Source organism: Chenopodium album, chromosome 1 (genome assembly GCF_948465745.1).
Source record: "Chenopodium album chromosome 1, dcCheAlbu1.1, whole genome shotgun sequence".
Classification (NCBI taxonomy): Eukaryota; Viridiplantae; Streptophyta; class Magnoliopsida; order Caryophyllales; family Amaranthaceae; genus Chenopodium; species Chenopodium album.
The window spans coordinates 14,759,348-14,831,436 of record NC_137834.1 but is presented as its reverse complement, the minus strand read 5'-3'; the positions used below and the strand labels follow the sequence as shown (position 1 = coordinate 14,831,436).

At 35.7% G+C, this 72,089-nt stretch overlaps 1 protein-coding gene across 1 annotated transcript; it reads right to left on the bottom strand.

The window, feature by feature from the left end:
• Positions 1 to 31,142: 31,142 nt before the first annotated feature.
• On the bottom strand, positions 31,143 to 43,937 carry LOC145566492 (protein NRT1/ PTR FAMILY 4.6-like). The gene is made up of 5 exons (XM_081625912.1): positions 43,807 to 43,937; positions 43,566 to 43,707; positions 43,161 to 43,378; positions 33,027 to 33,470; positions 31,143 to 32,238 (listed from the first exon to the last, which is right to left on the bottom strand). The coding sequence occupies exons 1-5, from the start codon at positions 43,807 to 43,809 to the stop codon at positions 31,240 to 31,242; spliced, it is 1,806 nt and encodes a 601-aa protein (XP_081482038.1). The 5' UTR covers positions 43,810 to 43,937; the 3' UTR covers positions 31,143 to 31,239.
• Positions 43,938 to 72,089: the final 28,152 nt, after the last annotated feature.

Genomic DNA, 72,089 nt, shown 5'->3' with positions numbered 1-72,089 from the left:
CCATAGGAAATATGATGAGCTTCCACTTCCGAAAGAAGAACCTAATAGAGAATTCACACCAGTGAGCACGACTTATGAGGCAAAATATTTTCCCTTACAAGTCACCGAAAAACCCAAGAAGAGCAATAGAATTTACACTCCAATTGGGATCCCATATGTGCAAATGTTCGAAATGCTCTCCGAGAGTGGCGAGGTCAAACCTCTCGAACCGAGACCATTTGAGTCATTAAAAAGGACAGATAGATATTACTGTCAGTACCATCAATCAGGAGGGCACACCATAGAAAACTGTTTCAAATTCAAGGATTTGGTACATAAAATGATTGATGAAAAGAAATTAGTCCAAGTTCAACAAGAAGAGGATATAACCGTTAATGGAGTGTGGGACAGTGATGAAGAAGATGTCTACCTAAAGGACATAGTAGGACCTTCACCTTCTGTATCATACACCACAGACGATATTTGGGCTGAAGAAGATTCTTCAATAGATGTCCTCACAAGATCCGGGAGGATGCAATCTCCCGTCTCAACACAACCTATGCCTACCGTACAACAAGTTCCCATACCTATCATCAAAGACAACGACATTGTTCAACAGTTTAAGAAGACAAAAGTTGAAATGAATGTGTGGAAGCTCCTGGCAACATCCCGAGAACATAGGTTGGCTGTAATGAATGCCTTGGATAAAATCGGGATAGATTCTGACACTACTATTGAGGGACTAGCTAACTTCCTCACAAGTGACCTTCCTAGTCCGATTAATCTAATCACCTTCTCTGACAAAGATTTACCCCCAGAAGGTGACAAACACTACAAGGCATTAAACCTCATGGTAGTCTGCAAAAGGATGAATGTTCCCATGACTTTTGTAGACAATGGATCAGCTATCAATGTCTGTCCACTTAGAACTGCGAGGATGCTCGGCATAAGGGATGAAGATTTAACTCCGTCCACACAAGGAATAAGAGCCTACGATAATACTCGCCATCAAGCTCTTGGCAAAATAACCCTAAATGTGACGACAGGAGCAATAGAACATGCTACTACTTTTCAAGTAGTAGACATCAAAGCCTCATTTAACCTGTTGTTGGGACGCCCTTGGCTTCATGATCTAAAGGCCGTCCCTTCATCTCTCCACCAACAAGTGAAAGCCATAGTTGGAGGAATTCCAATCACTATTGATGCTTCGCCAATGAGGATCAAATCCATAAAGAATCCAATCATCAATGTGGAGCACGACGAAGATGATGAAGACCTATGGGGCTTTAACGAAGAAGTCTCCTTAATCCAGGAGGATGAAAGGACATCTCTTTGCCATGACCCCCATTCCAACATGATTGTCAACACCATGCTGAAGAAACAAGGACACTTCCCTGGGATGACCCTAGGAAAGAAGAAGGGGATAGCAAAATCGCTGGAGTCACCTGGCCTCCCTAAGCTAGATACTTTCGGACTTGGTTTCAAACCGACTCGGAAAGATCTCAAGCGAGCCCAGGACAAGTTGAAAGCACGTAGGGACGCTCGCATTCGAAAGAAAGTAATTCCAATGGATCAGTACCCTCTTACGCTTAATGGTCAGTTCATAAAAGAAGGAGAGGACTATCCATGCCATGAATTTCCCGAGCCATTTGTTGTAAATGGCATACGGCAACCAGGATTCGAGATTTTCTTGGATTGCTACTTCACTGATGAAATCCCAACTCCCGTCCATAAGGAGAAAGCACCCCCATGCTTTGACTTTAACGTCATGGGATTACAGTTTGGGCGAGAAAAGAATGAGCCAACTTATGAAGAGAATAACTCCTCGCTTATTCAAACAGTCCTACAAAGCGAAAAATTCGACCCCTCGAAGCTAATTACCCCAGCCAAAGGATCACTACAAGGGTGGCGCAAGACTATCAAAGTGACTACTCCAAGTGGAAGGAAGATATCCATCACGACAGGGCAAGGGCCGATGTTCGAAGAGTCGTCTGAGTCAGAGTCCGAGTCAGAGTCTTTCCCTTTAGAGTCTTCTAAGTCTTTAGCAATAACACCTCCCCTTCCTTTTTCTCCTCCTAGGATAGTTAGTGATCCAGTCCCTGAGGACATATCACTCTTTGATGTAATGATCTCAGAGTATAATAATATTTCTCGTTCTCCTTACTTCTTGTGTTCTTCCCTAACCCAAGATGACGAGCATTGCTTAGATAACGATGAAAAAGACAAAGAAATTATTAAAGCAATGGAAACACTCGAAAAGAAAACACCAGTAATCGAAGAAACTGAAACAGTTGACATCTCGAATGATTCAACTCATAGAAGAGAAGTTAAAATCGGACTAACATTGAATAAACAAGCACTAGGCGAAAATATGAATTGGCCACCGGTTCAAAACCCCCCATTGCCACCGGTTTTGAACCCGTGGTCATTTGGGGGGTGGCAATAGTCAGATGCAAAGCCACCGGTTCAAAACCGGTGGCAATAGTGGTCATTGCCACCGGTTAACCGGTGGCAATACTAGGTTAATGCCACCGGTTAACCGGTGGCAATACTGTCCCAAAAAATTAAATTTTTTTTTTTTTTCATTTTTTTCACTAAAAATCAGTATACACTTAAATATACATAAAATACATAAATTAAATCTGCAAAATTACAAACATAAATTAAATATGCAAAATTACATAAATATACATAACTCTGCAAAATTACATACATAAATTACATTAATATACCTAATATAAATAATTAATTAATTAAATCTGCAAAATAAAAAAAATAAAAAAAAATCCACCCAAATATTTCGATCCGCCAATTTCCAAATTCCATTCACTGGAAAATTCAACCCAGATCTACACACATCCAAACAAAACAAACAAAGTTGAGAAATTCAATCCAGAACATTCTACATCACAATTATCATAAATCAAACAAAAACCTTTTGCTTGAGAAACCTACACCTACCACGACAGCAATAGGAGGTTAAATGCAGAAAACCTAAGTCATTGAAGGTTGAGAAACTAATCACAAATCCAGAAAACCTACACCCCAGGCCACCAGCCGTCACCCAAACCCACACCCACCACGACAGCAACCACAACAACGACACCCACCACGACAGCAACCACAACAACGACCTAAAAACAAAAAAAAATTAAAAAAAATCCAAAAAACATACCGGTAATAAGCGAAATTAGTTTGAATTTGGTTTAATAAGGTCAAATTCGACCGTGAAAACTCTAGATCTAGAGTTTTCATGGTCGAATTTAACTTTAAAAACCATGAAATTTAACACCACCATTCCCACCAACCAGCAATAACGACAGAGGAGGAGAGATAAGTGAGATGCGAGAGATAAGAGAGCAGCCGGAGACGACGCAGGAGAGTAAGGATGAGACGAAGTGAGGAGGAAAGAGAAAGAGGAGAGGAGAGGAGAGAGAGGAGAGTGAGGAGGAAAGAGAAAGAGGAGAGACTGAGAGAGAGGCGCTTAGGAGGATTGAATAGGGTTAGGGGTTTATAAAGGGACGAGTCGGTTTTTTTTTTATTTTTAAGAAGGCCACCGGTTTTGAACCGGTGGAATTAATGTTTTAACCACCGGTTCAGTTTGAACCGGTAGCAATAATATATCCCCACAATCCCGCCCATTTTTCCACTTCTTTTTGCCACCGGTTTATAAAAACCGGTGGCCATTGAGCGGTGCCTTTTTCAATTTTTCTACTAGTGAAGAAAGAACCGATTTAATTAACTTACTTAAAGAGTTTATCGATGTATTTGCTTGGTCATATAAAGATATGCCAGGCATTAACAGAGAAATAGCTCAAAACACTATACCACTAATCCCAGGAATGAAACCTGTAAAACAAAAGTTGCGTCGAATGAAACCCGACGTAGCACTTAAAATAAAAGAAGAAGTTCAAAAACAAATAACTGCAGGTTTCATCAAGGTATCCAAATACCCCGAATGGGTCGCCAACGTCGTCCCAGTTCCAAAGAAATACGGAAGGGTAAGGATGTGTGTCGACTATCGAGATCTAAATAAGGCAAGTCCAAAGGACGACTTCCCTTTGCCACACATCGATATTCTGGTAGACAACACGGCAAATCACGCGCTTCTCTCATTCATGGATGGATACGCAGGGTACAATCAGATTCTCATGGCAGAAGAAGACATGGAGAAAACGACCTTCATCACACCATGGGGCACTTACTGCTACACGGTAATGCCATTTGGGTTGAAAAACGCGGGTGCTACTTACCAACGTGCAGCAACTGCCTTACTCCATGACATGATGCATAAAGAAGTCGAAGTATATGTCGACGACATGATTGTGAAATCAAAGGACCGTCCTGGCCAACAAATAGCCTTAAGGAAATTTTTCGAAAGGCTAAGAAAATATAATATGAGGTTGAATCCATCAAAATGTGCTTTTGGAGTCACCTCGGGCAAGCTCTTGGGATACGTCATAAGCTCTAGAGGAATAGAGGTAGATCTAACCAAGATTAAAGCAATCATGTCGATGCCACCGCCCAAGACCGAGAAACAGATTCGAGGATTTATTGGCCTGTTGCAATACATAAGTAGGTTCATATCAAAACTGACAACGATATGTGAACCAATCTTCAAGAAGCTCAAGAAGAATGTACCAGTAATATGGGATGATGAGTGTCAAAAAGCCTTTGACAATATCAAATCATATCTCGCAAATCCTCCGTATTAGCGCCAGCACTTCCCAGAATACCTCTTAGGTTATACTTGACGGTTACCAAAGAGACAATGGGAGCCATGCTAGCACAAGAGGTAGAAGGTAAAGAGAACGCAATCTATTACCTAAGTAAAAAGATGCTCGAATACGAAACACGCTATACACCGCTCGAGAAATTGTGCCTCGCCTTGGTGTGGGCCACAACTAAGTTGAGACATTACATGTTGGTACATACCGTTTTCGTAGTCTCTCGATTGGATCCACTCAAGTATCTGTTCGAGAAATCAACACTCAATGGACGTATTTCAAGATGGATAGTCAATCTAGCCCAGTTTGATGTACGGTTTATGCCACAAAAAGCTATTAAAGGATCCGTGGTGTTAGACTTTCTGGCAGACTTTCCAATAGAAGACTCGACACCAATACAGGACAATGAATTTCCAGATGAAGATTTGATGGTTACCGAAGATGATACTTGGACCTTGTATTTCGATGGAGCCTCAAACCAAAAGGGATGTGGCGTCGGAGAGCTACTAGTATCACCTAAAGAAGAACACGTTCCAATCTCAATAAAGCTTGATTTCGACGTTACCAACAACGCTGCTGAATATGAAGCATGCGTGGTAGGCCTTGAAACAGCCCTGGCATTGGGAGTAAAGAAGTTGAGGATATTCGGAGACTCTTCTTTGATCATCAATCAGATATCTAAAAGATGGAAAGTAAGGAGCGAAAGCATAGCCCCTTACCAAACTTATCTGGAAACTCTTACCGATCAGTTAGAGAAGGTAGAATACACATATCTACCTAGATAAGAAAACCAATTTGCTGATGCCTTGGCAAGATTAGCCTCAATGGTTAGAATTCCCACGGAAATCGAGCAAATGCCTCTAACTATCGAAAAAAAGGCATAAACCAGCGTATATCCAGGCTATAGAAGACGACGACTTAGTCCAAGAAGAAGAAGAAGAATAAGAAGAAGAACCATGGTACACAGACATACTCAACAATGTCACCAATGGAGAATACCCCCTTCATGCTGACAAAAGAGCAAAGCGAGCACTGAGACTTTTGGCTTCTCAATATGTACTCATAGACAACGAGCTACATAAAAGGGTACCTAAAGGTCGAGCTCTCCTATGTGTAGGAAAGGTGGATGCACAAAGAATAATGAGAATTGTTCATGAAGGAATCTGTGGAACTCATGTAAATGGCAAAATGTTAGTCCAGAAAATAATGCAAGAAGGATATTATTGGACTACAATGAATAGGGATTGCCATCAATACGTAAAAAGATGCCCTAAGTGTCAAATTTACGCCAATTTACAACATGTCCCTCCATCTTTGCTCTACATCTACACATCGCCATGGCCATTCTCTACATGGGGAATTGACATAATTGGCAAAATCACTCCCCCAGGGACAGGAGGCCACGAATTTATTCTAGTAGCAATTGATTAATTTACAAAGTGGGTCGAAGCGCAATCATACGCTAAACTCACTGCAAAACATGTAGCACTCTTTATCGAGAGAAATATTATTTGTCGATATAGAGTCCCACATGAAATGATAAGTGACAATGGAACTCACTTTCAGGCCGAATGTGAAGAATTGCTACATAAATATGGTATCCAACATCATCATTCGTCCCCTTATAGACCTCAAGCAAACGGAGCAGTTGAGGCAGCTAATAAGAATCTAAAGACTATCATCGAGAAAATGATAGAAAATTATAAGGATTGGCCTGACAAGCTCCACTTCGCCTTGTGGGGTTATCGCACGTCAATTCGTACATCAACGGGAAATACGCCATTCTCCTTGGTATATGGAATGGATGCCGTACAACCCGTCGAACTAGAAATACCATCTCTACGCATTGCGTTAGAGAGTAAACTCGATGAAGTCGAATGGACTAGGGCAAGATATGAAGAATTGATTCTACTCGATGAAAAACGACTAGAAGCTCTACATCACACTCTGTGTTATCAAACTCATATGGCTAGACATTTTAATAAGAAGGTCAAGACAAGAAATATCAAAGTAGGGGATTTGGTATTAAAAGCACTAAGGAAAAATGTTTTAGACCCAAGGGGAAAATTTAGACCTAACTGGTCTGGCCCCTACATTGTCAAAACAATTCTGTCAGGTGGTGCAGCAAAACTAACTGATATGGATGGCAATGAATTCTCAAACATGACCAATCTTGACCAACTTAAAAAATACTACCCATAATTACTTGAGTAGGATACTCAAGAGAGCTACATTCGGCCTGATTCCTTAGGAAAGGATACGTACGCAACCCTTTACGGGTGCGGCCACTTTATTTTTCAGCATCTCCACATTCCAGAATCAATTAAAAAGTCAACAGAAAATCGGCAAATTATTGGCGTCGTAGAACAGAGCCTGGCGCCAGCCAGAAGTCATCAGCGCCGGCCGATGGTATTGGCGCCTGGCGTCAGACCTCAATAGCTGGCGCCAAACCCCAATTACTGGCGCCAATTTAGAAATAAAACCTGGGCAAATTTCGGTGTTTTTCGGAAAATTTTCGACTACCGTACTCGGAGAACTTCTGGAAAATTAATTTTTTTTTTTTTTCTCGATTTTCATTGCTTTAATAAAATAAATTTAAAGTAAACAATTTAATTGAAAGCTGAAATTTCATTAATAAATTAAAATTACATTATTGATGGAATTTAAATAAGGCTGAAATAAATTAACTTTAAATAAAAATAACAATCTAAGTCTAATAAATCTAAAGCTAAGCAATGTTTTTAATCTTTCTTTTCCTTTTTAGCTCTTTTCCAATTCTTTTCTGCTTCCTCCTCTTCATCCATTAATTTAGCTAGTAGGCATCCTTTAGAGGACCTACATTCAATTTTGGAATAGATTGTCTCCCCTTCAGCTAGCACTCCATGCTTCTTTTCCACCCAAGCCTTTTTGTCTGTGGTGTTAGCTTTCCTTTTTCCTTTGTATCTAGTAGTATTTTTCTTCCTAGGCATTGTAGGTGTTTTGAATTCAATTCTTGCACCTAAGCGTTCTTTGGCAGGTGTCACCCTGTCACCTAGACAATTCTTCACATCGGTTCTACCCTGATCAATCGAAGATTTCTTCAGCAACCACTTCTTTACATCATTAGGTAAAGAAGGGGGAACTTTTTGGGTAATCACTTCCCATAAAGGTCTAGCGCTCCAGTAAGCGTCGAATCTATCTACTTCTTGAGATACAGGGTACTCATAGGGAGGACGAAGATCCCCGGAAGGAATATTTTGAAGTAAGTCGTATTGTCTCTTTACCCTGCAGGGATAATAATATGTTACGCGAGACATGCTTGGAAGACGGCAAAAAGGTTGCTTGTTAACACCAACCATCCTTTCTATTTTCCACCATGGGATGACCCACTTGATAGCAAAATCACGTGATTCAAATACTTTTCTCCACCCATGGCGCCCAATCTTAGGGATGCGCTTCTTTCTTCTCACGAAGCAATTGGCAGTATATTTTTCAATGTCATCCGGAGGGCTAATTAATCCTAGCCTCTCCATTAGCCACATCTGTAAAAAATTGCAATGCAAACAAAATTATTATTACAATACAAAAATATATTTTTTGATTTCTGTAATTAAAAATGTTATTTTTCTACCTGGAATAAAATTGGAGAACCGCGAAAAGGCGCTTTTGGGTCCCTTTTCAATTCATCGAGACTAATCATGGTCTCTCCAACTATTAATGGCATTGGCTTCCTCCCTGATTCAATTTGTTCTAGTACAGTGGTGATAATTGATTGACCCTCATTATTTTTACCACTACTAAGAAAAAATTGATTGAGCATGCAAAATAAAAACGCCCTTCTTCTATATATATGAAAGGATTCAGAAAGAGGTTTATCAAAATAATAACGTGCGAATTCTTTCAAATTCACTATATTGCCATCTACTATTTTTGATAAATCCCTTTCCTTTAAATTAAAGAAGCGTTCGAAATCCTTATAGTAATATGCATCTACTCTAGAGATTACTACCAGGTATATTGCAGGGAAGCCTAAGATAGCACCAAATTCCTCTGGCAAAGGGCTAATCTCATCATACCCTATTCTGAAACAATGCGTATCAATATTCTAAAATTCTAAAGCGGTATGTATGAAGTCTAGGTCTAGATCTACCCCTTTGATGCCATAAATTCCCCCCAAGTGAAATAAATCTAATTCTTTTTTGTCTCTAGCATTAAGGGATCGACACCATTCATGAGTGTATTGGGTGAAAGTTTTAGTGGCTAAAGACATGATTATTATTTTTTCTAAAGAAGAGAATAAATTTTTTTCGCTGGAATTATGAGAAGAATCGGCTGAGCAAGGGGCTATTTATGCACAAATTGCGAAGAGTTTTAATCAGACCGAAACACGGAGCCAGCGTCAATTGGCGTCAAAGCCCCGACATTGGCGCCACCCTCCAGAGCTTGGCGCCACACGCTAAGTGTAGCGCCTGGCGCCACGCGCCATAGAGTAGCGCCAGCTGGCGCCAAGTCACCATGACAGTCGCGCGTGCTCAGTTTGCGTTTTTTGATATTAAACTTGAGTCGGTTAATGACTTTATGGCCCCGTTTAATTTTCCTAAATATCTTTTCTATCTTTTTTCTTAATTAATTAAATTAACCGGCATTTTTCCGTTTTCTTTTCCTTTTTATTTTTTCTTGTTGGGGGAGAGAGTCGGATAATATCCTCCATCAATAATAAAAATGACGGAATTTTTACGCAAAAAATTGTTATCACACTTCTTTTGCACACACTAACATACACTAACATAATAATAAACAATCAAATAAATTTACGATAACATAAAAATACAAAATGCGTCTAAATAATGAGTCAAAGGCAAAGTTCTATAAAAAGTCAAAATAAAATATATATACAGAAACAGACTACGGCGCCGGAGGACGTAGGCCCATCATGCCATAAAACTGCGCCGTACGAGGAGTCACCTCTCCACCAGCTCCAGCTTCAGCACCAGCTCCAGTCTCCGTAGGAGGAGGAAGACTCAAGATAGGACCGCTCCAGCCAGGATCAACCTGGGGCTGAGACCGCGGAGGCTACTGCGATGACGAGCCGACCTCGTACATCCCACCACCTCTGAAAGCCGAGGTAGTCTCTCCTACCGGTGCAACTGGAGCACCCTCAGAAGAAGATCCCGAGCCCTCAGCAACGTCGGCTCGAGCAGCCTCAGAACGACCGCCTCTACCCCCTGACGAAGTACGACGACGTCTCGAGCTAGACTTCGCCGGATCTCTCCGCCCCTCAGGTCTCGTACGGGTGTGAGAAGCGATAGGCTGGCCCTGCAAAAAGAATTAAATCAGAAACAAGGTAAAACTGAAGACATAATGCAGAAATAATGAGTGAAGAAAGGTTACCTCTCGGACAACGTCATCCCGACGACAGGTAGCCGCGTTCCTCATCCGGACGAGCTGGCTCCGGAAGGCATCTATGCATCGTGCCATAACCGAAACCACTTCGTGTGAAAACTGTCAGAAAAATAATTCAGTGAAAATGCATGATAAATGAACACAAAAAAATTCTGAATTAAAACCAGGCTTACACTAGTCTGGTGGAGAGGGATCGACCGCTCTACGAAGCACTCGCCCTCGGGAGCCGGAGAAATCATTTCCTCGATCGGCCCGTATATCCCCTTGTAGTGAATGGACATACGGGGCGGCACAAACTCAGCAGGACCATCCTGATAAAATAGAAGAAATCAGTAAGGTATTACTTGAGGGGGCTACTTGGCGAAAGATAAATAAAAAGCTAAGAATCTTACCCTCACATCCTCAGCCGGTATAGGGGCTGGAGCTAATAAAGGTAGTAGCTCCTCAGCGTAACACCGCCCGAGGATCACATGGGACCGCCAGAGGGAACCAGCTCCCTCAGCCATGCTCGATAACCGTCCCTCGTCGAACATGTGACGTGGCGGAGGAGCAGGAACGACGAAGACACCAGAAGAGTGATGTCTAGCGACTCTCTCTCCTAAGTACACGACCGCTCCGTAGGTCCCAAGAAAATAGCGACGCTCAGCAGAGTACTGTGCGGCTAATCCAGGGACTGTCCAACCGCCCCACGATCGGTATACCACCTCAGGTCCTTATAAAAAGCATCAATCAGGCAAGAATATATCTAAAACACCGCGGAAAAGCAAGATAAAAATTAAAAGTCATACCGAGATGATCCAGCTCCGGACACGTGCAGTAGACATGTCCACGTGGTGGCCGCCCCAAGAGGCGCTCACCGGAAATCCCCTCGGCGATGGTCTCGCCGGCGCAACAGAAGGAAAGTGCTCGTAGAACCAGATCTACAAAGAGTTAGAAGTGTGAATAAATGCTAACTAATATGTAGGGCTAAACTTTATAGGGAATAATGTTTACCTCTACGACCTTCCAAAAAGCAGACAAAGCAACGTTCGTCCTAAAGGACCGATGACGACACGAGTCCCTCAGCGCACGAACAAAATCAGCATAGGCCAAGCTGGCCCAGTCATAAGTCCCGATCCGCTGGAGATCACGGACAGCAGGGAGGTAGTAAAGCAATGCCCTACTACCCTTGTCAGGGGAGAATGTCCCTGACAACAACATCAGCACAAAGATGTGCACCCGCTGCTCTCGGGTGGTCGCATCATCATCAAGAGTCGCTGCCAGCGTCGAGCGGCGAATCCCTCTAGCACTGAACTGAGTCGTCTCGACCTCAGCTCGGGCCCGAATAGCAATCAGCCCCAACAACTCCTCGACCTCTGAAGAAAAGACGTCGATCCCACCGTCGAACGGCAGTGGCACAGAAGTGAACTCCAGTCCTGTGATGAGACTGAAGTCTGTAGGGGTGACCATCATCTCGCCCCAGGGAAAATGGAAGGTGTTGGTGGTGTCCCAAAAGAACTCCACCAAAGCGCGCACTACGTGATGACCCCCGCTGGAGGCGACCATAGCCTCGGAGGTCTCAAACAGAGTAACTAGCCCTCAAGACTCCCATAGGAGTCTCGTCTCGAGGTCCCTGGCGATGTGCATCCTGTACAAATCGCCTAGACCGTCACAGACAGAGCCGTGATGCCGTTTCCTCCCAGGCTCGGTACCCCGTCTCACCCTCTCAGAAATGTGGTGGACAGGGGCAAAGAATAGAGTCTGCTCGTCCCACTCCGGAAGCCGACCAAGCGAAGTGGACGGCGTGGCGTCATCCTCCACGGGCTCATGCTCCCGTCTAGTGTTTCGGGACCGTGAACCCAAGCCTCGTTGTCTAGCCATGCTACATTGTGCAGAATCATCATAAATTAAGGTTCTATAGTATCTAAGGTTTGCCTAGCCGCATGATACTATGTTCGCAAAAAACAGAGTACGTGGTACTAAAACAGAGTAAATTCAAATTGAGCATGACAGCATTTTTTTCAAGCAATCAAACAATTTCTTGCAACACTATAGTGATTATTGTGACAAATTGAACAAGAATTGCTAGAAAAATGTCAAGAACAAGCCACATTGTTCTTCACGACCTTAAGAGGTCCAACAATGGTAGATTGCTCATTTCTTCACCAAATTGAGTCAAACAAGTCTCAAATTACTCCCAAGGCAATATATAAACATAAACAAGCAATTTCATGGCACAAAACTTGACAAACAAAGCAAATTAAGCATCATGGAATTCGAATTTTCATAAAATTCGTGAATATTCATGCCAAGAATTCATAAAAACTGATGTGGGTTTGAGGAAAACTTACATAGATCGGGAAAATAGACAAAAAGAGCTTTGATTTGCAACAAATTTGAGCGAATTCGGTTGAGAAACGAGCAAGCAATGAGCAATTAATGTTTCGGACTTCTTTCGAGCAATTTCGCGACGAACAGAGCAGCAAATGAAGAGGAAACGAGAATTTAAAGAGAATCCCGTGCTGGCGCCAGTCCCTAGGCATTGGCGTCACAATCTAGGCTTGGCGCCTGGCGCCAACATCAGCGCCTGGCGCTAACACCAAATAGGTGGCGCTGATGGTTTTTCAGCGACGCCAAAGCACCCAGCCACCTGATGAGGTTGAGCTAGCCTTCTACAACATATTTTTGGGTTCCTTGGTACGCCAGTTAGCCCCTCTAAGCATTTGACATGATTTAGTAATCGGCTTGATTACATAAAGTGATCGACCTGATAAGAGATCGTCTCACTTAGCTTAAAGCGCCTAAGCATTGGCTCATTAGCAAAGAGCACCGACATATAGGATCAAGAGCAAAAGGCACCGACATACAGGTTCAAAGCAAAAGAGCGCCGACGTACAGGCATAGCAGAGGCAAAGTTCAGGCGAACTTTTAAAGATCGACAGGCGTGGATCTTCGGTAATTTCCTTTGGAAATTATCGCATCGAATGAGGATGACTTCAAGAGAAGATATCTTCGACATCATTCCCTATCTTGCGGAGAGTTGTCACAAACAACTGGGGATTATTTCAAGAGAAATAATCTTCGATAGTGTTCCCTAGGATGTGGAATATTATCAATACGGATGAGGATTATTTCAAGAGAAATAATCTTTGATGATGTTCCCTAGGATGTGGAATATTATCAAGGCGGATGAGGATTGTTTCAAGAGAAATAATCTTCCATGGTATTCCCTAGGATGTGGAATATTATCATTGCGGAGGAGGATCGTTTCAGGCGAATCAATCTTCTAATTTAGAAGCAGTTACAGGCATAGCGGTTTTCAAGCGGGATGGCATTCTCTAGCTTACAGGAGGTCATCAAGACAACTGGTTACTTTCAGAGAAGTGTGCTCGACGGTGCAAGATACGCGTTTCTTAACTCTTTTATCTGTTTAACTAATGCTAGTTTTGCAGGTATCGGCGTTGCAAGATTGATTTAGGATCGCAGAACGTTCTGAATCATTCTCCGTCCCTATCGATACTTTGACTTTTGTTTTCGAAACTTGCGTTTCTCCAAACTCAGTCAAAGTGGGGGCTTCTGTAGACACCCAAATGTGTCTCCCTAAAACCAAACCCAGTGATGAGTACCTTTCACGTCGAATCATATTCGAATGAAACGAAAGTGTGGAAAGGTCTAGTGTTGCGGAAAGTTTTTGTTTCTTTTCTCTTCTTTCTGTTTTTGAAAACTTTATTTTAAGAAAACAGCCAATCTAATTTGGTTGGTCCATGATATGGGTCCAATAGTAGTGTAGTTGGATGGGGCTTGCAAAGACCTTTCCAACGATATATTATAGGCCCAATTCCGATAAATAATGAGGAAGTTATGGCCAATTTACTAAACTGGGCCCGGTTTGAGCTTTATGTACGGCCCAATGATCTAGGGGAGGGCCTAATATGATTTATCATTCCTAATGCAATTAGGAATGGTTTTAGTCTTCTAGATTCTTCTAGAAGGTTCTTTTCATTCCTAATTCAATTAGCATTGATAAGTTAACTTTGTTGACTTTTCAGAGTTTTAATCAAAATCAAATAGCATTTTCGAAAGAATTATATTATTTTATCCTCCAGTACGGTAAACTTATCGGATTTTCGAAAACGCGTTAAAATCAAGACTGGCGTCCAACCCCAGGCCTTGGCGCCTGGAACCAGGCTTGGCGCCAGACGCTAGCCATTGGCGCCTGGCGCTAGCCATTGGTGTCTGGCGCCAGCTAGCCAGGGTTGGCGCCAACCTTGTTTTGCGTGCGTCAGACTCTGTTTTGTTAAATTATCCTTTTTGGCTGATTTTCTCTATAAATATCGTATCAAAAATTCCGTTTTCATTCACCTACAATCATTCGTCATCTACATCTATCAGTCACAAGTTTTAATTAACAAACATTCATCTTTCTTTCTTACTTGTTTTCATACAAAATTCCGCATTCACAAGATCTAGAAACACCTAGCCATATTCGAAGTTGTCTTCGCCCTAGACGTGAAAGGTTTAATTTCTGAGGGTTTGGTCCCAAATCTCTCTTTCAATTATTTAATTTAATTGTTTGCTTTTTATTTTCCTTGAAGTTACTAACGTGTGTATTTTGTTATTAGAAAGAGGTACGAGGCATCAAAGTAAGTACTTTAATTGATTTATTGTTATTATGATGTAGATATCATGTTTAGATTGTTATTATGATATTCCTAGTATCATGTCTAGGGTATTTTTAATATTAAATATGATTGTTACGATGCCTTTTATTTTCTTCCTAATATTTATGATTGTTAGTATCATGTTAGGGTTAAAGATTTGATTTTTATTGCTTAGTGACATGCTAGGGTTTGTAATTAATCTTGTTAGTATCATGCCTAGGATCTTGCTATCTTTATTACGCTTTAATATTAACATGAACATGATTATGATTATAATTGTTATAATTTATGATGATTATGAATATTATTATTATTATTATTTTGATAACGATTATAATTATTGTTATGATTATTTATTCTTTGTTGCTTGATTGTTTATATTTATTGCTTGATCACCTTTATTGCATGTTTAAAGGGAATTTTGTACTTGTAATCGCGCTTAATAAGATAATTTATTAATAATCTTGTTAGGGTTAATTGTGATTATAACTCAAGTGATCGCCAATAATAGATTTGTTTGTGCATTAATATTCAACCAACATAGATTAAACAGGTTTAGGGTTAATCCTATTGATTGCATGTTAATTAGAAAGCGCACATGAATACGATCAGAATAAAGTAGAGGCCTATTATTAGGGCAGGTTCAATCTCTTTTAGGTTGGATTTGTACCTTCATCCCCGAACCCTTATTTGGTTCATGACCTTATGGAGTTGACGATCTCTTGGATCGTTAAGGGGTGTAACCTTCATCCTATGAACGGTTTACAAGTTCCTTAAAAACTTGTTGGCGACTCTTTTGCTCTATCTTCTTCCCTTTGGACGCCACCGTACTTTAGTGTATGATCACAGTGGGGTTCGAGCTAGTGGGATTTTAAAAGCTTGAAATTATTCCCTACACTTATGATGCGGCCTTTGATCGCCTTTACGGTCAAGGCTTGATCACACCTATTGGACCATTTCCAGAGCCAAAACCTGAAGAAAGGAGCGCCAAATGGAATCCCAATGCCTATTGCAAGTACCATCAAGGAAGGGGCCACACTACGGAGCAATGTTGGAATTTGAAGGACGTCATTCAAGACTTGATGGATGCAAACAAACTTCATGTCCCTCCAGGCGGCAAGAAGTAATGAATACAAGGCACACAGATCCTTCGTGCAAGATTTCATGATTCATTTCTTTATCATTCTTCTCCATTCCCCCATTCATGTCTAGCATAGGTTTTCCACTTTGAATTTTTTTATATGTTTCATGTGTTTCGTTCACCTTTTCCATTAATAAAATGAGCAATTTTCCTTTACATCTCGATCATAGAATTTTTCATTCATTCATTCATTCTCAATAAAAAAAAATTCAAATCAATTACCGAACTAAACCCAAGGTACACCAATGACTTGAGGCACCTTTGCAACCATGTCATTCCCTGTTAACCGTTCAATCACATTCCATTTCTTCATCAACCATTTTGAGCCTCTTCTAACGTTTGGCCTTCATTTCTTCAACCCACATTCACTTAACCCTGGGATTGGAAGATGTGTAATTGTATAACATTCAAAAAGCAAGTAAAAAAAAAAAAAAAAAAAAAAAGCAGCAAAGCAACAATAAAACAATGTCTAAAGGCAAGTGTTCCAATGTCTTTGATATGAACACGTCTCAAATTGCGTCTCTCATCGAGTGCTTGGTACCGTGCCTGAGAAACATGAATGCTAAGTGAGTGATGGACCGCATGATCTGAGATTGTCTACATTGATTCAAAAGAATTAAAAAAAAAAAGAGAAAAAAGAAATTCAAAACAAAAAAAAAAAAAAAAAAAAAAAAAAAAAAAAAAGGTTGAAAATAAACTTGCAAAATTCAAAATTTTCAAATTCAAAATTACACATCTTGGGGATTCTCTTGGGTCTTGAGCCTTTTACCCCTTTCTTCCTTAAACCATCAACTTAACCACACTACAACCCTTGAAAGACCTCTTTGAGGTGTACATACACTTGTGCAAAGTTCGGTTAGAGCTACGTTCGGCCTGATTCCTAACGGATACGTAGGCAACCTCACATTAAGGTGCGGCCACATTCATATCTATACATGATCGAGTTGAAGAATATCCAATGCTTATCTCTATATCCCTACCCATTTAGAGCTAGACTTGTGGGCTTGAACCCACATCACATTAGCTTACCCAGCCTAAAGAGTCACCATTTTGACTCTTCTCACATAAATTTTCATCACCATAACCTTTGCAGCCAGCCTTAGTATCACTTTCACACACTTCTCTCACACATACATATCCATATCATCTTTCCCTTAGGAACCCTTTATCATGAAATCTTGTTTCCCTACCGCGCATGCTTCATCATCTTTCAAGACAACATTCATTAAAAGAAACATTGTATACTTGCTTAGCTTCTTGACCTGAGCAATGTTCATTATTTCATGCATCGCATAATGTGCTGAGAAACATTTATATATCAATGATTTTTAATCATACAAAGCATATCGTGCTTAGCTCCTTGACCTAAGAAACGTTCATTATGCAATAATCACTTCATCTGTATACGTGCTTAGCTTCCAGACCTAAGTGACGTTCAAGATCGTTTCTTGATGCTTAGCTCCAAGACCTAAGTTAATTCATCTATCGTGTCATATGATGTAATTTTCCTTAGCCTCCTGGCCTAAGGACATGCATCATGCATACATTACTTTCAAGAAAAGCAATTCAATCCATGCGATTCATTTTGTCTTGCTCAATAAGGAAGATCAAAACTTCTTTCCTTTTTTCGCGTCTTTTCTTTTGGAAGAAGTTCGAAAATAAAAGTTCAGTTTTCACATCTTTCTTTTTCGGGAGAAAGTCGGTACCCTCCACTCATGACAAAAATTGACGGAAAATTTTTGCTTTTGCATCTTCGTTTGCTTGTGTCTGCACACACACATATACACACACACACACACTCACAAGTCATACACATGTCATGTCACATCAAGTCAAACTTGGTCAAGTTAGTGGTCAAGTCAATCACAGTATATACGAGTCCATTGGTAAATTTATTTTTGCAGGTTTTATCTACAGCCCACGTCCGTGGACAAACGGACCATTTACAGCCCACGTTCGGGGACAAGCGGACCATCTACAGCCCACGTCCGGGGACAAGCGGACCATCTACAGCCCACGTCCGGGGACAAGCGGACCACCATCATTTCATGACGCAAGGTTCTCGATACACAGAGACTTGCAATCTCATCATCTTTCGACTTTCCTCAAGCATGGAAAGTATTATCCGGTGGATTTTTCTTCAAGTATAGAAAACCTCCAAATCGGCTTTCCTCAAGCATGGAAGGCATTATCGGTGGAATTCTTCAAGCATAGAATGACACCATATTCATCAGTCGGCTTTCCTCAGGCTTGGAAAGCGTTATCGGTGGATTTTTCTTCAAGTATAGAAAACCGCCAAGTCGGCTTTCCTCAAGCTTGGAAAGCGTTATCGGTGGATTTTTCTTCAAGTATAGAAAACCGCCAAGTCGGATTTCCTCAAGCATGGAAAGCATCATCGGTGGATTTCTTCAAGCATAGAATGACACCAAATTCATACGTCGACTTTCCTCAAGCATGGAAAGTATTATCCGGTAGGTTTCTTCAGGCTTAGAAAACTACCAAACTCCTCAGTCGGCTTTCCTCAGGCATGGAAAGCGTTTCAACAGACGTCATCCGGTGGATTCCTTCAAGCATAGGAAGCTACCAAGCTCATTTGCCACCAATACACTGGTGTGTTAGATAAGCATTCTATCCCTTTACTCTTTTATCTGTAGAACTAACATTTTTATGCATGTATCGGCGTATACCGAATGATTTAGGATTGCAGAACGTCATTAATCATTCTCCGTCCCTATCGGCTACTTTGACTATCGTTTTCGAAACAGACGTTTCTACAAACTCAGTCAAAGTGGGGGCTTCTGTAGACACCTAAAAATGTCTCCCCAAAACCAAACCCGTTGATGAACACCTTTCACCGCCATTATTGGTCGAGTTGATTATTTAATCTTTGGAGTGCTTAAATTCATGTTCTATCCAATATATTTCATGAATCAATCCAATTTCTAGCTCATTTCCCTAAACCATAAACTATTTTCCACTTTTCGTGTCCACTGAGAGAAACTGATTTTATGGCTATAAAATTTTGATCCAATTATTCTTTTTTTGTATAGGCCTTTAAATAATCTTTCCAACCATATATCATAAGCCCAATTCCGAGCTATAACGAAAAAGATATGAGCAAAATACCAAACTCGGCCTAAAACCGACACCCTTCCACTAAAACGGCCATATCTTAAAAAATACATATCATTTTGACTTGATTCTAATTGGGTTGGAAAGTAGACTTGATAATATTTCCAATTATATATTATATGTCTTATTCCGAGTTACGGATCAAAAGTTATGATTATTTTAAAAACGGGTAAAAAACTGAAATTACCGCGCAACAGCAAAAATGCCGCGACGCGGCAAAAGTTGACGTGTCACGAGGCTGATTCCCGTGACACGGTGCCCATTTTTGTATTTCTGCAAATTTTTCCCCCGTGTCACGGTGCCCATTCCGTGACACGGGAATATTCCGTGTAATTTCCGCGTACTTTTTACACCATACTGCACTGTGCCACGGTGGACAATGTCGTGTCACGGCATTTCTTCCCGTGTCACGGTGCACATCCCGTGCCACGGGATTGTTCCATGTTTTCTCCGCGTAATCCATAAACGTGTTTTCACTTCCCGTAACCTAAATGTTTCCCGTGTCATGCAAATTTGTACCGTGTCACGGGAAAGTTTCCCGTCTGACGGTGGGATTTCCCGTGTCACGGTACACTTTGCCGTGTCGCGGGATACTTTTTTAGGGTTTTTATAATTTTAGGGTTCCGTGTGCTCCATCAGCACATTTTCCTTATAAATATGACCCCCCTTTCTGCAGTTCGGGGCACCAATAATCATTCTCTCTCACCTTACACCAAAAATCATTCTCTTCTCCCTCTTTAACCTAATTTCTAGCCTCTGTATTCTTCCATAATAATTCCCCTAAGCACTCCAAGGAGTCTATACTTAACCCGAGGTTCCGTCCTTAAACCAAGGCGTGAAAGGTACAAATAACTGAGGGTTTGGACCAAATCAACTCTACTTTTTATTTAATTTAATTTTCATTTACTTTATATTTTTTTTATTGAAGTTACTAACAGTTTATTCATGATGTAGCAATTTAAAGGAACGGACAGAATGTGAGTAATTAGTTAATTTAGTTACTCTTATTTTTATTCTTATTGCTAGTATCATGATTAGGGTTGTTATTATTATTTGATTTGACTAACGCTATTATTGTTAAATTGCTTCCAATATTAATGTTTGTTCTATTATTTATTATTATGATCACCATATTGCATGTTTAAAGGGAATATGTAATTGAAAATCACGCCTAATAAGATAATTTGGACAACCGGCTTAGGATCCTTTTTAATCTTGTTATTAAATCAAGAGGTCACAATATTTTAGAATTATGTGGTGCATTAATATTCAACCAATTTAGCTTAATAATAGTTTGGAACGAATTGAATATTTTGTTTGTATGCCTTTGAGATCGCACGAATCACTTTTCACTATAAGAATCGAGTAGAGGCCAATACGGGCGAATGTGACTCCATGACTCACTTCGTACCATCATCCCCGATCCTCCTTTTGTGGTTCCGAACCATATGGAGTTAGTAATCTCATGGATTATGAATGGGGTGTAACCTTCACGGGTCAATCGTTGTTGCCTATCGTTGTCCCTTATCGTGGTTGTCTTTTTATGATCCGTGAACGGTTTACAAGTTCCACAAAAACTTGTTGGCGGCTCCCTACTTTATTTATCCCTAATCGTAATGTCAATTCCCACTTCCTATGAGTGCCAAGCATATTCACAACATGATTTTAACGTAGGCGCACATCGAGCGACGCCTACACACGCCGCGACACCACCTTGCCGACCACCACCCTGCTGACCGGCATCCACGTGTTGTCCCCGACCAGTGCAGTCCGCCTCTTCCTCCTTCTCTTTCCCTTTCTTTTTCCTCTTTTGTTTAAATTAGTTTGATTAAAGTTTTAACCTTTGATTAAAATGTTGTTCTAAATTATATTATTATGGTTTGATAATATGTTTAGACTATAAAAGATTATAAATTTATGAGTTTTGACATGTTTAATTTATTATACAAATTTTTTAGATTTGTGTATGTATAAAATTTAGGATTTAAACATTGAAATTTTGTGTTTTAGGGCTTGAAAACGTACTAACTAAGTTATCTAATTATACTATGTTTAAATTAAATCAAAGTGTAATTATTTTGACCATATATAAATTTTCAGATTATTAAAGTTTGGATTTTTATGAGCAAGTCATGCTAATTTCATGTTTTTTTTATGCTTCTAGGCCTATAAATAATTATTGTGGGTATTTTATGATTTAAAAAGCTTTGAAATTTAAAGTCTAATATCAAGAATAAATTTTAAGATTTTAAAGTTATTATTTTGAAGCCTCTAATTACATTGAATTGATGTATTTTTGAGTTTTTAACACACTAACTTGCTATATAATGATAATTTTAAGTAGGTACGAGTTACGAAATCTTGCTTTTAGGTGCATGTTTAAGGACGGATCGAAAACTTAGTATCATGTATAGGGATGACTGGGTTAAATTGTTTGGTTATACATTGTGAATTTCGTATGACGTGCACTATTCTATATTGCAAGTATTATTTATGCTCTAATTATGCAAGGTGCGCTTAGAGTCAAAGGTATGTAATTTATTACTCATTCATGATTATGGAAATAGGATGAGTAAAGGAAGAATTTTAAGTCTTATATGACGAGGTTAAGTTTGTGGGTTGCCTTATGCACTCAAGGTGTTTATACACCAAGGTAGTTAAAAGATTAAATAATAAATGTTGTTTGTCACTAATAAATCAAGAATTTAAATTTGAAAGTTTTCTTTAATTGATTGAATTGATAATGGATTGATTGTGTTGTTTGCAAAAGAGTCATCACCAAGTCTAAACTTGTAAATCACGTAAAGTGCACGATGGATGAGCAATAAAACTCTAGATTTGTGCACATCTGGAGTAATGACAATCAGGGGTTGGGGTACACGGGGTATTAGCCGTGCACTTTTCTTGAGGCCGTCTAATCTACGAGTCTCTTGTTTCAAATACTTTTCAAAACTAGGAGTTAGATGAGATCTCATACTAGCTACGGTCACGGAGTCGCGCCCGTGGTCGTTGGATGTTTTATTGATGTTTCCTAATGGAGGCATGGGGTTTTCTTTTATTGATGTTCCAAATGGAGAATGGGTTGGACAACCTTGTCTATTGCTTAATCCAATGAATAAAAATGATAAGTTAACAACTTTTAATTAGTGGAGTCTTACTAAAGTGATAGTTGAGTCATGTGCTGAGTCTACAAACTAATGATGCGTGATGATTGATTATTAGTAGCATGTTAGGGATTTCTTTTATGTTTCGCAGCTTGTATGTACTCAGCTTTGCTGATTGCGTGCTTTGTGTGTCTTTCTTTGGTCATGGCCTTCGCCTTTCAATGACCCTGTGATGATCCCATTTTTACACTTGTAATATTGGGAAGCAGATTAACCACAGGTTCTTACACATGCAGCATCCGTATATAGGTAGTGGGATCTTGAGTGGAGTGTTGGTTGCTTTTCTTATTTTTATTGTTATTTACTTTTGAAGTTATTTAAACTCAATTTTACTTTCATACTACTTCTATCGGTTTGAGTTTTGAATAAGGGCCTTAATGGTTCCAAGTTGTAAGATTTAGTTTGGTTTTGGTTATTGGTTTGGAACTTATATATAATTGAATTAGTTTTTCCGCTGCTATTTTCTAATAAAGCCTTAACGTTTGAACACATGACGGTAGCACGCTAGTAGCTCTCTTGAATATTATTCAGGGTCCTCACAGGTCTAAAGAGAGAATTATTGGGGTGTTACATCGGCTCTTCTACCATAGCCTGAGAGCCAAGTATACCCACAAGTAGGGCTGTACACAGTTTGGTCTGGACCGTAACGAAACCAGACCAAACCGTATTTTAGCGGTTTGGTTTGGTTTACGGTTTATAAAAGTACGGTTTGGTCTCGATTTTTTTTGTAAATATGGTTTATGGTTTGGTTTGGTTTTGCAAAAATTATAAACCAAACCAAACCGTAAACCAATAAACCGTATTTTAATATTTATATAATTTTTCAATAAATTTTTTTTTTATATTATATAAAAAAAAATTAAAGAATAAATAAAAAAACCATGAAAAATAGATAAAAACTATACCGTCAATACTCTATAATTAATGACTATAATGTAGTACTCATATGAATATCTTTTATTGTTATGTATTATTTTTATTATGTGTTAGCACTTGATAATTTTATTGTAACTTTGTAGTACAATTTAATCCGTTTGGGCTACTTATTTAAACATTATTATAAATTAGTGAAGTATTATTTGACAATTTTTGGGGAAAAAAAATCATCTCATCATAAACCGCAAACCAAACCGCACCAAACCGTATTTCAATACTAATATGATTTGGTTTGGTTTGAAAAATTTGCCAGACCGTATTTTGCGGTTTGGTTTGGTTTGGACTCAAACTGCACCAAACCAAACCATGTTCACCCCTACCCACAAGAACACTTATGCAAAATTTTAACTAATGTAGAAATTCAAAATTCAAACACTTTTATTCAAAAATTGCAAGTACAAAAACACAAACATGCTTTCGGATCTACCAAAAAACGGATCAAAATATGGACATTTTTTCACATACCTTTGAAGATCTTGATGAACTTGGATGAACTCGAGCGATATAACTTGAACACTCAAACTCTCATGAAATTTGGGAGAAAATTCGAGAGAAGTTTATGAATTTCTCTCAAGGAATTATGAAGCAAATTGAGTGAAGTGGGAATTCATATATTGAAAGGAGAGGAGAGTTGATCTCCTCAAAACCCTGGCTCAAAGAGGCTCAAGTGTCAATTGAGCCCAGAATATCACTAATGGAAAATTAAGCTTAATTACAAGATAAATAGCGTTCATCTGTCATCAATTAATTCTTAATACAAAGCTCAGCTGAAGTTCAAGACAAATTATGCCTTCTGCAGCATACAGGGGCTCTACCCTCAAAAGATTATTTGGAAGAAAATAAGCTCTCAGCTATCGGTAAGCTGTCATCCAGTGTCAATAATAAATTCTCAAAATAGCTCAGTTATGGAAATTAAAACACCAATTAAGCATTGATTTGGGCCAATCTTCACCCTTGAAAGCCTGTTGGGGCTCATTTTAGCCCACAGGTATGCTTTGGGGCTCGTTTTAGTGCTCAAGCACGCTTAAAAAGCCATTTCGGCTCGCAGACAACTTATCATCCTCAATTTCACTCATTCCGCGTGATATCCAAACTTCATACGATCTCGTTCACATATCATGCGTAGGGATAAATGTTTAGGCCAATTCCATCGTCCTTAACCCAGTGACTTGAAATGACGAAAATACACCTACATGATCTAGCCCATCATTAATCGTTGCAAAGTACAGATTTACCCCTAATCTGTCCAACTAAGTACAACTTTGCCACACCTGAAAGTACAGCTATAAAAATCCCTCCAATCATTAATGATGGGAACTTTTTCCTAATTCTCTCTCTACTTTCTCTCTATAAGTACACACTGTCACACTCTCTCTTTATGCTTTCTCTCTCTAGAATGTAAATTTGCTGACTTAAGCGCCGAAGGGTCTTTGCCGGGTCACACCCCTGGGCAGACAACCTTTTCTATTTTGCAAGCCTAGCTCTCGCATTTTCCTTAATATTTGTATCTTTAGAAAATATCTGCAAATGAACCTTGTGATCAAGTTTTATTTTAGTAACCACTAGGAGGGTCATACCTTCACATCAGGATGTCTTAAGCTGAATAATTCAGTGATCAAGTTGCTCTGATGGGAAAGCCCTAGCTACCTCGTATGAAACCTATTCTCGACTAAAGAAAAGAGGATAGGATCTATATTTATTGTTATGCTACGTAGGCACATTATCTTGGTAGTCTCCCTTCCTTACTCTAACGAGTAAGTAGTAAACAACCTTACTTATGAAAGTTTTAGGAAAAATTGTCAAAAATAATACAAACTTTGAGTAATCCGCCAAAAACAAGTCAAACATTTAATTATTTTTGAATAATACAAACTTTAAGGGTTATCCGCTTTAAACAAGTTAAAACCTATTAGTTACCTCATGAATAGGTTATATGGAACACGTGACATTGTATTATTTTTTTACAACTATTAAACAACTTTATAAGATAATTAAAAATAACCGGTTAAATTAAATAAGATGTAGGTAAATAACTTGTTTAAACCAGACATCCCTTAAGTTTGTATTATTTATAAATAATTAAATGTTTGACTTGTTTTTAGCGGATCGCTCAAAGTTTGTATTATTTTTGACAATTTTTCCAAAGTTTTAAAGTAAACTTAGGTTGTTGTTGAATCAACTTAGAATACGACCGGTACCCACGTCGCATGGAGGCAGGAAAGGAACGCCCTCATCCCATTTCCTACCAGAAATGGTAAGGGCGGATAGCAACATTAACCACATTAGCTACATTAAGAAGGAACGCGACCCCCCAACCCCACGAGAAAGAAGTTTACAAAAATTCTCGGACATATCTGTGCAAGGCGGAGTTCTCAAACCTACCTTTAATAGGCGGAACCAAAGCACATTTGGACAATCATTGGACGTAGTTTCTAGGAGCTCTTGATACCCTACCCTAACACTCCGAGTTGTTTCCTGCAGAAACAGAAACATAAAACTATTGTATGATAACTTATAAAGGAAAAAAATAGTTATGACCACCTTAGATTTTGAGGCATGTTGAAAATCTTAAAGATCCTTTCATTTTAGTATGTGTTCACGCTTTTGAGAGTTAGACGGTTAGACTAGTGTTAGACATAACTTTTGGGGTTTGTTTTAGGTCCTATTTGGGAATTAGCAGTTAGTTGTTAACTATGGTCCTATTTGGCAAAATTAGCGGTAGTGAATAGCTTTTACATGTCGAGTAGCGGGTAGCTGATAAAGTAGCTAATATCTGTCAATTAGTAGTGAGTACAGGGTAGTTGTAATATAGCGGTTAACAGTACGAGTGTTTGGCGAAAATAAGGTTAAAATGTTAAAATACAGTTCAAAAAACCTGCATAATATTTAACAAGTGAACAAAATTTGTCAAATGATACCCACTACCTTTCAAACGCTAATATTTTTAACATTTGACAAAAGTTATCTAAACAGTACCTCTACCTTTAACCACTACATGAAACGGTACCTTACCAAACACACTTAATATTTCTTACTAGTGTTTTGACTTGGTCCAAACACTCACCGCTACCTAAAACGATACCACCAATTAGGGCCTATACCAACTAGTTGTTAATTAGTAGTTTGTATGAGTTGTTTTGACTAACGCATTATAAATAATTGTTTATGTAAAGCATTTCGTAAATTAGTGTTAGTTATGTTATTTTAGAGTGTAACCAACAAAATGGCTAAAGCTTCTCAAAATGCTCTTTCAAACAACTCTTCACCAAATATCGTATAAAACTTTTTTAAATGGTCAAACATCTAAAAGTTCTTAACTGAACACCCCCTTAGTTATAGAGGTTAGTGGTAGAGGATTAAAGGGAGAAGTTGAGATAGATAGTTATTGGCAAACTTTATTGTAGTACTTTTGGACAGTGGCGTATCCAGGAATTTAAAAGTGTGGGTTCGGAATCATTAAAAAAAATATAGCCCCCCCCCCTCCCCGATCTTTTATAATTGTAACATTGGGGATTTTACGTTTGTCAATACAAATTCTATAACTTAAATATCTTAGATTACATTTTTGTAAAATTAAAGAAAGTTTATATCATTAAAGCATTTTTTTAGATGAATTGAATATAATAATATACCATTTGACTGTACATATTTTTTCCCAACATGAGAACACATTAAAAAAAAACAATAAAAAGAGTGTGTAAATATGGTAAAATAGCAAATGTTGCAATTAAAAAAGAACGTATGTTACATGGGAATCCAACCTTTGTCTTTGAAGCAAAAAAGAAGAAAGAAAAAAATAAAAAGGCTAAGGAAAGAGAAATAAAGGGGGGGAAAATTAAACATGCTATAAAAATAAAGCTAAAGAGCAAAAAAAAGTTAAATAAGCTAATAGAAGAGAAGCAAAGGAGAAAAAAAAAAGGGAAAAAAAATAAAAAAGATTAAAATAACAAGTTATCGAGAATCGAACTGTTAACCACTAATTGCAATGCACACATATGTATTCAGCTCAAAACTACTGAGCTCCGCTATTTCCCCATTCTTATTCATGCACATCAATTGGATATATTTGTTTTTCAAGTTTTATTAACAAAATAATAATAAAAAAATATATAAAAGAAAAAAACTTTTTTTTTTCCAAAAAATCAGTGCCATTGCTATTGGATATGCTCTTAGCAGCAGTGCAATTGATAACACTTCTCTCATAAATCCAACATTGTGTTTGTACTTTCCCGTTGTGATTGCACATATAGCATAACCTATTTAAATTTATGAACATATAATAAAAACTCACCTTCATTACTCCTCTAAAGTCTAACGCACCAAGCTAAGCTTGGTATATAGTGAAAAGGAGAGTAGGTTCAATCCCCAGTCAAAAATAATTTGGGAAAGGGAATTTCCTTATCTTTTACCCACTCTCCCAAATTGTCTAGTCTACTAGTTTGATATGAGATGATCCATGAGGAATATTGGCCCGATATAGCTCTTCATCTTACCTAACAAAAAACAACTCTTGTAAAACCCTTTATTTTAAGAGACAAAATCCTATTGAACTTAAGTACTCAAAGGAGGTGTTAAACACCACCAACAATTTTATCAAACTGCCAAAATTTAGGGCGAACGGACACCAATACCCTTACTATACCCCACCCATCTTCCTCTTTCTCTTTTATTTTTTTTTCTCCCTGATCACCCATAAGGGCCACAACCATCACTTCCTAACCACATCAGCGGCTGTATACTAGAGATGAAGGAAAGCGGCGATCGTGCGTCAGAGGTGGAAGGCCAGAGACTACAACGACAATCGGAGGTGATAAATTAACATCACGGTGGGCGGCAAAACTAATTCTTCATCTCCGATCTTTTTTCTATAATCTTCGGCACTCACGACCGGAACACAAAACCAATTAAACATCACAGTAACAGGTTTTGGACGCCTGTTATTGTGGTCGACTGGCGCTGGAAGCCGGGCCGATTGACGAGTTTTGCACGCCTGTTTTGCTAGTCGCCGAAAAAAAACACTACCTTCTCGCCGAAGTGAGAAGATGGTGAGTAGTCGTTTTTCCTCCGATGGTTGTAGACTGTTGTTGGTGGTTCCAAACTTCCAACAACACAAAAAAGAACTATGGTACCTCATGGTGGTTGTGGGCGGTGATGATGGGTGTTGGTGGTCGTGGTGAGTCTGGTGACATGGGCTGGTGGTGGCGGTGGTGGTTGCTTTTGTGATGGTTGACGGTTGAGTTTGAGGCTTAATGGAGTTAGGAGAGAGAAAGAAAAGTGCACGTCAAAAAAAAAAATGGGATAAGTAAATATAATTTTGTCTCTTCGTCATTTTTGTTGGCAGTTTGATAGCAATTCACCACAAAAATGAGACTATTTTGTTGGACAAAGAGAGTATTAACAAACACAACTCACATTAATTTTGATCAAGCAAATTTGGGAAATAATTGGGTTTTTAATTTTATACCAATTTTGGAGTGGATAATGATTCGATTAGAGAATGATCCAAAGAGTCTTTTAAAAGAAATGAAACAGCCCGGCCCGTGTTCTTAGCAGCGGCTTTGGTCCATACATTTACAAGATTAACTACTGAGCTCGATTATTACTCCATAAAAGCTACTCGTAAGCACTTGCAAAGTTTTTGTCCCAAAAAAAAAGCACTTGCAAAGTTGGCTTTTTTTTTTTTTTTCTTTTCTTCAAAAATACTACTCATTCCATATTTTTTTTTTAGAGAACTCGTTCCATATTTTAATAAGTGTTACACTTTATTTTTTGAAATATTTTAATATTATATATTTCTCCTTTTATTTTTCCCATCAAAACTCAATACTACTTTTAAATTTTTTTTTTTTTTTGAAATAAAATTGATCAATTACATAATACTAAAAGCGAATCTGACATCACACTTGTCATGTTCCGATTAAAAAAATTTCCCGCGCACTTTTTTCTTTCCATTTTTTTTCTTTTTTGGACAAAATCTTCATTAATATTATTTTATATATCCTATGATATTTAACTTTCAATTTGGCAACTATATACGAAATATATTCTATATGCATATCTTTCATGTTTTTATAATAGAACAAACACATAATAAGGTAATATATTAGAATAATAAAATGTACTACTCCCGTACTTCGTATCATTCTACAGCGTATTTTTTCTTTGAAAGTTTTTTTTGCTCTAACTAGGATTTGATACTTTAGCTATTATTATATATTTATTGATTTTTTTTTTATAATACGGAGTAATAACATTACAATTCAATAACTATAATCATAAATATAAAACAAAATTAAAAAATCATGATTATTAATCTTCATTAAAAATAGTCAATTAAATTTGTAAAACATTGTGCAAGTTATAGTATGCTATAAAATATTGTGCCGGTCAAAACATGCCAACAAAATAGGGACATATGGGTATATAATTACATTGCACGGGTTATAATTATAAATTGCATTCTCATATAAAACACTATAATCATTAAATTTTTTGTGTTTTTTTTTAATGTTTAATAATCAATAACTTATGATAACAATATAATAATAATTCAAGGTTTTTTTTTTTTTTTTTTTAAAGAAATTCAAGTTTTTTTTTCAATTAAAAATATTGTTTTTTTTTTGAAAAAAAAAATTATTGTTGTATTAAATTATAATTCACTGATTCATAATTTGATTAAGTAAAAACCGTGCGTTGCACGAGGTTTAAACTAGTTCATAAATAAAGTCATACGACATCTACAAAGAGATTTAGATCTAATAAATACATAATAATTGAATCAAATAAAAACATTCCATAAGCAAAGCTACGATCGTTGTTGCAAATCGTACATTCTTTATACCCTCTTTCATATCGCTGTGATTTACAGCCTTCATCGGCGAGGGAGTCTATCGATCTGTTGTAGCCGTGCAGAAATTTTCCGTCTGATTCGCTAGATTGTAATCGAAATGATAACCTCTTTTTTGATCCCGCACAAATTTTTACCCATGAAACAACTCTATAGCAATCCATGAAATAAAAAGGCAAATCCTCCCTCAAAAGAGAGAAGAAAAACCCGGTCTTTCGAAGAAGCCAAATCCTCCTAAAGAAAAAGAAAAACCCTGTCTTTCGAGGGAGAAAAACTCCTCCCAGAAGAGGAAGAGTTATTATTAACCTAAAACAATAGAAAAATCACACAAAAACAAACGATTGGGGCTTTCCACCGATAAAAATCAATGGAAGCCCCTCCAATATTCAATAATGGAGGCTAGGGTTTTAGAGAGAGAAGAGAGGCTACTTTTAAACTATTTAATTTCTCTCATTTATTACTTATCAATAAACTACTAACTTCACTATTATTTTTTTTAAAAAGAATAATTTCTTAATACTCCAACTATCACACCTATCTCTTATTTTATTTAAGTTAATTAAATTGTCTACAACTATGTGTCGATCAAAGTGTAACACTTATTACGGAGTAAAATACAATGGGAGTAAGTTTAATATGTAGCTTAGTGGTTGCCATTACGGATTACTCGATTAGTGTTATAGGGGTTACTCACCTAAAATTATAAAGGTTAATCTGTTAGTGTTGTAGAGGTTACTTGTTGTTTAAAGAATACTTCAATAAGTATAACGAGGTGTTACTCTATCAATATAATGGGAGGAGTTACTCTGTAAGTGTTAAAGGGATTATTTTGTTAGTGTTGTAGGGGTTTCTCCATTTTTATTTTTATTTTACAAATGGTCATACCACCACTCATACGGTATAACTAGACACGCATAAAACGCTTTGTTAGTGGGATTTGATCTCATGACTTAGGCCAACCTTTGCCTGGTTATTTTCCTTTTTGGATATTTGGTAAAATATAGCCCCATTGAGTTTCATATTGCACCTGTCTAGATGTTGTAATTATTACCTCCAATATGTTCGTCATTATTAATATCATTTAATTAGATTATTGTTGGTTACAAATGATTGTATTAATATTGGTTGGTCACCTAATTAAAATTCGACCCCCATAATTTTTCCGGGTTAAAATAAAAAGTAGATGTAATAATGTACAAGTGATTATCGTAGTATATCACTAGTATGAATTAAGATGTAGTTTATAGGTTCGCCCCACCTAAAGGAAAATGCAAAATGGTTTAATTCTGAATCACCTTATTGATCCAGTTGATCTGTATTTGTACTTACATGCCCAAAAGAGGTAGTTTAAGAAGTTTAAGGCACCTAAAACACATAATAACCAGTAAAACCTCTCAAGGTGGTAACGGTTCAAATTGCTCCCGGCTAACCAAGCATTATGCTCATCATGCCCTCTTCTAGTAGCCGCGTTAACAATGGAAACAATAACCGAGCTAAGGTAGTAACCAATGGCCAACGACGCCCAAGAGAGCGAGGTTGCAAGAGACCTCATGCTTGATGGAGCTTCAGTAAAAAAGAACTCTAGCATCCCGGCTAAGCAAAAGAGATCGGCTGATCCAAGCAACGCGTACTGAATAGCAATCCAAAAGAAAGTTAATGGCAATGGTTCAACCGAGTCAACCATTCCTTGATCGATTGCTACTTGTTTCCTTTTCACCTCAACTAGGGCAGCCACGGCCATGGCTGCAACCGAGAGGATTAGGCCAACACCAATCCTCTGGAGGTGAGAAATACCGGTCTCTCTTTCAGTAATGTTACGCGCAAAGGGGATGATAATGTGGTCATAGACCGGTGCAAGGGCCATGATGATGACTATAGGAAACACGGGGAGTGAGGCCGGGGGTACTTTCAAGGAGCCGAGGTTGGTGTCCATAGACGCAGCCTGTTCCACCGAGAAGGTAGACAGTTGGGCTAGACAACAGTTGAGAAGTATTGTACTTGCAAAGATTGGAAAGATTTTTAGGACTATTTTCACTTCCTCTACCTCTTTTATGGTGCATTTTAGAGATGGAGAAAAAGGGTTTGAGTTCACTGCATTGTTTAACGGTTTAAAGCTCTCTGTTAATGTTTCCAAAGGGTCAGTTTCTATTATCTCTTGGCAACCCTTCATTGATTCCTCGCCTTCCTTAGACGTTTGTAGTGGATAACTTTGTGGGCTCGCAGCCATGTTTGCTACTGCATTGCTGGTGTTTTTGCTCATGCAGCTGTTGAGTGTAGAAGCTATTAATACCTGCATTTAGAAAATTAAAGCAAAGTTAGTAGTTACTCCTCTGATCCATCTTTAATATGGTAGATAAAACAATGATGTAAGGCCTAAACATCTTGATTTCAACAATATCACAAGTCGACAAGTCTAATGCACCTTTTTAATATAAACTTATCTTCTTAGAGCAACTCTACTAATGGCAAACCAATTGTCAAGTTTTAAAGCAAATTATCTTTCTAGTTACTTTGGGTCCCAATGGCTAGCTATTAACTAACTGTTTAAATTATAATTTTAATCTTTATGACTATTTTACTTTTAACAAGTCTTTTTTCAAGCAAACTAGCTTGGCCAAGCTAATTGCATATTCTAGCTAGCTAGTCAAGTTTGTAGCTAAAGACTATTTAAAATTACAAGCAAGTCCCTAGATACAACCAACTACTGAAATTGCTCTTTTCTATGTAGCTATTTTTCGTGACAGTTGTAGAAGGTTTTGTCTCATGTTTACAATTTTTTATTTTTATTTTTTTTTTTTTTTTTTTTTTTTTTTTGTTGCTCCTTGTATTGTCTATTATATGGAGTTGATTATGATCCTACATAAATTAGCCCATGTGTCGCTATTTAGTGAGAAAGTTAGTCAATTACCCTCACTAATTAACCAAAAAGAAACCAATTTGGTTGCTAATTTAAACATTTTGGATGCACACTAAATTCACATGGTAGGATTGTTGCACCTATATTAATTCCAAGAAATATAGATTTATTTTGAGATAATTTTATATTGAAAGAAAATACATTATGATAATCTTGCATACCTTTGATATGGTAGTTAAAGGACTTCCAGAGGGGATCTTGTTACGATAAAATGGAGAACCACCAAGGAAGACAGGAATAGATAACAATATAGACAAGGTGGAGATAAAGAAGCCCCATTTCCAGCCCTTGTTGTCCTCCACCCACACCACAAACGTCGTGGCGATGAGGCCACCAGCTGATAGGCAGAACACGAAGTAGTTGAAGAACGTTGATCTCTTTATCCTTCCTTGAGAAGTGCTCTCATCAAATTGCTCCGCGCCATGGGTTGGTAAGGACCCTTTAATCCCTCCAACACCGACGGCCACTAAGTAGAGTCCTATGTAGAGCATTGCTGCTTCCGAGGTGTTAGGTTCTCGGCATGGTGTTGTTGTGGGGTCCTTTGGGTTACACTGCGGCGGTTGTAGGGAGGGTTTGTAAGCTTGCACGGTCAAAACAACCAAACCCTGTATTAAAAGAAAAAAAAGTCATAATCAAGATTAGTTACTTTCAAGGTAGTTCGAATAATATGTTGTCTTATTATATTTATTATTTATAATAATTCCAACTCAACAATTTATTTGACAATTACTGATAGGTGAAAGTGATTTAGGACCATATCTCTTGACAAAAAGAAACAAATTACAAAAATGCATGCATTTTTTTTTTTTTCATACTTGGAACAAAATAATTTGTGAAAAATTGCTCATTGGTTGATATCAACCCTATAGATTAGGAAACTAGTGGGCCATATGGCCCAATTATCATGCATAATAAAAACGTAGACATTGATATTTACATAATTTTCGTAGAATACTATTTAATGTCAATTTCTTTGCGAAAACACAAAAAACTGTTGGGTCACTTCGTTCATGTGGGATTTTGTCTTTAATGTTAGAAGACTGGAGAAACTATACTTTAATGCGGTTTAGAATAATTTAGGCAAACTTTAGCAAAAGAAAAAAAAAACAATGAAATATCATCCGATGATCATCCGACCAATCTATATATGGTGGTGAGACATACACATCAAGTTACTCCTCAACGATATAGAAAAAATCCCTTAATTCATAGTTTCATTGATGAGTTTCATTAAAATTAGATCACACTAGAAGGTAACACAAATACACAAAAGACACAATTATTATTCTTTAAATAGAGGCCCTAACCTATGCCATGGCAATAATATGCACAATTATTAAGGGCTCAACAAATATAGGTTATGATACAATGTTGAATATCTTAAACAAGATGAAATGGGTATGGGTTATTATAATAAATCTAACTTAACTATAAACCCATAGGAGATTCTGTCCCAAAACTAATAGTTGATAGGAAAGCAACTTTACAAGCTTACATGTATAATGAGTTTTCCCTCTTCCCCAGTGTGGAATAGTTTATGTGCATACTTTTTTTTTCTAAAACGGTCTCGATATTACTTCAATAATAATAATAATAATGATAATAATAATAATAATAATAATAATAGTAATAATCACGCTTAGATTTATATATATCATCTCTAAACTAACCTGGATTTTTCGAAATGCTGTGAATTGTAAGTCGTTATGGTAAGACTAATCTCACATTAGTTTTTGCAAAGAAATATAAAGTATTTTGTATATCCGTGGTCATCTTAAAACACAAAGAAGGTATGTAAAGCTTTATGTAAAAATTATAATGCTCATTTATGCAAGCACCAATAATCCAAAAATTAAACATAAGGGCTTTATTCAATTTCATTCTTCTTCTTGGTGAAAAATAAAAAATACAAAACCAAGAGAAAAATTTAAAAATTGGCACACATTTTTCATAGCATACTTTGTTTACTTATATATCCTTTTTTGCGTGGATATCATCCATAGCAAAAAAATTAGTTGGTCAGCCAAATAACAAACAAAACAAAATATAACCAATCCAAAACAGAAATTGTTTTATCAACAAAAACTAGGATAATGGAAATGCATGGGTTTTAGCCATTTCTTATAAGTCACTCATAATATTGGAGTTTTTGGTACACTCCAAATTTTAATCGCTCATAAGTCAAAAGTCATTACGTGCATGTTGCGTGTGCATGGGAGAAGGGACCCTAAGTTCCCTTAAGCATTTCCACATATATTTAATTAAAGGAAATATTAATGTACCAATACCATATCTATATATGGACATTCTTCGTTAAAAGGTCTCTACAATTAATTAATCTATGATGGTCTTAATTTTAAAGGGTTTCATCTTAAAACAACCTCTACGACTGGATAAATTGGTTATAATTGACATACATAGTATGTAAAATTTTGGTGGTATGTTTTACTAAAAAAATACTTTGTATTGTTTTGAGCTGAAGAAAACAAGTCTAAAGGGTTTAGAGCGGTACAATAAATTAAAGCTTTAATTATTTTAAATTCGCTTAATGAAAGCAGGACATGTGCATTATTAATTGGTCAAACCGGATAAAAATATGTACAAGACCAATTTGAGAAGGACTCCCCTTAAAGTAAGGGTCTCCTTGAGTTAGTCGATAATTTTTTGGGTCATTTAGAAGACATATCATAATTAGGACAACTGGAGTCGATTGTTCCTTAATAAAATCCATTTATTCATATCTGGAAAAAAAAAAAACGATTCATTTCTCTTCCTAATTTAAATAATTTAAGGCCAAGTTTGAAAATTGGCTCCTGGTACCATGTATATCTATTTATATTTAGTTAGTATATTTCTTAGTATATAATAACACAAACCGTCATACAGAAATAAATAGCACCACATAAATAGCACCACATATCACGTTCACTATTTAACATTTTTTTTTCTTTCTATATATTTATAAAACATTTATATAAAAATCATCAATAATTTTTTTCAAGTTAATTCATTACATGTAATTAACATCATTTTTTTCACATTCCAATTAAATTAAATATAGATTATACAGCATTAAACAGTTGAAGATTCGAGACATTTCATAACTTGCATTATTTAAGTAACAAAATGAGGTGTTTCATTTTCTTAAATACACCTCAAAAAATTCTATAAGAAATAAACCATGCATCGAACGGGACAAAAGGCTAGTACTTTAATAATATACGGAGTAGTAGTTACACAATCGGTTTGAATTATTTGATCAGCTAATAATTTAAGCCTGTAACATTGATTGATCATAAAAAAAAAAATTCCAATCAAATTCTAGCAATTAACAATCGAGATGCTGAAGTTTTTACAAGTGTAATTTAACAAACATTTTCTAAGAAAACAATATTTCTTAATAATATCAATAATCAATTGATGATGTTTTTCAAAAAAAATAAATAATCAATTGATGATAATGCACAATAATGCATTTTCTCCTTAGAAATAAAATAATTAGCAATGTATAAATAATTAAGCTTTTTAATCACTTAGCTAAGAACTAACATAAACTTCATGTATTATTTTGAAGTGGTTGTGGTTTGACTTATCTATAGTGCATCCAACGTTTCCTCAAAAAAAAAATAATAAAAAAAAATAAAAAATAAAAAAAAAATAGTGCATCCAACGTTATTCAAGCGGTCAACTCTTCCTTTGGTCAACGTAATTTCCTAGATTTTATTGTTAATTTTACTTTAAATAAATATAATATTTTGCCAGCTAGAAAAAGATGACAAGCCATATGAGTACAACTGTACCTTTTACTTAAGAATTATTTTTATTAATTCAACCATATCTTATGCTCCACTTGCAAGTATATTGTAGTACCGGCCTAAATCTTGACACTAATACAAATTATTACATATGAATAAACTACATTTTGGTGGACTTTTGATCCCATTACTTAATTGGAAGTTTTCTTAAAATAATTATTCTATGCATAAAAATAGCTTATTCATTAAGATTAAGTATCCTAATAAACCTTATACTAATAATACGCTAATTAAACATACATCTATTGTAACTTTATAAGTATACCTTCCCCTATTTACGTGTTTTAAACACACAAAAACTCTATTTGTCAATCAAACATTTTCGAATTAGTATTTGTTTTATGAGTTATTAGTCCGTCATTATATAGGATTAAAACCGTAATTCACAAAGTGTCCTATTACGCATAAGAAAGTAGTTTTTATTGAGACCCGTACCCCTTCCATAAACGACTTATTCTTATATTATACCAACAGATAAGAACATCTTCTAGCAACATGGACGAAAGTAATACTATAATAAAAATGCATATTTATCATTATCATCCAGACCAAAGAAAGAAAAGTTTATTTCAGTGTATCAATACAAATAATGAAACATCTAAATGAGATGTATTAAAAGCTTCAATGCTAAAGATTCTTGATTGCAGTAGTGAAAGAATCATATACTATAATTAAGAAATCACACTTGTTACATATTCAATTCATGTCAATAGACAATTAACAATTGATTGCAAAATTACTTTAATTAATTATAACCCACTAGTTATGGGTTTATGGTATCAAAATGTCCTAAAATTATGGTATACAAGTATACGGAAATCATAATGCATCCCTTATTAATGGAATAAATCAGATCAGAAGAAACCATGCATATATATGAGTATTTTTTTGTCCTAAAGTTTTTTTTTTTTTATTAAATGTATCTCATATTTTCCATTTGATTAATGGATACTTCGTATATATATGCTCCAATTCTTAATCCACTTTTAACATTCCCCGCTTTTCCAATTCAAAGTTTGACAACTAATTTATGCAAAATATATTGATAAATTTAATATAGCAAGTAAAAATTCTATAAATTTTTAAAATATGTTTTCAATTTTAATATATTTAGATCCAAGAAGCTTGGGCATGTCCTATGGCATTTTCGGGTAATCGGAGAGGAGAGTATAGCATATAAATATAGTGGAGAATGCTGAGTAACGTAGCTTTAGGTATATATAGTGGAGACATGATTCTTATGTGGTTATAACTAGAACTTTAGGGTTTAAAATTACATTTTCTAAATTGTTTCAAGTATTGTATTAATTTATGATTGAATGACAAAACCACGCATTTATTAATAATATAATTAGTGTGTATCCCGAGGGATGTCCCGGGTTGCTAATTTGTGTACTTCTTGCTTTAATTTAACAATTATGTTGGACAATTTGTGTAGTTAGTGTGTGTAGTGGTTCGGGCATTGCCTTGGATGTCACCTTTTTTTATTACATCATATGTGTATTTATATTTTAATCTTGTTAAAAATAAATGAATTATGTTGCCTCTAATTTACTTAATAAATGAAAGGAATATTTTAATATTATGTGAAACTTGAAAGATTAATAATAGTTGGTTGAGATGGTAAAAGTATTACCTATATATATTGGAGGTTATGGGTTCAAATCTTGTTGAAAGCATATTTTATTTTGTTAAGTGAAGTGGCTAGCTTACGTTGCGCATATACGTTGGATAATGACATGGCATTGTGACATAGGCACACATATTTTGAAGAGTGCCACGTGGCACCATTCTTTAAAAAGGAACGCCTTTTAATATATAGTATATATAAATAAATATTTCGATTAACTTAAATTTCATTTTGAACTTGTTTAGGTAGATTATAGATCGAAGGCTTGTAAATCACAAAGACTTGCGTGGACCCGGTCCACAATAATGTTATTGTGGATTCGATATTTATACACACGCAACTAACATTATATTGAACATAGTGACCCTTACTCTTGACATAGTAACCTTAATTTTAACTTAGTAACCTTATTAAAATTAATATAACGTTTAATATTATTGTGAACTTAAAGCACAACGTTATGACCCTAATGTTAACATATTGACCTTTATTATTCATATTAACTAGTATATAAAATATTTCGTTAAAAAATTAACCTCTTATAGTCTATATATTACCAAAATGACTTTTATTTCAACATAGAGACCTTTTTTCAACTAAAGTGAACTTTTTTTTAACTAATAAAACAAATATAGTTTCTCAAATATTAGTGGTCCACAATAACTTAGTGTGAACCAGGTCCATTTAAGAATTTGTACTTGTAAATATATCACATTTCTATTCTTGGAATGTTATCTTTAAAGTGAGAAGGTTTTAAAAACTAGCTGATGTGAATAGTCAAGTGCACCATATAAGCAAAAACCACTACTCAGATCATTAATTGTTAAAACTTGTGGGCGCATTTAATTTATTAGCAAGAAACTACCGCTTTAGTATTTTAGCTTTAGACTCAACTTGCAAAAGTTTAATAGAAAACAAAATCATAAAGAGAGAATTATTATGAGGATGAAAGAAAGAGAAAGAAAGAAAACAAAAACCAGAAGTTTATACCGGAGGATAATCAACTTGCAAAAGGCAAAAGCAAAATAAAGGATGCTGCATGATACTAATAGGGTAAGCAATATAATTAGTATTAGCAATTAATAGTGTACGGTATGCAAGTCCAAATAACAAAATATTGAGTCCAAATAACAAAAAATTGATACATTAATCTACACATTACACATACACCAGACAATGTTGCGCTCCTACATTTGTTTGTTGGTCTGCCCCAAGTTTGAATTAATTAATGCGTATAATTTAATGGAAAATGTTACATACAGTTTTTTTAAGACCGCTACATATATATCACGACATGTTGACTTAGTATTTTTATTTTAATTTATTTTAATGAAAAACATTTGTTGTGTTTGTACTCCGTACATATTACTCATATCTTATGTGTAAAAAAATAAATACTCTATAATCCCTCCATCCCTAAATTACATTCCTCTTTATAGCATTTATTCCTCACATAATAAAGAGAAAAAGGAATGTAATTTAGGGACGGAGGAAGTATATCTTACTCCGTAATAATTATAGTAGAATTTATTATATTTCTCTCCATACATTATACTAAATTATCGTATTTAATGTATTGATTTCCAAACTTATTGGTATTTTAATTAATAATTTCAAAATACACATACGAGTAAAATGCTTACATGGTTACATGTACTAGTAAACACGAGTATGAATAGGGTCTATAATACTCCCTTTATTTTTAAACACTTGTTTTATTATTCATGCATAGAGTATTAAGAGAAATTGAAGAAAGTAATAAAATATGGAAGTAGTGGGATAGGTGAAAAAAAATTAAAAAAAAATTATAAAAGGTAAAAGTAATTGGGAGAATCGGAAGAGAGAGAATATGAAATTATTAAGGGGGGTGTTAAATACCGCCATCCAAATTTATCACCACCGCCATCATTTTAAGCAAATTGACAATCTTGCCCTTACTTTTTTTTCCCATTTTCATTCTGTAACATTAGTCCATCAACCACAACCGTATCAACCACCACCTTCTACACCGCACCCACAACGACGGCAAAAGTTAAAGGGATAGTGATCGAGGTGGCTTGATGAAAAAAAAATCAAGGATCAATCGGAGCTCCACGGTAACCGGTTTTGGGCTCCGGTTACCATGGTCAACCGGAGGTCAAAACCGGTTACCATCCACGGTACCCGGAGGCCAAAACCGGTTACCATGGACGGTAATCGGAGCCTAATTCAAAATTTGCTCAATTTTCTTTTAAAAACAAAATTAATATGGTGTGGCCGGTAACCGACGACCAAATCCGGTTGCCCACCACCGGTAACCGGCGACCAAATCCGGTTGCCCACCACTCGGTAACCGAAGGTGAAAATCGATTACCGGCGCGGTCAACCGGATTTGGTCGCCGGTTACCGGTGTTGGCAACCGGTTTTTACCTCCGGTTACCAGTTTACCACCCACTTATTTCATAAAAAAAAAACTAATTGGAAACTACTTACCTCCTTTCCGCCGTAGCTGTCGCCGCCGCCAATGTCTAAGTCCGCGCCGCCTCCACCGCTTGAGATCAAGCCACCACCGCTGCCTGAGCTCGCCGCCAATTTCTTCCCGGTAAAACCCAAATATGTGGTTGTGTGGTAAAAAAGGTGAGTGGTTGGTGTTTGAGGAGAGAGAAAAAAAAATAAGGGTCAAAGATGGATTTGGGTTTAGTAAGGGCAAAATTGTCAGTTTGCTCGAAATGATGGCGGTGACGATAAATTTGGACGACGGTATTTAGCATTCCACATTATTAAAATATGGTTTATATTGGGTCTACTAATTGAGAGATATAATTAAATATTGTAAAAGTTTTCTAAAGAAGAAAATGAAGTAAGTATATAAAAACTGCGGCTAATGAAAAGTTGAGAAAATATTTCAAAGGGAGAGTATGGGACTACATATAACAATACTCGAAAATAAAATAGTCCAAGTCATTTATGCACCGTGGGCATTGGGCAACATGTCTCTTGCATAGATAGTCCTATCCAGATCAGAGTCCCACGTTGTTAAGACCATGGGTTCAGTGCAGTTAGTTATACTGTACATTGGAATGCGTGGCGATTTATAACTCTCTAATACTGACTGCACTTATCATATCCGTCCAAAATTTTATCAACAGATTTTATGAGCCCTTTGATTAATTCAACAAAATTATTTAAATAAAAAAAATATAGAATTAAAATCCACCGATGGACATAATTTTCCCTGTCCAAATTAATGTTTTCGAAATCATATTCAGCATCGTGTGTACGAAAGAGAATAAAATTGGATAATGTACTATGCCAAACTTTTTATTTTATATTTTTTTAAAAGGTGAAAGTTTGTGCATTTGAAAAAAAAAAAAACCCTTTGTCAAAAAAAATAAATAAATAAATAAATAAAATTATAGAGTGGTTCTTTTGAGAAATTATTAACACTAAATATACTTTTTTTTTTAAAGGTTTACGCGGTTATTCCTTAGTCTGAATCAGATTTTTTTTTTTTTTCACTCCGTATATTTAAGAGTATTAGAATTTGAATCATAAAATTTTTCAATGATTATTAGTATTAGGAGAAAGGTAATTGACATGCTTAATAAATATTAATACTAAGCTTGATATCGACTCCTTAAGTTATGGTCTATCTTAAACACTAATCCGTACTAGTCTAAAAAATGTAAAATGTACATGTTACCTACTTATGACTTACCCCTTAAATTCTTAAAACTAATAACCTATTAACATGACAAGTAAAATATGAATTTGACTATAAAGAATAGAATAGAAACTAAAATTATTCACCCTTTGCTTTTCATATAAAAGCTAAATCATTCACTAATTAAGACAATATGAAATCCATATTATTACTACCAAACAAATTTAGGTTGTGTTTGTGAAAGGAATCACCCATCATTAAACGACAATATAGATGAAGTAAATTGACATTAGCAACATGGGTTTTTCCTTAGCTTTCGGGGCTTACTATTATTTTATATGTTTTTTGAAACCAATTTTTGTTAAAACTACTTTATCTAAACGTTTATTGTCCATACTTGCAACAAAGGTTAGTTGTTTTTCCTATTTTCTTTTCCTAACTTTAAAGTCTCTTTATAAAATTAATCAATTTAATATTTCTCTATAAGAGGTTCATGACCAAATTAGGCAAATTGAGTTCTATTTTGCACAAATTGGAAAATTAATTTTAAAATTACTTTCTTTTTTTGAAAGTAACTAATTAATTGGTGACAAGTAAAAGAATGTATTAAATTTTAATAACCTTTTATTTTATGTAACAGATTATTAATGTCAACATCATTATAGTCACACAAAAATATACAAAGTACCCTGTATAAAATTAAAATTAAAATTAAAGAAACATTGTTGAAACAAAATAATTGAATTATGTAGATTTGTTTTTATTATTGGCGTGTCAACTGACACCCTATGGCAATACATATGTCAAACCATTGATTACAACTAAACCTATCACTACATGGCTTTAGAAAATGTAAAATTATTATTTCTAGTAAATTAAAAGTTAATCCTTAATGTGAAAGGAAACATTTGCTTCTTTTAGCTTACAAAAATTAAATTAAATTATAGTCCAAGAAGTCAATAATTAATGAAATTCAAGATAACAAAACCAAATAACTATTTGGCTCTACCATGCAAATATTCGATTAAGAGGCAATTCCTAAAGAAAAATCAAATGGTATATGGAATCAAATCATAGAAAAATACTCTAGAACTTTAATTAAATAATACCATCAAAGGCAAGTTGACTAATAATTGTTGGAAAATATAAATTTAAAAAAAAAAAAACATATTAAATTAAAAGTAGAGGAAAAATTGAACAAACTTACCAAAAACTCAATGAGAGCACTAGTAAGATAGACTTGATAAGATGTGAAAAAGGCATCCGAAAGAAAACCACCCAACAAAGCAAGAAGAAAAGCGGTGCCCATGAAATTTGTGACCGTATTTGATGATTTTGATGGCGTAAAATGCATGTATTTTGATACATACAATACTAAATTGCTTGCATTTGCCAAGAATGCCATATTTTCCATCACTTCCACCACTGTTACATAATAATAATAACACACAAAATTATTTATATAGCGAATTCTCAATTTTGAATATATATACGTTTTAAATGGGGATATCAATAGTTACGGATAGAGTATAAAACCAAGCCTGAGACTGTTATTACCATTAGCTGAGGTTGGAGTGTAAGGATTGATTTTATATACTTTATTGATTATTACCTAAAACAAAAGATGCGGATACAAATCCGCCATGGCGGCCACGACGAGCTGGCCGGCCCTTCCAATCGACGTAGCCTTCCCATATCTCACCACTGCCGCCGCCGCCTTGTTGTTTTTGTGCAAGCTGGTGATTTTCTACCTCCTGCAAGAATAAATTCAATTGTTAGTTAGGGTCTTAGGGATTGATGAAAGATTTAACGAACAAGGTCTTAGAAAATAATTAAAGTGTTAGAAAACTAACCATTTTAATTTTTTGGGTAGGAGGAAAAAGGGTGAAAATAGAAGAGGGGAAAGGAGCGCGTATGTATTTGTGTAGTGATAAAATGGTCAAGGGAGAGAGAAGTTAAGGGGAAGGTGATTGGTAGAGAAGATGATGGATACGAGAGATTTATAAATAAAAAGGGGGTTGAAGAGAAGGACTTGGGGAGGGGAAAGGGGGTGTTATGATGGGACACTTTAAATTAAAGAATCCAACAAGGTAGGATGGTTGTTAATCATTTTGATTAACTGGGGCAAGCTCTTATTATACCCCGCATTATACATTTAATTTTAAAATAAATGTTTTGGAGTTATTTTTAAAGTGAAATTTTAATTAAAGTTATGGAGTAGTTTTCTGAAATTATTAATTAGTATAAATGATAAAAAAAAATTATATCATTCGAAAGTTATACATCTATAGGATTCTAACAAGTACATATACTCTTATATATATAGACAACCAAGTTCAAATGAGAGCTAATTCTATTATGAGAACTGCGAACCAAATTCATGGGTTTAAAGTAAAGCAAAATATTATTAAAGTAAATAATTTTACAAGTAAATACTTAATTATTTAACCCCTTGCAAAATTTATTCTAACATTCAATGAAGATTGAAAACATACGTAGGGCCTGTTCTGATTTGCAAAACTGAGCTGAACTGAAATGAACTGAATATTTTATGAGAGAAGGAAATTAAGAACTGAACTGAACTTATTGGAGCTGAAATGCATTAAACTGAAAATAAGTTGAAGAGAACAAAACCGTAGTATTAATTATCATCAAGTAGCAGCTAAAGTGACATTTTTAATTTCAATGATGAAAGAATTATTTTGGATAAAGTCTTGTTAATTAATTTAATACTAAAATAAACTAAAAACTAGTAAAAGTAAATGAAATTAGTAAAAAGAAATTAATGAAATTACATTAAAAGTGAATAAATTGGAAAAAAGTTTTCAAATATGCAAAATTACGAAAATCTCATTAATGAAGAGGGTGAAACGTGAGTCATAAGATGGAGCGTGATCAATAACTGAGATTGGTTAGTATTTGCACTGTCATTATATATGCACCTAATTCTCACATGATCTCATTTCTATATATAATTGAGATCATGTGAGAACCAAAGGCTAAAATGAGAATTATGAACTAATCTATATGCTTAATTAGATCATGGTAATTGAAAAATCCATAATCTCCGCGTCCACATGCATAAGTGGGATGCTCACAGAAAAGAAATGAGGTGATCATGGACCATCCAATTAACATGATCTAAGGGCTTAGATTAGTTCCTCATCATTCTCATTTTAGCCTTAGTTCTCATAAGAATAATGAATCCAATAAAAATTCATATGGTTAACTATTATGATCACGCTCCATCTTATGCCTCACGTTTCACCCTCTTCATCTTATGAGCTCACTATTATGATCACGCTCCATCTTATGGCTCACATGATCATGTATCCATAAGTTTGGTTGATAGTGAATGTTATATTTACAAATATGGAGTATAATAATGGGACAAACAAAAAGAGAAGTAGAGAATATTATTTGTGTTTCATTTATACCACAAAGTTTCTGACACACAAACGCATGTAAGATAATTTTATGAACGCTTTTAATTATAAGTTAATAAATATATAATTATTTATAATTTATATTTTTCAAGCAATTTTATACAACGCATGAGCTAAACAATTACTAATTATCGAGAGCCAACTAATCATACAAGCAGTCAAGCACTTATAATGTCCATTATTAGTATGATTAGTATCAAGTGCTATACCTTTAACCCAATATACTTTATCTTTTTTGTTGTAAAAAGTAGCAAATGCATGTTTAAGATGCATAAGAGATGAAATTGAAAAAGGACGGATGTTATTGACAAATTCAGGTAATTATGTACATTATTGAGCATTTTTTATTGAGCATTTGACACGAAATACATTAAAACTTAAAAAGGCATGTCAAATACATTTATATGGTTTAGCTAGGGATTTTTCTTGTGCGGAAAGTCTCAATTATTTATCTTATTTTATACTTCCTCTATTTTTTTTAGTTGACACATTATCACGTTTGGCAACGCATGTTTTTAACGATTAATATATCTTATTATCAACGTTATTGTACAATTTTAAGAAGTGGATAATATAAAATATAAATTGAAATGATTCAAACAAAATCCCACATGAATATGTTTTATCGTATCCATAAACCACAAAAGCGAGTCAAAACGCGTTGTGTAAATAATGTAAAAGTCAAATATTGTCAACTAAAAAAAAGGAGGAAGTATGAGTTTGTTCTATATATCTTATATTCACTTATTTCAAATCTCATAAGGAAGGGTATTTATTATTCGGATTAAATCCCTCATTTCAATCCAAATCAAATTATTAATTTGGATTGCAATCGAAATTTAAATTGAATCATATCAGATTGAATTTTCTTCGAAAACTCAAATTCTTTGATCGGATTGTTTTAACTTCATTTGGATCCAAAAAATTGAAATATGAAACCATGATTTTATAAATAAAGGTTAATATATTAATCACGTAAAACTATGGGTCTGTTCTCATTGACTGAACTAAACTGAACTGAACTGAGCTGATCTGAACTGAACTGAACTGAGCTGAACTGAACTGAACTGAGCTGAACTGAACTGAACTGAACTGAACTGAATATTTTATAAGAGAAGGAAATTAGGAGCTGAACTGAACTGAACTGAACTGATCTGAACTGAACTGAGCTGAGCTGAACTAAACTGAACTGAACTGAACTGAACTGAATTTCAATGTAATAAGAGAACAGGCCCTGTGTTTTATTACAATTTTATAATTAAGCAAACTATGTTTTTAATTATTGCATTAATCATGTACAAGTGTAAAAACTATGTTTTCATCATGACTTGAATTTTTTTAATTGTATTTTTATTTTATACTCGCATTAGGTCCTTGTAACTTATTATAATACGATTTTTTTAATTTTTTTTCTATATAGAAAGTTACAAGGACTTAATGCGAGTATAAGAATTTCAACAATTTCTTCTTCTTTTTTTTTTTTCCGACCTAATGCGGGTAAAAAAATAGATGCGTCATTTTTTTTCCCTTCTCTTTTAGGTAAGCTTTTGCTTCCGAAGTCTTTATGCATACATTTTTCATTTGGTCTCCACTGCCCTTTATAATCCATAAACTCGTTTAATATTTTTCACCAAAAAGTATCAAGAAGTCCGTAAAATCTTAAGTGATGATGTACTAAAAAAACGAGAGAGTACGTAAAGTATGTTCTTGAAATAATGTGAAGAGAATATATCCTAGCGAAATAAGATGGTGAAAAAAAAAAAAAAAATCATGATATCAAACCCAATAAACACGTTACATTGTATCTAGAAACAACCAGTATGAAAGAAAACATGTTAATATACTTTTTGTTCAATTCAATACTAATCAGAATTCTAGATATAGAATCAAACATAATGGGAAAGATGAACTATGCAGACAATACCATGGCATAGAAATCTCTCTGTTTTTGGGCTTAGATTCAAGGCCCAACGTAACAAAATGAGTAGCTTGCAAGTAAGTTTTAAGTAAAGTTTGTTGTAAAGTATGATACGTAGTAAAAAAGTTGCTCACTAATTTTTCACGTTTGTCACATTTCTACTAAAATCTTTCATATAGGACTTTTTTTTTATTTTTTATTTTACCTCATGTTCACATTGAAATTTTCAGGAGTAGAATATATTCTATATGTTTGTCCATGTTTCTTTAGATTTTAGAACTGTGCATTTTACATGCCATGCGTGTTACGTTTGTATAATACGTGTGTTACGTTTCATGTATATTACATATGTGATCCAATGTAGCTTCATTATATTATAATATTAATTATGAATTACATACAGCAACATCAAAATAAAAATGCATTTGAAAAAGAAAAAAAAAAAGCAACGCATTGACCATAATCGAGTCTGATTTTATTTTCTCACCTTTCACTCTCGCCTCTTTCATATTTTTGTTTCTCTGACCATGGTATTGACATACACTAAACTTGGACAAAAAAATTATACATTTATACGTACGAAGTATATTATTGTGCTCTTTGATCCTCTTTTATCCAAATTAGATAGGTTCACTTATTAGACCAATCTTTATTGTACAAACTTATCATCCATATCATACTATTTCAGCCTTTCTAGAATAAAACTTCATTTAAATACTTCATCCGTCCCATAATATAGTTCTTGTTTGTGTTTTTTCACGGTATTTAAGAAATAGGAGGAGAAAGTGGATGAATTACATTAATAAAAGTGAAAAGTAAAATCGTAGACAAAAGTGAGAGAGAGAAAGTAGAAAAAATACAAAGTATGTGCAAAATTCAACAGTAATTAGGAAGTATAATGAATAAAGTTAAAAAAGTGAAGGTATAATAGACTTTACATACTATCTTAAAATAGAAATATAAACAACATTTTAGATCTCCAAAATAGGGAAACATAAACTATATTATAGGACAGAGGGAGTATAATATTATTTATTATATGAAGTAACTCATTCCTAAACAACCCAGAGCCTTACATTCATTTACCAATCATTGAAAGATAAGGTAACGGCTTATAATTATAATATACTTACACTTGCAAAACATTCCAAAATTTGTTATTTAATTGGATTAATTTTGCCCCTACAAATATCTCATGTCAAATTTTGACCAAACAAATGGTTTTCAGGTAAGATTAGGCAAATAATAATCCAATTTTAATTTCCTAACTTTTGACTGAAACGTGCCATATTTTAAGAGCTTAGTGGACATGCTTAGCAGATATGTAGAACATTAGCAGACCAAAATGTGACTCATATTATTGGTGTCATCTTTGTTAATTATATATGATTATGACCTTCACATTAATATAGATTTACCATTTACTTTTCTTCATGTAAAGATTACGTTAGTCATTATAAATAAATTTATATGAATCCCACTACTATAATGATAATATCATCATTGCACCAAATATATTGTTTTGTGATCAGTAGCGTCATTTCTATGCTTGTTTGTGGCCAATTGGCCAATATAACTGTTCCACAAAACCAGGCCAGCATTGACATGAGCCCATGACCTATGCGTTGTCGCCCTTGTCGTTACATCTATTTTGTTTCTGAGTACACTCACAGATAAATTTATCCAGATAGATTTATCTAAGATTTTTATCAATTAATTTACTTTAACTGTTAGGTTATGTAAATAATCTACAGTATTTAGTTTGTAATTATCTTGTAATTTATATAGTATTTTTTTTTTTTTTTTTTTTTTTTTTTTTTTTTTTTTTTACAAAGAGTACTATAAATGAAAAAGCAAGATTACAACCTAAACTAAGCAAGATTACACGATAAAACATTGGGGGTCGGACCATACAACTTCTTATGATTGGGAAACCAAGTATACCCGATGGGACAAGAAGCTATTCTCTTAGAGCCGCTTAACCTGCAAGACAAAGAGTTAGTAAAAAGCCCGGGAGACCTACTTTGCAGAGTGGCGTATTTCCTTCTAAACCTGGGACGGGGAGACGAGACAAAATCCAACAAATTTTCAGAGGAGGACGTTGTTGGGTGAACGGAAGCCTGCAAAGGGGAAGAAACCGACGGACCTGGTAGGAGTGTCGACGTAGCCTCACATGATGAATCTTGATTTGCCATACCTATGGCTGGATCTACTTGCATCAGAACTGGAGTCATTTCACACCTATCATGCCCTTCCACAGGGGGGTGACTAAGCTCCATTGGTGTAGAACCTTTTTGAGTTTCACCACTATCCATCTTTCTCGAAGGATTGGCTACTCGGATGGTAATAAAATTCTTTTGGGAAGAACAATAGTATTGTACTGTTCTCCCTTTGGAAATCACTCCATACATTGTTGGAGTGAGATGCAAATAGGAATCATATTGCTTTCGGCTTGAGAACCGAAAACTTGACCCTGTTAGATTTGAGTTTTTTGTTTATGAAGTTTCCTTCAGGACACAATTGTTATGTATAATGTTGGGCCTAAGATTTTGGTTGGTAGGGTTGACTTTACCCTCCAAATCCAAAGAATTGCCGTCAACATTCTTATCCATGTTGGTGTTGTCTGTCATGTTGGTGTGTTGTTGAAAAGAATGATGTCTCTCATCTTCGAGTTTTTGGTTGTTTATACAAAAGGGTTGAAAAGAATGATGTACATGTTGACCATACCAAGACAAAGAGCAGGTCGGCGATAAGGAAACCCGAACTCCACTTCGTCGGTGGGACAAAGAGATAACCGGTGGCTCAAAGACGACGCCGAACTACCTGCGAACCTTGAAACAAGTCAGCAAAGGTACCGAAGAAGAAACCCCCAATAGAAACCCTAACCTACCAAAACTCCGAAAAAAACCGAATAATATGGATTTATGGTAGGCGAAACAGGTCTAATCAAGCGCAACCCTTCAGAGACTGCTCGCCGGCGACCTTATAAGAGCAGCGACGCTCAGGTCACCGGTGGCAGGAGAAAATCACGGGGTGTGGGTGTGGCTCTGTTTTAAGGAGAGAAGGCAGAGCTTTTTTTAGAAGAGAAAGTAGTTAATGTTACCAAATACCTTTTTTTATTTTTGAGGTTAAAATTGTAATTTATATAGTCAAAGGGCTATCAATTAGTTCCCATTTTGTAGCCTATAGTTATGCCTAAATTAAGGCTTATAGCTTGTATATATTTGACAGAGGTGATCAATAATAATCACGGCAAATATTCTTATATGGTATCACGAGTTCTAGGTTATCTCTTTTCCTAAACCTCAGCTTCCGCTTCTCTTCTTCCTCCTCTATCCATGGCCGACACTAGCAAAATTCACCCAGCCACCGTTGTGCCAAATATTAAAGCCTGCATTCCTGTCACGCTTGATTATGAAGGCAAGCAATACAACAGCTGGTCTACCCTTTTTCAACTGCATTGCCGCGCCAATTTGGTGATTGACCATATCCTTCCTCCGGCAGTTGATCCTTCGGCCAAGGTTTCCGCTCCGACGGAAGCCGACAAAGCTTTCACTCAGCGCCTTGATGACATTGTCCGTCAATGGATTTGTGGGACTATCTCCTATGACCTACTCAATTCTATTCTCGACCCCGATGACTCGGCCGCTGATGCGTGGAACCGGTTGAAGAATTTTTTCCTCAACAACAAATCTGCGAGAGCCCTTCAATTTGATGTGCAATTTACAAACACTCGGCTTAATCAATTCGATGGAGTCAAGTCTTATTGCACACATCTAAAAACCCTAGCTGATAATTTGAGAAATGTTAGTGACAAGGTCTCCGACAATCGGATGGCTCTACAACTTTTGAAAGGTCTCTCGGAGGAGTATAAACCTTTTCGTACGTCCGTTCGTCATCTCAATCCTCTGCCCTCTTTCGATGCACTTCGTTCCATGCTTGAATTAGAAGAACAAAGGAATGCCACTGATCTCTCTCTTGAGTCTCAAGACGAGGCTCACATCACGCCAACCCATACTGCATCGCAAAACCATGCTAAAATTACCCAACAATCATCTTATGGGTCAAATCAGCGCGGTGGAGGTAATGGCCGGAAAACCACCAAGGGAAAAGGTGGCTCCGACAATGGCATAAATGGTTTCGGGCAGCAGCGCGGTGGCTCAGGGCAGCATCCGCCCCAACAGAGACCACCGTCGCAGCAACATCAGCAGGCAGGGTGGATGTATCCTCCGCCTTGGGTATACTGGCAACAGCAGCAAGGCCCTTAGGCTCTTCCTCCCTGCCCCTATCCGTCAACAGGTCCGGGCTCCTCTCCTTGGGCAACTCGGCCACAGCAGCAGCAGGGCAACCAAGTCGGTGTTCTTGGACCACGGCCACCTCAAGCCTATTATATGTCGGATCCGACCTCCTCGGGGTACAAACCTATTAACATTGATCAGGCGATGCACACTATGAGTTTGACTGATCCGAACTACTACATGGATACGGGTGATACTTCTCACATGACAAACTCTCAAGGTAATCTGACTTCCTATTTTCCTTTGAGCAATGGTCATCATAATTCAATTATTGTTGGTGATGGTAGCAAAATTCCAATTTATGGTTATGGTCACAAATCCTTAAACCGAAACACACTCCACCTCAAAAACGTTCTTCATGTTCCCAAATTAGTCAAAAATCTCATTTCTGTTAGGAAATTCACTATTGAAAATAATGTTTCCATTGAGTTTGATCCTTTTGGGTTTTCTGTGAAGGACTTGCAGACGGGGAGCAAGCTAGTGAGATGTAATAGCAGTGGCAATCTTTATCCCTTCTTCACTGATCGTCAAGTCCTCTCAAACTGCATTCCGCCAGCTTTTACAATTATTTCTCCTAGTGTGTGGCATTCCCGTCTAGGTCATCCGGGAAATGCGGTTCTTAGTTCTTTACGTAGTAGTAATTTCATTCAATGTAATAAGGCTAAACATGTCTGTCATTCTTGCCCATTGGGTAAATTAATAAAATCTCCTTTTTACGATTCGATGTCTCATACTACTATGCCTTTTGATATTATACATAGTGATTTGTGGACCTCTCCAATTCTTAGTTCTCTTGGACATAAATACTATGTCCTCTTTCTTGATGACTACACGAATTTTTTATGGACTTTTCCGATCTCTTCTAAGTCTCAAGTCTTCGATCTTTTTAATCGTGTTCGCACATATATTCGAACTCAATTTGAAAGAGAAATAAAACCATTTCAATGTGACAATGGTACCAAATATAAAAATGCTCCATTTGAAAATTTTGGTCACCAACATGGCATGGTTTTCCGTCTTTCTTGTCCTCACACCTCTCCTCAAAATGGCAAAGCGGAAAGAAAAATCAAAACGATCAATAATATTGTTCGTACTCTTCTTTGTCATGCATCCATGCCACCCTCTTTTTGGCATCATGCTCTCGAAATGGCCACTTACCTTCACAATATCTTACCTACAAGCTCCTTGGTTATTATTCTCCGACACAAATTTTGTATCAAAAACAACCCGATTACTCTCATCTTCGAGTTTTTGGTTGTTTATGTTATCCTCTCTTTCCTTCATCCAAAATTCACAAGCTTCAATCTCGTTCATCTCCTTGTGTCTTTTTGGGATATCCATCTAATCATAGGGGGTATAAGTGTTTTGATATGTCAACAAGGAAAATTATTATAGCCAAGCATGTATGGTTTGATGAGTCAGTCTTTCCTTTTGCTAATATTCACACTCCGAAATCTCATTCTTATGATTTTTTGAGTTATGATTCGGATAATCTTGCCAACCCTCATTTTTTTAGTCAAATTCTTGCGCAACAAGAGCTGCAGCAGCACCCCGAAGCTTCTGGTCAGCCCAATGGCTTTCAAGAGGCCAAGGGAGAGCTACGGCCTGCTGCTCTTGCTTCTTTACAGCCCACTCCGCATGCTAGTTGTGGTGGGACTGCTCAAGCCGCAGCCACCCTGCGGTCTTCTCTGCCTCCCCCTAATCTTGAGCAGTGCACTCCCCCGCTCTCTCCCATTCATTCCCACTCACCTACATAAGGGTGTGACACCCCCCTAGCACTCAGCAGCGTGATAATTTATCACCAACTGCCATCCCCGCCGGGTCACACGCGGGTGCTGGCGTGGGGGATGATCTGAACACTTTGCCGAGGTTGAGTTTCCTATCCCTCCTCCTCCTCTCAATCCCGTTCCCTCTCATCCCATGGCTACTCGTAGTCACCATGGGATTGTAAAACCAAATCCGAAATATGAAAATCATTCCCTGCTTACTACCACCTCCATATCTCCAATTCCAAAAAATCCCGTACATGCCTTACGTGACCATAATTGGAAAGTTGCTATGCAGAAAGAGTTTGATGCTCTTATTGATAATGGTAATTGGGAATTGGTCCCGCGACCGTCCAATGTGAATGTGATTCGTTCGCTCTGGATTTTTCGGCATAAAACGAAGTCTGATGGCTCCTTTGAGAGACATAAGGCTCGTCTGGTTGGTGATGGGAAAACTCAAAGAGAAGGGATTGATTGTGATGAGACTTTTAGTCCGGTTGTGAAACCGGCAACTATACGGACGGTTCTTAGCATTGCTTTGACTAAAGATTGGTCTATTCATCAACTTGATGTGAAAAATGCTTTCATACATGGCAACTTGAATGAGACAGTTTACATGTATCAACCTTTAGGGTTCAAAGATCCGACTCGACCTGATCATGTGTGTCTTTTGCGTAAGTCTCTCTATGGTTTGAAGCAGGTACCCCGGGCTTGGTATCAACGTTTTGCTGATTTTGTGGATTCCTTTGGTTTTGTTCACAGCAAATCGGATACTTCTCTGTTCATTTATCGCCATGGTAATGACACTGCTTATATTCTTCTTTATGTTGATGATATTGTGCTCACGACTTCTTCAGAGTCCCTTCGGAAATATGTCATTTCTCAACTTAGCTTTGAATTTGCCATGAAGGATTTGGGTCATTTGAGTTATTTCTTGGGTATTGCTGTCACTCGGAACAAAAGTGGTTTATTTTGTCTCAAAAGAAATATACTCATGACATTATTCACAAAGCAGGTATGACAAACTGCAATCCCTCTTCGACTCCGGTAGATTCTAAAGGGAAAATGAGCACTCAATCCGGCACTCCCTATTCTGATCCTTCTACTTATCGCTCATTGTGTGGGGCGTTACAGTACTTGACATTCACTCGTCCGGATATCTGTTATGTTGTGCAACAAGTTTGCTTATTTATGCATGCTCCTCAGGTTGCTCACATGAATGCTTTGAAACGAATTATTCGTTATCTTCAAGGTACTTTTGATTATGGTTTAACTTTATATAAGTCATCCGTAGCTTCTCTTGTTTCTTATACGGATGCCGATTGGGGCGGGTGTCCTGACACTCGTCGCTCTACATCAGGTTATTGTGTATTTCTTGGTGATAACTTGATTTCTTGGTCCTCTAAAAGATAACCCACTTTGTCAAAGTCTAGTGCCGAAGCAGAATACAGAGGGGTTGCAAATGTTGTCTCGGAGTCATGTTGGGTTCGTAACTTATTGTTAGAACTACGATGTCCGATTAAGAAGGCAACCTTGGTTTATTGCGACAATGTTAGTGCCATTTACCTCTCTAGTAATCCGGTACAACATCAACGCACTAAACATATTGAAATGGACATTCACTTCGTTCGTGAAAAGGTTCAACGAGGCGAAGTTTGTGTCTTACATGTCCCATCTCGATATCAGATTGCAGATATTTTCACTAAAGGACTTCCTAAGGTCTTATTTGATGATTTTCGGGCCAGTCTCAGCGTTCGTAAAGCTCCCGTATCGACTGAGGGGGTGTGTTAGATTATGTAAATAATCTACAGTATTTAGTTTGTAATTATCTTGTAATTTATATAGTCAAAGGGCTATCAATGCAATTAGTTCCTATTTTGTAGCCTATAGTTATGCCTAAATTAAGGCTTATAGCTTTTATTTGACAGAGGTGATCAATAATAATCACGGCAAATATTCTTATATTAACTAATTTAAATTCACTCTTGAACGCACCTAGCTAACTTTGATATATATGTGGCTAACAAACTATATGACTAGTAATTATAGGGTTACTCGTTTAGTGTTATAGGGGGTTCTTCAATTAGGATTATATGGGATTAATTAGTTAGTATTGTAAGGATAACTCTTTTAATTTATATAATATGATATTCTTATAGGAACTACTCCCTTTTCTACAAGCGGCTACACAATATAACTAGCTACATAAAAAACACGCTATTGGATAATATACCCATGAACTAAGAATTTCCAATAAATTATCAATAGATATACTAATGTAAAAATATTGTCCCACTTTGGAAGATGAAAGAGATGTTGATGACTTTATAATTTCTAATAGTGGTTTGATATATATAGTCTATCAATTTCTCATCTGACAAGATAGGTAGCACTAGTACTTGGCTGGAGGTGTGATTAAATTTTCACACGTTTATTTTAGAGTTAGTTAGATTTTTTTTTTTTTTTAAATAAAGTTTGATTTGTAAATAAAAAAGTCATATGATTGTTTTAAAAAAACAAAAAAAAAGTCCTATGACATTTACAAACAAATCTATTCTAATAAATACATGACATTAGCATCAAATAAAATTACCTTTAGCTTTTAGCAAAATTACGATCGTTGTTGCAAATTGTACATTGTTCAATACTCTCTTTGGTATTGTTGTGATTTATAGTCTTCTTCAACCAAGGGGGTTTATCGATCTGTTGTAGACTTGTAGCTGTGAAGAAAATTTCGTCTGATTCATATGATTGTAAAAGAATTATTAATCTTTTTTTCAATCATGCACAAATTTTTATCCTTGAAACAACTTATACTGTACTAAATTCAAAAAAAAAATTTGAACAAAACTTATCATAGGGAACTTACTGCACTCAAACCCACTATAAGAGCACTTACTACACTAAAATAATGTAATTTAATTGATTTATATAACAAAAACATAAATTAAAAAAAAGAGAGAGAGAGAGAGAGAGAGAGAGAGAGAGAGAAAAGGTCATAAATCTAGCCTATGAAACACTTATTTGAAGAATCATAGATAAGAAAATAGAGAAGATACGGTTAAGGTTTTCTCAAATTTTATGGACGCAACAATATAATATTTAGTTTTTGAAAAAATTGATTCATAAGTACAAAGTCATACAACATGTACATAGAAAATCAAATCTAATAAATACATGACACTTGTATAAAATAAAATCATCCTTTGAACATAGCTAAGATCGTTGTTGTAAATCGTACATTTTTTATACCCTCTCAATTGTGATTTATAAACTTCTTTGACAAGGAGGTCTATTGATCCGTGTCATGAAGAAAATTTCTATTTGAAGTATTTAATTGTAATCGAAGTATTAACCTCTTTTTCTATTTTGCACAAATCTTCACTCATGAACAACTTGTACCATACTAAACTCAAAAAACAATAACAAAACTAGAACAAAGCCCACCCTAGGGGCACTTACTACACTCAATAAATTAAACCCACTATAGGGGTATTTACTATTTTTTTTTTTTTTTTTTGACAAGAGGGGTATTTACTACCTTGTAGTTTCATTGAATACAATTACAAAAATATAAAGAAACTAAAGAAAAAAAATAGCCAAAATTTTGGAGAATGTTTGCTAATAAATTTGGTCTATGAAACACATATATTGAAGAACCCTAACTCTAGAGAAAATATAGAAATCGAGGAGACAACTAGGATTTTTAAGGTAGGAAGGACCGCGTGTTCGAACCCCCACAACAATAATTGGGAGGGGAATGGAACCTAACCACCTAAAACTGATCCCCAATTTTGAATTAGCCCAAAAGGGTGAATCAGGTGAAAAAAAAAAAAAAAAAAAAAAAAAAAAAAAAAGAGTAAACTTCAGTAGTGTTAGAAATTGGGCTACCTACATTTAAAGTTATATAAATTCATAAATATGTTGGAGATGAAATTAAAGTGGGTCCATTGCGATTAACTAAGCTACAGAATAATAGTCAACAAATATCACTAATTGTAGCTTAAGCTAGCCTTGTTCAATTCACCTTATTTATGTTCAACTAAAATTATTTCTATTGAACTAAAATTATTTTTGCAGAAATAAAATTATTTTTACTAAACAGATATTAATATTAGTGAATATTTAAAATTATTTTTTTAATTGAAATTATTTTTATTGATTCTCCATGACATTTCTTCTTTAAAGTTATTGATTTTAATCAAACTAAATTTATTTTAACTAAACTAAATTTTTCTTTACTAAATAAAACTATTTTTTCACTAAACTAAAATTATTTTTACTAAAATGAAATTATTAATAAAAATTAGTTTTTTACTATAAAATGTACATGGCCTTATTATGATTATTATTGTTCATATAAAATAAATGAGTTTATTTCTATTCAAATTTTCTATTTTGATGAACTTAGACATTCTTAATTCAAATAGGAAAATTGGTTTCGAAATAACTCCAACTTTGGACAATTTTTTTTGTAAAAAAAATAAAATCTTAATAACTTTTAATTATTTTGGAATAATCCCAAATTTAGGGTGCAATTTTTTTAATAGGTCTGATGACTAGATGAAAAGATTAAAAAAATTAATAGCTTTGTCATGTGTTAAATGCTAATTGGTAAAAACACCAAATAATAATAAACAAAAAAAATAAAAAAAAATGGCAACCCAACAATAGCCCCACGACCACCCCCTCCCCAACCCCACTAGAAACAACCATCTTCCCCCAAACCACCCACAACCTTACTCCTACCATTGTCACCACAAATTCACCATTCTCTTTCCCTTGAAACCACCGCAGCCCAACCCCCAAAACCACCCCTGAACCAAGGTTTTCAAGGGGTTTTGCGTGGCCTGGATGGGGGTTAGGTTCTAGGCGGTTTCGAGGTGGGGCTAAGGGAGGGAAGTTGGTTTTGGTGGGGGTGGGGGTGAGGGTTGGGGGGAGGAGTGGCTTCGACTGGGGCTAGAGAGGGGTGTTGTCAGAGATGGGGTTGAGATGGTTTTAATTTTTTATTTATTGACACGTGTCCACCAAGTAATTTGATATAATATCGTTAAATTGTGACTCGAAATCTAGTAGGTCCAACTTTGAATGCAGATATATCTCAAACTATAGTTGTTTTGAGGTGATTCAAGTTGAGGTGATAGCTTGTTTCAAGAGCTATCCAACGGTAGGCCATATGCCAATTCTGATAAGAAATAAGAAAGGTATGGCCATTCTACAAAGAACTGATGATGCTAGAAATTTGCTGACGAAATTCGACCAGGCACGCCCGTGCCTACAAGAGGCACATCCGTACTTAGTCGAAAATTTTAGAATTTTGGTCCGATTTTATCTTAGGGCTTTTTGTCAAAAACTACCTATTAAAAGCCATTTTTTTGTGAGAAAATACCTAATAAAAAAATGTTGTAAGAAACTACCTATTAAAATGAAAATGTTGTAAAAGACTACCCTTTTCACCGGATTTTCACCGTTAACTAATTTTTCCGACGTTGACCACCTATTTGCCAATCACGTGAACTTTTGAAACCTTTATTTTTTCCATGCCCCACCAAAAATGCCACCTATCATGTGACCGGTCGAACATGCTCAACGCCGGAGAAATTAGTCAAAGACGAAAATTCGAGGAATAATAGTTTTTTTTACAACATTATTTGCTTTAATAGGTAGTTTCTTACAACATTTATATTTTAATAGGTACGTAGTTTCTTACAACATTTTTTTTATTAGGTAGTTTCTCACAAAAAATTGCTTATAAAAGGTAGTTTCTGACAAAAAGTCCTTTATCTTAATTGTTTTAGGAATGATTTCCTAAAATTATATATATTTTTTCTATAACAGCTATTTGAGTATACTTGGGGAACAATTTAGGGTTTATTTTGTTAGGGTTTCCTTGTGTTAAAAAAGGATTCTTTAGTTGAGCAATTAAATCATACCTTTTGAGCCATTAGATTTAGGACTCTTTATATTATTCTCTCGTTCTTTGCCCATTATAGTAAAGAAGCTCTCGAATCCTCTACCCGTGGATGTAAGTCTAATTTAATCAAACCACATAAATATTTGTGTTCTTAGTTTATCATCTTTATTGCTTTCTCGTTCTTTTTTTTTTTTAGTTTGTTCAATATTAATCAAACACAATTACATTCTTATTTCCTAAAAAATTGGTATAAAAGCCATATTTAAGGTCTTAGCTTTTAGGTATTTATAGTTTAGTTTGATTAATGTATGCCAATGAAAGTTGACTTTGAGAAATTTGATAGGCGAGTGAATTTTAGCCCATGGCAATTGAAGATGAATGTCATCATGATTCAAAGTGGATGTCACAAGGGTATTGAAAATGTATCCAAAAAGCCTTTGGGCATGGCGATAGATAAGTGGGAGGAGCTCAATTTGAAAGCTCTTTTGGCAATTCAACTGTGTCTCTTTAATAACGATGTTTTGAGAGAAGTTGCCAAAGAGACGATTGATGCGAGTTTATGGTTAAAGTTGGAGTCACTATATATGAAAGAGCGTGACCAGTTGTTTATTACTCAAATCTAGACTTCATGATCTTCGTCTACCTAGAAGAAGGTAAACTACTTTATTTCGATTGATGATGAGGATATGTCTATTAAGTTTTTATGTTCTTTACCACTACTAGAAAAAAGGCTTTTTTTCGACAGAAATTTTCCATCGCTGGAGCACGATAATCCGTCGCAAATCACCTTAACGACCGAATTCCGTCATTAAGGTCTGTCGGAAAACAGTTCGTAGGAAAAAAGTTTATTTTTTTAGGAAAATTTCGTCGAAAAAGGTGGATTCCGACCGATCTTTTTCTGTCGGGAAAAAAAAATTTGACTTTAGTTTACATTCCGTCTCTATTTTACGACGGAAAAATCCGTCGTTGACATTACCTTAACGACGGAAAAATCGGTAATTTTAAACTCATTTCCGACTGAATATTTTTGTCGCAGACCTACAATATTGCGAGGAAATTAAATTCCGTCGCAAGTTTACGACGGAATTGTTTGTCGCAAACTAACGACGGAATTAAATTCCGTCGCAAATATCTTATTCTGACGGATTTTAAGCTTAAAATTTCCGTCGGAAAGAGCAGTGCATTTCAACAAATTATGATTTTTTTTTTAAAAAAAATTAGCATCATTCAAAACCTATATTCCTGCACCTAATACCTGTGACAATTAAAATCATAATCGAATTACGAAAATATAAATATATATATTTCCACAAAGCTATGCTGAAGTAGAACATAATCAAAAGCTACATAATATATAGTCAGTTCTACAAAAGCGGAAACATAATAAAACGCTACATAATTCAAATTAAGTGCATGTTCATACTACATAAACTAAAGCTACGCTAGTACCCTGGTCTTCTCCTCCATTACCCGGGTCGTCCCTGGGATCTCGATGCTGAGGCTAAAGGTGGAACATGTGTCGTTGCTGGCGAATCGACTCATGAACTCACTCCACCTCCCCTTGGCTCTCCTCTCCATTTCGTCCACTTCAGCTTGAATTTGGGTTTGCATCTCAACTTCCATTTCACTCCGAATTTCACTCCGGATTTCACTTCGAAGAGCCTGCGCCTTATGGTCCATCTGATCCTGCATCTGAGAAACTACAGACGGTGTGTACTGTTGTGAATACCTAGAAACTCGATCCATCCGGTTACCATAGTACAACTCTGAACTTTGGCTAAGTCCCCTCACCTGACCCTTCTTGTTGTGACCACCCACAGTCTCCCAATGCAACTTGTTCGGACTCTTTTTAATCCCTTGAGTGGTGGCTTCTTCAACCTTCTTATGGTAGGTCTCCTATAAGAGATACATTATACAAACATATATTGTTTACAAAAATTACCAACAACATAAGTTACAAGTAAAGCAAAGAAGCCTTCTAGTTTGCCTGTTTTCTTCATTACTTAACTAATGAATTCATTCTCTCTCAAATCATTCATGTTTTAAGTATTTTAAGGTGTCTATGACTTGATCGAATACACAAAAAAAGACCAATTAATTAAGTGTAGTAACCATTTTACTCCAAACACATCAAAATAGAGCCAAGTGAAGGCAAAATGGCTTCTAATATGCCTATTTTCTTCATTTCTTACCTAATGAACTCATTATTTCTCAAACCATCTCACTATTACATAGTTATAAGTGGTTATGACTTGAAATCACATAAAATAAGCTATTTTCTAAGTTTTTGGGGTCATTTCATCAAAATAAAGTCAAATAAAGCCAAAATGGCTTCTAACATACCTATTTTCTTCATTTCTTACCTTATGAACTCATTCTTTCTCAAAGCATCTCACTATTACATAGTTATAAGTGGTTATGACTTGAAATCACATAAAAGAAGATACTTTCTAAGTTTTTGGGGTCATTTCATCAAAATAAGGAAATTTTGTCTAGAACTACCCTAAAGATAGGGTCATTTGTGAACAACTACCCGTTTTTTTATTTGTTAAGAACTACCCAGAAGTTAAGAAAAGTTTGGGTAACACTACCCATTAACGTTTTCCGTCCAAAAAAACGTTTTTCACTTTTCCCATTTAATTAACTCCCCTAATTACCTTCTCTCTCTTCCCTAATTAACTTCCCCTAAACCCTAGAAATTAAAACCCTAAAATTTAGACATCCTATCAATTACAATGGCTAATTAGACATCCTACCAACTGCAATGGCCTATTAGTAATTAAAATGAAATTGAATTTAATCTCAAAGTCAAAATAACCGAAACCTAGAACTCAATTGAACCCCTAAACCCTAGAAATCAAAACCCCTAAATTTATTTTAACCCAAAAACCCTAATCCGAATCCCTAATTTACACCCTAATTATGTTAATTGCGTTCAATAAATCTTGTATACAAATACAATAGACAATGAATTAAAAGGAAAGTATGAAACATTACTTGAATACTTGAGAATTTTTGTTCAATTGATTGAGTATAATCTTTTGGATTTTTGAGTGAGAATGGAGGGGAAGTTAATCAAGGAGGAGAGAGAACGTAATAAGGGGAGTTAATTAAGTGGGAAAAGTGAAAAAGTGGGCCAAATAACGTCTTAATTGAACGGAAAACGTTAATGGGTAGTCCTACCCAAATGTTTTGTAACTTGTGGGTAGTTCTAAACAAAAAAAAAAAAATGGGTAGTTGTTTACAAGTGGCCCTATATTTAGGGTAGTTTTAGACAAAATTTTCTCAAAATAAAGCCTAAATGGCTTCTAATATGCCTATTTTCTTCATTTCTTACCTTATGAACTCATTCTTTCTCAAACCATGTCACTATTACATGGTTATAAGTGGTTATGACTTGAAATCACATAAGATTTCAACGACAAATACGATTTAAATTTTATGACGGAAAATACGGCCCGTCGGAAGAAGTCCGTCGAAAATAAGCCTTTTCTAGTAGTGTACGGCCTCCTTATGAGCACTTTTAAGATACTTTATTGTATGCTAGAGATGATTTGATTTTGGAGGATGTTAAGGATGCCTTAACCCAGAGAGATTTAATTGACAATAAGTTAGTTAATAAATCTAATAATCCGGCTCAAAATATAATGCTTTGGTTGCTCATGGTGGTAATAAAAATTTTGGTAAAGGAAGATTTTGTAACTATTGTTAGTTGAAGGGTCATATCAAAGCCGAGTGTTGAAAATTGAAGAAAAAGAATGAGGGGAAGTAGTCTAATGAGAACAAATCCGCAAATGTTTCCAACACCGACGATGATGATCATTATGCACTTTAGGGTTACGAGCTTCAAGGCTACGGTTTCTTTGATCTTTTCATGATAAGTGCCTTTTTGTGATCTCTTGGTGAAACGAGATACCGTGTGAATTTTTTTGTTATGGAGTCTATGATAGGTCGCTTTTGATTTTTTCTTTTGTAATAATGTAGCAATCTTGGGTATGCATTAGAATTTGTTCTAGTTATGTTATTTCTTGGAAAAATTGACATTTACTTGAGTATATACTTGAGAAACAATTTAGGGTTTCGTTATTAGGGTTTTCTTTTGTTATTAAAGGAACCTTTAATTAATCAATTAGATGATTAGATTATACCTTTTGAGTCGTTAGATTAAGGAATCTTTGTGTCATTCTCTCGATCTTTCTCCATTTTAGTGAAGAAGCCCTCGAATCCCCCACACGTGAAGTTAGGGTTTTGTTATTGGGGTTTTCTTTTGTTATAAAAGGACCCTCTAATTAATCAATTAGATGATTAGATTATACTTTTTAAGCCATTAGATTTAGGACTCTTTGTATTATTCTCTCAATCTTTCTCCATTTTAGTGAAGAAGCCCTCGAATCCTGGCTCCCACCTGTGGATGTAGGTCTCATTTGACCGAACCACGTAAATCCTTGTGTTCTCTCTCTCTCTCTCTCTCTCTCTCTCTCTCTTTTAAGCCAAAATCCTTGTATTCTTAGTTTATCTTCTTTATTGATTTTTTGTTCTCATTTTTCTTTGAATTGTTCCGCATTTATCAAACACAATTACATTCTTATTTCCAATAAAATATAATAGGTTGTTCATTAGTTTTTGACTGATTGAGCTTGATAGAGGAAAACACACTTTAAAATTGGGATTATTCAAGAATAATTGAAAGCTAGGATCATAAAGGAAACACCCAAAATTGAAATTATTAAGGAAAAATTTCCTGGAATAATCCCACCTTTGGGCGTCCGCGCGCGAAAAATAATCCCACCTTTGGGATATTTTTAAATAATCCGACCTTTATACTCAATCCGCTTAAAATGGTCTCAAGTGATCTGTAACCGGTTAAATAGGTAAAAATTTTTTATTAAGTTTAATGTACACGTGTCTGTAGGCGTCGTTCGAAGTGCGCCTACGTTAAAAGCATGTTGTGAATATGCTTGGCACTCATAGGAAGTGGGAATTGACATTACGATTAGGGACAACGATTAGGGACAAATAAAGTAGGGAGCCGCCAACAAGTTTTTAAGGAACTTGTAAACCGTCCACGGATCATAAAAAGGCAACCACGATAAGGGACAACGATAGGCAACCACGATTGACCCGTGAAGGTTACACCCCATTCATAATCCATGAGATTACTAACTCCATATGGTTCGGAACCACGAAAGGAGGATCGGGGATGATGGTACGAAGTGAGTCATGGAGTCACATTCGCCCGTATTGGCCTCTACTCGATTCTTATAGTGAAAAATGATTCCTGCGATCTCAAAGGCATACAAACAAAATATTCAATTTGCTCCAAACTATTATTAAGCTAAATTGGTTGAATATTAATGCAACATATAATTCTAAAATATTGTGATCACTTGATTAAACAACAAGATTAAAAGGAACCTAAACCGGTTGTCCAAATTATCTTATTAGGCGTGATTTTCAATTACATATTCCCTTTAACATGCAATATGGTGATCATAAAAAATACAATAGAATAAACATTAATATTGGAAGCAATTTAACAATAATAGTGTTAGCCAAATCAAATAATAATAATAACAACCCTAATCATGATACTAGCAATATTAAAAATAAAATAAGAGTAATTAAATTAATTAATTACTCACATTCCGCGCGTTCCTTTAAATTGCTACATCATGAATAAACTGTTAGTAACTTCAATAAAAATATAAAGTAAATGGAAATTAAATTAAAGTAGAGTTGATTTGGTCCAAACCCTCAGTCAATTATACCTTTCACGCCTTGGTTTAAGTATAGAACTTTGGGTATTGTATGAACTCCTTGGAGTGCTTAAGGAAGAAATGATAGAATTAGAAATATAGGTTTAAGGCTTAGAATATGTGAGAGAGAGAAGAGAATGATTTTTGGTGTAAAGAGAGAAAGAGAGAAGGATTTGATGATCAAGCTTGTTGATGAATAAAAAAGGGGAGATATGACCTCTATTTATAAGAGGAAAAGAGGGGTCGAATCAAGAAAAGATAAGAATTCGAATCGGATAAAACGCTTGCGATAGACAGCAGTTTTTGCGGTTTTTATTTTTATCATATCTTTTAAACCAGAAATCGGAATAAGATGAATAAGATATGGTTGGAAAGCTCTTGAAGTCTACTTTCTAACCCAATTAAAATCAGATTAAAATATTTTGTAGAACAAAAGATATAGCCGAAATAGTGAGACGGTTTCAGTTTTGGATAGAGTTTGACATTTTATTCATATCTTTTCCGTTATAGCTCGGAATTGATATTATAATATATCATTGGAAAGATAATTTCAAGGGCTATCCAACCATATAAAATTTGGATAAAAACTATAATACACGAAAATAATATATGTCTATCTTTGAACGTATTTCAATTCGGATATAAATAGGATTTTCAAAAAAAGGAGTTTTATTCAATTTCAAACTATTTAATCTTATCTTTTCAAAAAGGATAATTAAGATCTTTTAGAAACTTATAGAAGCTTCCAATTAATCCTAATTTGTTTAGGAATGGGATTAAATAATTTGGACCCTCCACATGATCATTGGGTCGTAGGTAAGGTGGGCTTAGGTTCGGTTTGGGCTAGTTTAATATTTTGGCCATAACTTATTCGTTATAACTCGGATTTGGGCTTATAATATATCGTTGGAAAGCTATTTTAAAGCCCCATCCAAATATTCAATCATTAGACCCTGATTATGGACCAAAATAAACTGGAATAAACATTTTTATAAAAAGGACACGAAATGATTGATTTTAAAGGACACGAAATGAATTATTTTGGGTTTAAAGGCACAAAAAGAGGAAAATGAGTTATGGTTTGGGGAAATGGGCTAAGAATTGGGTTGGTTTATGAAATGGAAATATGGATTTAAGCACTCCAAAAATTAAATACTCAACCCGACCAATAATGGCGGTGAAAGGTTGTTCATCATCGGGTTTGGTTTTGGGAAGACATTTTTAGGTGTCTACAGAAGCCCCCACTTTAACTGAGTTTGTAGAAACACTAGTTTCAAAAACGATAGTCAAAGTAGTCGATAGGGACGGAGAATGATTTAAGACGTTCTGCGATCCTAAATCATTCTGTATACGCCGATACCTGCAAAATATGTTAATTCCACAGATAAAAGAGTATAGGGATAGAATGCTTATCTGACACCAGTGTATCGGTGACAAATGAGTTTGGTATTTTCCTATGCTTGAAGGAATCCACCGGATGACGTTTGTTGAAATGCTTTCCATGCTTGAGGAAAGCCGACAGATGAGTTTGGTAGCTTTCTAAGCCTGAAGAAACCTACCGGATGACACTTTCCATGCTTGAGGAAAGTCGACGTATGAATTTGGTGTCATTCTATGCTTGAAGAATTCCACCGATAATGCCTTCCATGCTTGAGGAAAGTCGACTACTTGGCGGTTTTCTATACTTGAAGAAAAATCCACCGATAACGCTTTCCATGCTTGAGGAAAGCCGACTTGGCGGTTTTCTATACTTGAAGAAAAATCCACCGATAACGCTTTCCATGCTTGAGGAAAGCCGACTTGGCAGTTTTCTATGCTTGAAGAAATCCACCGGATAATACTTTCCATGCTTGAGGAAAGTCGACAGATGATGAGATTGCAAGTCTCTGTGTATCGAGAACCTTGCGTCATAAAATTATGGTGGTCCGCTTGTCCCCGGACGTGGGCTGTAGATGGTCCGCTTGTCCCCGGACGTGGGCTGTAAATGGTCTGTTTGTCCCCGGACGTGGGCTGTAGATAAGACCTGCAAAAATAAATTTGCCAATGGACTCGTATATACTTGTGATTGACTTGACCACTAACTTGACCAAGTTTGACTTGATGTGACATGACATGTGTATGACTTATGAGTGTGTGTGTGTGTGTGTGTGTATGTGCGTGTGCAGACACAAGCAAACGAAGATGCAAAAGCAAAAATTTTCTGTCAATTTTTGTCATGAGTGGAGGGTACCGACTTTCTCCCGAAAAAGAAAGATGTGAAAACTGAACAATTTTCGAACTTCCTTCGATGAAAACTTGGAAAATTTTTTTGAACTTCCCCAAAATAAAATAATGAAAAAGGAAAGAAGTTTTGAACTTCCTCCTTGAGCAAGACGAAATGAATCACATGGATTTTCTTCTTGTCGTATTGAACTGCCCGTCTTGAGTATAATGTATGCATGATGTATGTTCTTAGGCTAGTAGGCTAAGGACAATTACGTCATGTGACACGATAGATGAATGAACTTAGGTCATGGAGCTAAGCATCACATATGGTGTAAATAAACGATCTTGAACGTTACTTAGGTTTGGAAGCTAAGCACGTATATAAATGAAGTGATCGATGAGTATCGCATAATGAATGTCACATAGGTCAAGGAGCTAAGCACAATATGCGATGTATGAAACAATGAACATTTCTTAGGTCTAGAAGCTAGGCAAGTATACAATGTTTCTTCTAATTAATGTTATCTTGAAAGATGATGAAGCATGCGCGGTGTTGAAACAAGATTTCATGATAAAGGGCTCTTAAAGGGAAGGATGATTGATATGGATATGGATGTGTGAGTGAAGTGTGTGAATGTGATACTAAGGCTGGCTGCAAGGGTTATGGCGATGGAAAGAGATGTGAGAAGAGTCAAAGATGATGACTCTTTAGGCTAAGTAGGCTAAATGATGTGGGTTCAAGCCCCCCAAGTCTAGCTCTAAATGGGTAGGGGTAAGCATTGGATATTCTTTGACTCGATCATGCATAGATATGAATATGAATGTGGCCGCACCTCGATGTGAGGTTGCCTACGTATCCGTTAGGAATCAGGCCGAACGTAGCTCTAACCGAAATTTGCACAAGTGTGTGTACACCTCAAAGAGGTCTTTCAAGGTTTATAATGTGGTTAAGCTGAAGGTTTAAGGAAGAAAGGGGTAAAAGGCTCAAGACCCGAGAGAAGCCCCCAAGATATGCAATTATGTATTAGCCTTTGCAAGTTTTTTTTTTCATATATTTTTTTTTTTGTTTTGAAATATATTTTTTTCTTTTTTCCATTCTTGTGAATCAATGTAGGCAATCTCAGATCATGCGGTCCATCACTCACTTGACATTCATGTTTCTCAGGCACGATACCAAGCACTCGATGAGAGACGCAATTTGAGACGTGTTCATATCAAAGACATTGGAACACTTGCCTTTAGACATTGTTTTATTGTTGCTTTGCTACTTTTTTTTTACTTGCTTTATGAATGTTATACAATTTGCACACCTTCCCATCCCAGGGTTTGGTGAATGTGGGTTGAATAAATGAGGCCAAGCGTTAGACGAGGCTCAAAGTGGTTGATGAAGAAATATATTTGATTGAAAATGGTTTAAGAGGAATGACAGGGTTGCAAAGGTGCCTCAAGTCATTGGTGTACCTTGTGTTTAGTTCGGTAATTGATTTTTTTTTTTTTTTTTTTTTTTTTTTTTTTTTTTTTGCGAATGACATGATCGAATGAAAAGGAAAGAAATGCTCATTGATGAAAAAGGTAAGAAATGTGACACATAAACACATGGATAAGGAGAACCTATGCTAGACTTTTTAGGGGGAAAGGTTTGAAACAAAAGAAGAAGAAAACATGAAATCTTGGTGAGAAGCTTGCATTGTGCATTGTCTTCATGGCTCTTTATGAGTTACTTCTAGCTGTCTGCTGAGGAAAATAGTTTCATGTTGTTGATGCTTTGATTGGAAGGAAAGAAGGAAGGAGTGACGTTCCCCTTATTCTTCCAACTATTGCCTATTGATTTTAAACTCAAGTACTGTGTAAGGACGAACTCATCTAATAAATTAACTCAGTACTCGGATTGGAAAGGAAGAGAAAAAATAGACATTTGAAAACAAGTGAGAAAAATCTCCACTCATTTTTACTACGATAGAAAACGATGCATGCATGGTCCTAGTATACGATCATAAACAATATAGTGCATGACTCGGAGACAAAGTGTGTGCAATAACTCAACATGTGAGATTATGTGAGTTTATTAAGACTCATGGTATGATCGCATAACTAGACATGAGGACGTTGTGAAAAACAAAGGACCCAATGACCAAATAGCACGGAAGACTAAAAGACAAACTAACTTGATTAATTTTGTCAAATTTTAATGTTTATGCTATTTACTAGGTGAAAACGGTCCATTGGCAATCGTTATTCATAAATAAAATCAACCACAATCAAAGACGAAGAATACATGTTAAGGTTAGCATAAAAATTGATCACAAGAAACTAGGAAGAGGACTAGAACTCTAGAAGAGTTATGACTCATGGGTATAAAAAAAATGAAAAAAAAATCTATAATCCTATGTTATACGAGTTGACACGGATTAAAGGACTTGGCTAAGACTAGCTTGACACGAAAAGATATAAAAAATTTGAAAAAAAAAAACAAAAGAAAGTTGACGCTAAAAAGAAATCTAAACTGGACAGTCTGTAGTATATCGGTTATAAATTTTGATCTGTGACTCTGATTTGGATGAAACCAACTCTAAATCAAATATAAAACTCGGGGCTACAGATCCATAGGTGGCACGACACGTAACTCTTTCTAGAACTCCGGATATGACCAAAACAAGTTGACTCTTGTGCAGTATACGGGAATTAAAATCCGGGTGACTCAAAAATTAAAAAAAAATCTATGGCTCGACTCTAATAATAATAAAAAAGGGGTTTGATAAGAAAAAAAAAATAATTAAAAAAAGGTCAATAAAAAAAAATGCACACATAAGCATATAGTCACGCATGATGCAATGAAGTTCGCAACCTAAAGTCAAGTTCTATGTTCGACTATGGTTAAGCTTTTGGGTGTCAAAGGGTACCATGGTTAAGAGTTTGGACGCGTTAGCAAGGCAGCCTCCCTTGAGGGTGTATGCCAACGGGCGGCTCCGCGAGTTCGTGATGAAATCGAACTCGACTCCATGGTTTGGGTGGATTTAAAAACTCGGATGAACCCTTATTGCCATGAGCGTTTTCGGGTTGATAGAGCATAAATCCCCCGGGCTAGCCACATACGTAGAACACGTACTATTGTGGCAAAGTAGGTAAGATAAAATGCATATGCATATGTGACAATGCCAATTAAATCACAGGAATATTTTTCAAGAATCTTTCAAGTCTCATCCACTAATCTTAATTAAATACCGATCACTCAAATCAATAAATAATCAAGAATCCTCCCCAGTGGAGTCGCCAAATTGTAGGCGTCGTTCGAAGTGCGCCTACGTTAAAAGCATGTTGTGAATATGCTTGGCACTCATAGGAAGTGGGAATTGACATTACGATTAGGGACAACGATTAGGGACAAATAAAGTAGGGAGCCGCCAACAAGTTTTTAAGGAACTTGTAAACCGTCCACGGATCATAAAAAGGCAACCACGATAAGGGACAACGATAGGCAACAACGATTGACCCGTGAAGGTTACACCCCATTCATAATCCATGAGATTACTAACTCCATATGGTTCGGAACCACGAAAGGAGAATCGGGGATGATGGTACGAAGTGAGTCATGGAGTCACATTCGCCCGTATTGGCCTCTACTCGATTCTTATAGTGAAAAATGATTCCTGCGATCTCAAAGGCATACAAACAAAATATTCAATTTGCTCCAAACTATTATTAAGCTAAATTGGTTGAATATTAATGCAACATATAATTCTAAAATATTGTGATCACTTGATTAAACAACAAGATTAAAAGGAACCTAAACCGGTTGTCCAAATTATCTTATTAGGCGTGATTTTCAATTACATATTCCCTTTAACATGCAATATGGTGATCATAAAAAATACAATAGAATAAACATTAATATTGGAAGCAATTTAACAATAATAGTGTTAGCCAAATCAAATAATAATAATAACAACCCTAATCATGATACTAGCAATATTAAAAATAAAATAAGAGTAATTAAATTAATTAATTACTCACATTCCGCGCGTTCCTTTAAATTGCTACATCATGAATAAACTGTTAGTAACTTCAATAAAAATATAAAGTAAATGGAAATTAAATTAAAGTAGAGTTGATTTGGTCCAAACCCTCAGTCAATTATACCTTTCACGCCTTGGTTTAAGTATAGAACTTTGGGTATTGTATGAACTCCTTGGAGTGCTTAAGGAAGAAATGATAGAATTAGAAATATAGGTTTAAGGCTTAGAATATGTGAGAGAGAGAAGAGAATGATTTTTGGTGTAAAGAGAGAAAGAGAGAAGGATTTGATGATCAAGCTTGTTGATGAATAAAAAAAGGGGAGATATGACCTCTATTTATAAGAGGAAAAGAGGGGTCGAATCAAGAAAAGATAAGAATTCGAATCGGATAAAACGCTTGCGATAGACAGCAGTTTTTGCGGTTTTTATTTTTATCATATCTTTTGAACCAGAAATCGGAATAAGATGAATAAGATATGGTTGGAAAGCTCTTGAAGTCTACTTTCTAACCCAATTAAAATCAGATTAAAATATTTTGTAGAACAAAAGATATAGCCGAAATAGTGAGACGGTTTCAGTTTTGGATAGAGTTTGACATTTTATTCATATCTTTTCCGTTATAGCTCGGAATTGATATTATAATATATCATTGGAAAGATAATTTCAAGGGCTATCCAACCATATAAAATTTGGATAAAAACTATAATACACGAAAATAATATATGTCTATCTTTGAACGTATTTCAATTCGGATATAAATAGGATTTTCAAAAAAAGGAGTTTTATTCAATTTCAAACTATTTAATCTTATCTTTTCAAA

What these genes read in the sequence shown, in the direction of transcription:
- LOC145566492 (XM_081625912.1), bottom strand. An exon ending in ATCCGCATCTTTTGTTTTAG is followed by an intron (nt 43,379 to 43,565) that starts GTAATAATCAAT and finishes ATTATGTAACAG; the next exon opens with TGGTGGAAGTGATGGAAAAT. An exon ending in CTTTAACTACCATATCAAAG is followed by an intron (nt 32,239 to 33,026) that starts GTATGCAAGATT and finishes TTCTAAATGCAG; the next exon opens with GTATTAATAGCTTCTACACT.